Below are 70,823 nucleotides of genomic sequence, written 5' to 3' on the forward strand. Positions count from 1 at the left end.
AAAGGAGCAGACAGCAGCCCTGGGATCTTGTGGGCAACCGAGTGTGGAGGCAATCTAGCAAAAATTACAGATGGTGGCTGGTTTGCATCTTTCTCTGGCTGGAAGCCAGCAGGGTTGTGAGCCCACTGCAGCATCCCCTCTGCCACCCGCTCCCCTCCGTGCAGGGGGGAAAAGCTGATGGAGCAGGGTTTCACGCCGACCCTCTCTAAAAAGGCCTCGCTGTTATTAGGACAGGGTGACCTGGAGACACCCAAAGCCTCCCAAAGGCTTAAAATAATGCTCATCACCAAGAAATAAACTTGGACTCCAATCAATCTTAAGGACAAAAAAAACCCAACCATCCCCACCCGCAATAAAAAGAAGTGGCTTCAATGCCCAGCCCTCCCTCTGCCCCCGGCTCCTCTCCACACACACGCAGACCCCATAAACCAGCCGAAAGTGGAGCGAAGCCTCTGGGCACACGGTCCCCGCCATCGATTTTTCGTGGAAGGCGCCCAGAAGGGCCAGTGATGGACTGCGGGGGCCGCAACCCCCCGACCGCAGCAACCGGTGCGGGGGGGAGCTGAGCTGGATCCGTCGGGAAAGGGCTGTCGCTTCATCGCGGTTGTGGCTGTCGGAGCCAGGACCGGGATAGAGAAAAAAGCAAGCGGAAGCCATCAAGGTGGAGAAGAGGAAGCGAGGAAGAAGAAGAAGGGCTGAAGGACTCGGGCGAAGCAGCCATTAGGAAAGTGCTGATGCGGAGGTTCTGTGGTGTCTACGGGCAGAGTTGGAGGAGTTGCTGTTCACGGACAAAGGCGGTAGGAGGGAGTGGAGCTTTGTAGAAGCCGGAGCTCGTCTCACTGGGTGTCTGTGTTTCATTCCCTGTCAAAAAGGCTGGGAGCTGAGGCGGGGGGGGGCTGGTGGAAAGAAAAAAAAAAAAAAAAAATAAAGCAGGGAAGCGGCGAGCTGCAGCGCTCGCTCGGGATCAGATAGCAAGAAAACCAATAGCAGCGAGAAAAAAAAAAAAAAAAAAAAAATAGAAAACCAACCCACACCAACCAACCCACCCACCCACCCTCCACGCTGAGGCTGAAACAGGCAGGTCCCTGCCAACTCCACCGCAGGCAGCGAGCCGGGCAGACGCGCACCCTCCCCGGGCAGGAGCGGAGTTGAGCCCCGAGGATATTTGATGACACTTTGGCGACGATGGGTCCCCCAGCATCTTCCAGAGCCCATTTGAGGGTGAAGGCTCTGAAAGCGCAGAGGGAGTTTGAAGCTAAATTCACCTGAGTCTGGATCTCTTGGTCGCTGGGATTTATCTATATTTTTTTTCTCCAGGAGGAAACTGAACCAAGAAAAAAAGGTGTTGGTTTTGGTTCTCCTTTTTTTTTTTTTTTTTTTTCTCCCAATCTCCCCCCTCCCCCTTTTTAAAAAAAAATTTATTTTATTTCTTTTGGAAGAAGATATATTTTTTTCCCCTGTGGTTGGAATGGAGGGGTTGGGTCTGTGCCTAAGAAGCAGCAGCCGAACGTCGGTCCTGGGAGAAACCGGAATGGATCTGGGGTCCCTCACCAGCTAACTCTCCAGGACCCGCAGCCCCACAGCCCGGGGGGGCTGGATGCAGTGAGAGGTAAGTGACGGCACCACAGCTTCTCCGGCTCCGTCTTAATCCCAAGTCAGAGGCAAAAACAGCAGTCTCATAGTGAGTCAATCGCTTCCACCTATTGCAGCCCTAATGGAGAAATAAGACGGGGAAGTTTCGCAGCAGCAGCTTTGCTGGCGAAGTTCCCCCCCTCCTTCACCCCTGTACCCGAAATGCCAGGTTCGATCCGGGGTTGAATTTTGCAAAGCCGACCGGTGTCACCGTGCCAATGCCGTGGGTCCCCTCCCTGTGTGGCGAGGGTTTGCTGCTGCTTTTCGGGGAGCGTCGGTGCCGTGCGGGGCTCCCGCTCGCTTCCCCCAGCCGGTTCGCTTTCTTGGCCAAAACTTTCGCGCATTGGATTTTTTTCTTTTCTTTTTTTTTTTTTTTTTTGCACATGCCCACGCGGGGTTATGCCCCTATGCACGTGCACATATATGTATACACGCCTGCGTGCGATGCACGCTTGTGTGACCCTCTTGAACCCCATCTGCCTATACAGGGGGGTCATGCCTGGGCTGAGCCCGGGAACTTGGGGGATAAAATGTGCTTCGAAGGCAAATTGCAAAATGCAGGGGGGGGAAAAAAAAAAGCAAAGCAAGCCGGAGACGACAGCAGCAGCAGCAGCATAATTGCATCACTGTAATAGTATCGGCGCTGAGCGGGAGCCAGGCGAGTAAAAATTGTCCAGAAAATGAGCTGTACTAAAGTACCTCCAGTTAGCAGCACCTGCACGCCTTCGCTGGGTGCTGGAGGCTATTTGTATTTTTAGAAGTCTCTCTTAATTATAGAGCAAAGAATGTTGGAGGGAAGATGGTGTGTATTTAGCAGCATTCGTTCCCGGACGGTTTTGCAGCAAATATGAGCGCAAAATCACCAAAAATGGGTTTTTCCTCCCCCTGCTCTTGTGATTTTTGAACCACCTGTTTTGCACTGGTGTTGGCAATCGAGGGCTGGATCTTTTCTTTCCTGTTCTTAGAAAGCGTGGCGATGATTCTGCTTGTGTCCAAAAAAAGATGGGAAGCGACCCGTTGCCTTCCCACAGCCGTCCTCTGCACCCCGAATCAACCCTAATCTCATAAAGGGCTCAGAGACCTCCCTGCTCCCAGCCTGGGGGTGACACTGGTGGGGACAGGGGACACGCGTGCTCGTGCTGGGTCTCTTGCAGGCACCAAAGAGCTGGAGATGCTTTATAGCTTGCTTAAAAAACCAAAACAAACCGAACCAACCAACCAACCAAAAAACCCCACAAACAAAAATACCCCCACCAAAACAAACCCTGCAACAACTCATTTTGCTTCTGTAAAGCTTCTTCCCCTCGTCCCCTTCTCTGCAAAACTTTCCGAGGCCTTTTGTTCAGAACAGCAGGTGAAATTCCCTTTGTGTGAGCACAAAGCAATGAAGCCACCAGAAAATAATGAAAACAAGACTTTACCAAAAAAAAAAAAAAAAATTTAAAAATCCTCGCCTGCTCCTTTCAGGCCTGGAATAACAGCGACTATTCCCATCCACACTGGAGAGGCTTAATAAAACAACGGCTTTGCTGGGGAAGACACCTTAAAGGCCACTTTATTTCTTGCCTCTGATCTGTGACATACTTTGAAATCCTGTATTGCCTCTGCTGCTCTTTACCTGAAAGTCTTGCTGTACCTACGAAGCCAAGGAGGATTTTTTTCGGAGCCCCGAGATGACCCTGGGGGATATGGTGAGTCCCCCGAGACCAGCCGGGGTGGGATGGCCGCGGTTCCCCGGCCGCACGGCACGGTGCTGTGATGCTCCGTGATGCTCCGGGCACGGCCGCTGTTTGCCGTGGGTTCCCCCTTCTCTCCCTGCTGTGGATAAACTTTGGAGGAGCTGTCAGGGAAACTGCATGGCGAGCTTAACCTCGACATTTTCTCCGCACTCGGCATCAGGTTTTAGGGCGTAAATGTGCTTGAGAGACATGGGAACCTCATCCAACCTCTGTGCTGGGGGGGAAAAGGGGACGAGGTAGCAGTTTTTTGAGGATGCTGTGTCTAGAAAGAGCAGGAGCGCCATCGCAATGAGGGATTGCTGGGGGAACGGATCTGTCCCCCTCTCCTGTCACCGCTCGGGTGTGTGACACATGGAGCGGGCACCTTATGTAAGCGATGATGGCAGCTCTGGCCATGTCGTGCCATCCTCCTCCGCCACCGCTGGGCCCTGCGTGGCCTCGGCCACCTCCTTTAGCCCCCATTCTGGGGGTTCCCTCAGGGTGCAGGTGCTGTATCCCCATGGAGGGAGCAGCATCCCCCCCCAACAGCCAGGGGGGCCAGGCTGGTGAATGGCTCCAAGCCCAGAGGTTTGTCTGTGGTTTCTGCAGAGTTCATGGTTGCATCTTTCCCGGCACTGCTTTTGGGGTCCCCAGCCCTGAGGAGGTGGCGCCTGGACCCGAGCCCCTTTCCAGGCTTTCCATGCCCCTTGGCTGAGGTCCAGGTGGTTCGGGTTTGATAGTGCAGGGCAAGGGTTGGCTCTTGTGGGCGAGAAGGGGGAACCCAGCCCGGCTTGCACCCGTTCCTCCTGCTGCCAGCTTGCTGCAGGAGCTGGGAATTATCCTCCGAGCGTGGGGATACTGGCTGGTGAAGGACCTGTGTCCCTGTTCCAGACCATGAACCTGGCCCTCTGTCCTTCCTGGGGGACCCCAGGTGTCCCCGTGCCCACCTGTCTGGTTGCCCTGTGCCCGACGTGTCTGAAATGGGGGAAAGGTGAGAAAAAATGAGCATTAAGGGGCTCAGAGAGCCCCTGCACCCTGGGGAGCAGAGCACAGTGGGTGTCTCACCACCCCGGCCCCATTTCTGAGTTGGGGTAGAAGGGAGAAAGATGGGGAAACTGAGGCAGGGGCTGTGACTCCCCGTGGGGAGCAGGTACCAGGGTCCCTCTGGATGGGGATGAGGAGGTGGGACATTACCAGCCCCTCGAACACCCCAGGTGACTGGGAGAGTGCCAGTGCTGCCCCCACAGCTATGGGTGACTGTGGGCCTGTCACTTTGCTGGGACATGCCCCTCTTTCCCCATTCCTGGCTCATTCCTGCCTTATTCCCTTGTTCTAGCTCCATCCTTTGGTCCCAGCTCAATCCCAATTCCCAGCTCCCTCCCTCGTTCCCAGCTTGCGGCGAGGCAGGACTGCCGGTGGGCGATGGTTTTTTGCAAAGCTCGTTCAGATTCCCCCGTTGGACTCTTGAAGCATCTGCTATCACTATCTCAGTGTCATTATGAATTAATTAACATTAATTCCTTGTTCTGGTATCTCCTATTGCTGGGAGCCTTAGCCTGGGCTTTTTTTCCCCCCACCTCCAAACAGAAATGGCCAGATCCAGACTGTGCCTGGTAGAAAGCCAGAGAAAAGCCACGTAGCTGGGGGGCCATGGGCTCCCCATCATTGTCCCCATTCCCCATCGTGGCAGGGGATGCTGCCAGGCCCCTGCCAGTCCTTTAGCCGGGGTAGGTCTTGGTCCTGGGCGCAGCCCCGATGCTGCCAGCGCTGCCCACCCTCTCGCCGTGCCACCGGCACAGGGCACAGGTGATGCCGGCTGTGCCGTTCCTCACCTCCGCTCCCCTGCAGGGTTGTGGGGCAGGTGATGCTGGGGCTGTCCCTCGGGGGAAAGATGTCCCCTTCAGCTCTGGGGAGCCCTGATCCTGGCTCCCTGGCCGGGGGGATGCTGACCCAGGGATGCTGAACCTCTAGAGATGCAAGGATGGGGGTGTAGCCGGGGCAGGTGGGTTCAGGTTGGGAAAGGGGTTGGGATCCTTTCCCTGCCTGTGCTTATCCTGCTCCGTGCATCACCCCAAGAGAGACACAACCCAGGAGTCACAACCTGGCCACCCATCTCTGTCCCTGTGCTCTCAACCGTGTGGTTGCGCCCCGGCAAAGTCACGGCTGAGGGCTCCAGAAGGACTCAGTGGGATGTGGGTGCAGCACCCGCCACCTCCCAGCCCCATCCTACCCCATTCCTGCCTCGCTCCTTGTCCCACAGAAACTCAACCCTCCCGCACATCTGCGTCCCTCTGCTGCTGCCACATGCCACCACTGTGTGCCCCGTGGCAGGGCCACAACCACCCCCAGGGCCACCCCAAGCCCCCCCGCACCCCTTGCAGCGTGGGCTGGGTCAGTGCGGGGTTCCCCCCATGCTCCGTGAGCCCCGGGGCTGAGTTGGGGTGGGAGTGGCAGCCCCTGGGTGGGCTGGGGGACAACCCTGGTGTCCTACATCCCCGGAGCCCGGTTCGGGCTTACGTAACGGCCGTGCTGCAGTCTGCTCTGCTCAGCCACCGGTGCCACCGGCGGAGCTGCAGCGCGGAGCCCGGCTCCCTGGATATTTGCGTTTTGGGGAGAAGTGGGGGGGAAGGGGACAGATAGGGGACAGGTGAGCCCCGGGGGGTGGCCGGGACCTGGAGGGGGTGGTTGGCAGGGTGGACTGGGCATCTGCTCCCGGTCCCATCTGTCCGGTGACCTTGGGAGCTGAAATCCCCCCTGGGTGTCAGCGCCCTGTGGAAGGAGGGGCTGGGGAGGGGGGAGCAGAGAGAGCCCTGTCCCATCCCTAAATGAGGGGTCAGGTTAGAGACCCTGCTGGCATCGCCTGCCAACCACCCTCCCACCTCTACCCTCCTCAGAGAGCAGAGCCCTGCTGTGCAGACGGGGAAACTGAGGCAGGGGGCTGTGACTCCACGTGGGGAGCAGGTATCAGGGTCCCTCTGGATAGGGAGGAGAGATGGGGCATTACCAGCCCCTCGAATACCCCCAGGCTGGAGATGCCCTGGTCCAGCCTGTGCTCTGCCCGTGGAGCTGGTGTCCCCGCGTGCATCTGGCATGTGGGTACAGGGACTCGCTGGTGCTTGGTGCAGCATCCTCGCAGGGAGCTGCAGCTTGTCTCACATGCCATGACCTGGTGACATGAGACATGGGGGACAGCGGGCTGGGTGCAGCACCCTTCCTACGCCCAGCTTGAGTCCCGGGTGAAGCGCAGGGTGCCAGAGCAGGGAGCCGGGGGTAGAGACCTCACTGTCCGGTCGTGCCGAAGCCGCGGTCTGGTGGGGGACCAGCGTGTCACCATGCCTCGTTTTGAGAAAACCCACTATGTTCCCAGTGCAAAAGATGTGGTGTCACCCACCAGTGAGAGCCAGGACTCCCCGCAGGGTCCCTGAGACCCCCACCCTCCCTCTCCCCCTTTGCCCCCTTGTTCCCAGGCTCGGCTGGTGTTTCTCCTGGATGGGGCAGAGCCCAGGGGTGCCCAGCCACCCCTGACATGTCACCGAGCCCACTGTCACCCCCCGGACACCCCCGCCAGCCCCAGCACCTGCGGTGCACGGCACAGGGACCCTGCGCCCTGAAGCTGGGGGGAACCGAGGACGCTGGTGAGCTCATCCCTCATCCCGGGCCGGGAAAATCATTGCATTGTGCTCGCTGCAAGAGGCTCAAAGGCCTTTGGTTCCCTTTTAGGACACGGCTGGAAAGGAGCCACTGTAACAAATGCCAGGAAAAAATAAGTCTTCAGTAGTGGCTACTTTCTTCATGGGTTTGGAGGGATCCAAATGCAGATCCCTCATCTTGGGGAGCCCTTTGGGGACCCCCCGGTGCTCAGCCTGCAGGGATAAGCCTCCCGCAGCGCTGGGCAGTCAGTGCTGGATCGGGGCCTTTTCTTCTGAAATGCCAAATGTGGGTGATTCACGTGTTTGGGGAAGACGCGTTGGGTGCTGCCCCATGTGCACAGAGGAGCCCTGACACCCTGAGCCCCCCCGGGACACCAGGACACCCAGCACGGTCGGGTCCTGCTCCCCAGCCCCGGCAGCGCGGTGCTGGGCTGGGCTGAGAACACCCTCTAACTCATCACATACGGGGGCCAGCTAATCTCCATCTGACAGCGAGTCATCCTTCCTACCGCGCTGACGGCTGTAATGACAACGTATTTAAAGGGGCTGATGAATTAAGTGCATCTTATAAATGCATCAGATATTAAAATTCCCGTATAATTACAGTGCGACGGATTATGTGTGGTGCTGAAGGGGAAGCAATTCAGTGAAGCAAAGGAATTACAGTCAGAGAGGAGAGCAAAGCGTAATTACACACGGCTCTGCTGCGATGGTGCTGTAAAGCTGGTCGGGAGCGGCAGTGGGAGCAATGCCGAGCGGCACCGGGACTGTGCCGGCACCGGGGCTGGTCCGGGCTGCTGCTGGGGCGGTGGGAAGAGAGTGAGACCCGAAGGGCTTTGTGGAGGGGAGAGAGGGACAGGGCTTTGCTCTGCTTTGTCCCTTCTTTTCCGGGGAGGAAAACACACAACACAGGCCGGCTCGGGGTCTGGGGGCTTTGTCCATCGCTTGCCTCAGCTCGTATAGAGTTGTGTGATACAGTCAGTGCTTGAGCAGATCAAAGATGAAAGAATCCAATTTCCTTTCCATTTCCCTTTCTTTCTTTTCCCTCCTCTTTTCCTTTCTCTCCTTTTTCTTTTCCCTTTTTCTTTCCTTCTTTTCCCTTCTCTTTTCCTTCTTTTTTCTTCTTTTTTACATTCTCTTCTTTCTCTTTTTCCTTTCTCTCCTTTTTCTTTTTCCTTTCTCTCCTTTTTCTTTTCCCTTTTCCCTTTCCCTTCCTTCTTTTCCCTTCTCTTTTCCTTCTTTTTTCTTCTTTTTTACTTTCTTTTCTTTTTTCTTTTTCCTTTCTTTCCTTTTTCTTTTTCCTTTCTCTCCTTTTTCTTTTTCCTTTCTTTCCTTTTTCTTTTTCCTTTCTCTCCTTTTTCTTTTTCCTTTCTCTCCTTTTTCTTTTTCCTTTCCATTTTTCCTTTCCCTTTTCCCTTTTGCCTCCTTCTCAGGGTCAGTGTTCCCAGGTGGTGAGTCCAGGAAGAGGCTGCTGTGTCACCCCACACCCCAATTGTCACCGAACAGGACAGCTGGTCACTCACACCCTCACTCCTCCATATCTCGGTGCAGTGGGGTCTCCCTGGTTCTTTTAACCCCTAAACCCAAAGGGCCCCTGCAAGGGGCCTGAGGGGAGGAATGTCCCCAGCACAATTTGGCTGTGGGGAGCAAAGGCTGCTGGAGCAAAGACTTTTCTCTAACGAGCTGGTGCTGGTTTACCCATTAATTGCATGGAGCCGTGCCATCATTGGACAATTAAGTAGTGTTGTCCCAGGCTCTAATAAGGGTGTGGAGAAAGCGGGACGTGGGACGCTGTGCGATGTCACGGTGCAGGGCTCATCGAGGGGGTCCGGTGCTCTGTTGAGATACCCACGCGTGGGAACTGGCTGGAAACCTGTGAGCACCATTGACCTGTCCTACCACCCCCGGCACTGTCACCTCCTCCTCCTCCCCAAAAGGGCTGAGCGTCCCTTGGGACCATTGTCCCCCTCATGTCCCCAGCCCCAGCCCGCCCTCCATGGAGACCCGGGGCCACATAATGCCTGCCTTCGCTTTTGCAATGGCGCTTGTTAGCTAATTAGCAAAATCTGGCAATCCGCACCGTTCTCCCAGTCATTAATTATTATTAATTATTTGTTATGCAAATAAAGTTGAAGAGTGCAGCGCTGTAGGCAACACAAATGAAAACAGTCCCAGCTCCAGGCGGTTTATGTAATGGCGGGTGAATGGGCATCGCAGGAGCCCCCGGGGCCATATAGTGTCCATATACTGTCCCCTGCGTAGGGGCCGCTACACGTCAGCATCTCCTGGGATCTGGGAACACGTCGATGGCATCAGTGGCGATGGGTGCTGCAGGGCTGGTGCTGGAGGGGACTGCAGGGTCAAAGGATGTGGGATGTGATGGGGAAAATGGCACTTTTTAGGGTGATGGGGGATGAGGGTGCTAGGGGGACCCATGGGTGCAGGGGGAGTATGTCAGCGATGGGTGGCCAAGGCGGGTGCTGCTGGCAGAGGCAGGAAAGGCAATCACCGGGTGAGTTTTGGGGGTGCTGTGGGGTTTCTGTTCCACCCCTTTCCCTGTGGTCTGTACCAAGAGTGATGTCTGGGGAGAAACTGGAATGTTTCACTGAATGGTGCCGTTTCAATAAGTGGCAGTTTCCTGCCTCCATCCTCCCAGGGTGGATGGGGCCAGGACCTCGCTGTGTGTCCCCCCCTGACCCCGCTGTCTGGCCACTGAGCTCGACATCGACCCCAAATGCAACCACCCATCATGTCCCCGTGTCACGGAGCGATAAAGCCGGTGGCACCGTGCCGCAGGGACACAGGCTGGCAGTGACGGGGCCTCTACCCAACCCCTACCTGAGCAGTTGGAAAGGGAACCGAGAAAAAAATGGAAATTAAAGAGAGGAAAGAATTAATAAGGATCCTGCCGCGACCACAATTGCTTTGTTTCAGGAGAGCCGATACCGCACGCTCGCTAATGCCGTTCCTCAGAGGCCGTCGGGAAGCGGTGGGGTTTTGGCGATGCTCAGTGGGGTTTTGGTGATGCTTGGCTGCAGTTTTGGTGTTAGAGCTGTGCTTGGTCCCTGCCCAGCTGGTGATGTCCCTCGGTGTCTGGCTGCTGTTCCCAGCCAGGCTCTGCAGTGTGAGCAGCCGTCATTGCAAAGCAACGACCTGGCAGGGCGGAGATTTGGGGTGAGAAATGTGTTTTCACAGGGTGATACCTCTCCTGCTGGGCACGGCTGCGGGGTGATGCCCTGAAACGCTGGCCAGGTTGGTGGGGGGGCTGCTCTCGCTCCTCTGATTAGGGGATAGACTAGAATCATAGAATCATTTTGGTTGGAAAAGGCCTTTAAGATCGTCGAGTCCATCCTATAGTGGCTGCACAGTGCACTCTGGATGCCCTGAGCACAAGACAACCTGCATACTTATAAAAATCCTCTTTTGCTGTACACGAAGCACCACGCAGTTTGCCTGCACGTCCCTCCCCAGCACCTGGTGTTATTTGCTTTTTTGCACTTACTAGATCCCCCAGTTACAACCCCATAAGCCTCGTTTAGAGAAACTCTCTAACCCCATCCTGGGGTACTTGCCATGGGCATTTCTTTAGGGGGAATTCAAAGCAGGGAAGGGAGAGGGATTTTGCACAAGCTGTGCTCAGAACTGCAGCCGATATCCCACAAAACTCTCCCGTTATTTCTGTGCGCGATGTCCATAGGGAGGTCGGGCTTTTTTTCCTTCTCTGCTGCAGGAATCAGCTCCATTTGCTGCCAGGGTTATCTCCATCCTCCAGCTTGCTGCACGCTCTGCTAGTTCACCATCCCTCCGAGGGCTGGGGCTCGACCCCAGCTGGGCAGCACGTGCCCCAGTGGAGGAGGATGAGGTCTTTATTTTCCCACCGCCAATATTGCGTCTGGAGATTAAAAACCTGCAGAAATATTGGGGATTTGTGGAGGTTCCCCACCTGCTGCCACAACTGCCTGGTTGCTTGTGTGTGCTCATCACCCCATCCTGAGCCCAAGGCTGAGCTGGAGGGGCTGGGGCCATATGCCTGTTTCTAATAAAGCTCAGCTCCTGCCGTGAGCTGCTCCAGATGATAACGGCGGGGATGCCGGCACTGGATGGACCTCATGGTAAACACAAAAAGCGACTGAGGGTGAAAGGACTGGGCTCCGGCTCCGCATCTGTGGGCTTGGCCAAAATAAGAATTCTCTAAGGAGCTGGGAAAAAACCTCTTGCTCAAGACCTGGCCCCAGTTGGGGGATGTGGGGGCTGCGGGGGGCACAGCAGGAAGGAAGCGCTCGGCGAGGGCACAGCCAGCACTGCGTGCGCGTCCTTCCATATGTGCTATTTTCAGCTTGATGGGGAGCAGGCCAAGTTCTCCAACAGATTGAGTTTGGAGCTGAAATCCTCCTCTCCTCCTCCCAACCTGCAGGCACGGGGAGCCCGAGTGCGCCCAGGGCACCTCGCTCTTCCCCGCTCGGTCTGTGTTCCCACGGGGGAAATGCACCGATGCTGCACGCACGATCCCAGCACTGCCGCTGCCCAAGCGCCCCCTCATAGCAAAACCACAGGATCTGACCCTGCTCAGGGCGAGCAGCAGCTCCAGCTTCTCCCCTTCCCACTTCGGGCCGGTCCAGACATCCTCACAAACCCATCTCTGCTCCATCACAGACCTGCACCATCTCTTGCCTTTGGCTTCGCACATTTGTGTGTGCTCCCACCCGCTCTCTCCTCGTTTGGTTGGGGTTTTTTTATGTGTGTTTTGTTTTGTTCTGTTTTCCCAAGCAGAAAGTATCCCTCTTTCCTCCTCTCCCCAAAGCCCCCTCCTGCCGTCTCCCCTCTCCCGTGCGGCTATGACCCCTCCAGAAGTGCAGCTGCTTTTGCGGCCGCGTCCTTGCCCTGCTTGAAATGCAGGAAAGAAATCCATGTGCAACTTACTGTCTCGATACCCTGTAATCATTTTGTCAGCCAAAAAGCACTTTTGTCAAACCCCCACAGGCAAACTGGGAGGGGATGGATTGGGGAGAGGCACCTGACACCAATCTGTGCTCTTTTTCCCCCTCTTTTTTCATTCTGACTTTTGCTCTATGGGTGGGACGAGTGTTGGGTTTGTCTGCCCCTCTCTGGGTGCTTTGGTGACTGTCCGGAGCGAGTGAAAGGAATAAGGAAAATGTCACAGGAGAGCAGTGAGGATGGAGAAGATGCATCGCCAGCGGCTGGGTTTGCTCGGCAAAGGGCAATTACACAACGGGAGGAGAAAGCTGCTTGGCTGCAGAGGGTTTTCCAGCAGGAAGCAATGGAGCCCCGGGCTCCATCACCTGCAATGGCCCCAGGAGTGGCCCTGGCCCCATTCAGGTGCTGGAGGGCATTAAATGGCTCCTGTCCTGTGCCAGAGCAGCTCTGGGGGATCTTTTCAGCGGGAGGTTAATGGCATCAGTCCTGAAAGGAGCTGAGCTGGGCAGCAGCAGCTGCCCTGACCCGACCTGGAGCGGTTCCTTTCTCCCCGGGGAGGGTCACCGAACAGGACGTGGTTGCCCTTGGTGCTGGCTCTTCTTCTCTTGGGGGTCCCTTTCTCAGCCCCTTCAGCATCCCCACTGAGTGTCTGGGGTCACAGCAGTGTGTGACACCAGCCCTTGTCCTCCGGGAAAAGGGCAACGGAGCTGGGGAAGGGGCTGGAGCACAAGTGTGATGGGAGCGGCTGAGGGACCTGGGGGTTCAGCTGGAGAACAGGAGCTGAGGGGAGACCTTCTGATCTCTGACCTGCCTGAAAGGAGCTTGGAGCCGGGGGGGGGGTCGGGCTCTGCTCCCCAGGAACAAGCGCCAGGACCAGAGAAAACGGCCTCAAGTTGCGCCAGGGGAGGTTGAGGTTGGATCTGGGGAGCAATTTCTTCCCCCAAGGGCTGTGGGGCATTGGAACAGGCTGCCCAGGGCAGTGCTGGAGTCACCATCCCTGGAGGGGTTGGACAGACGGACATGAGGTTCTCAGGAACACGGGGCAGTGCCAGGATTGCGTTAACGGTTGGGCTCAATGATTGTGAGAGTCTCTTCCACCCAAAATGATTCTGCTATTCTGTGATTCTTAGAGCAGACAGCTCATATGGCCTCGAGGACAGACTCTGCTTTACCCCAGTGTTGGGTTCCCAGGGACAGGCAGGTGGGGTGGGGGTCACAGGACCTCTGGTTTGGGCACCCCGGCATGCAAACCAGGAGCACGGCTCCCCTGCCTTTCTTTCTTTTCCGCCTGGCCCTTGCCCGAACATTTGGCCTGCATCATGCGGGCACCGTGGTGATTTTGCACGGAGCCGATCCATTCTCCCCAGCCCTTCCGCTAATGAGCAAACAAACGCCTGGGACGGCTGCGGCTCAGGAAGGTCAGAGCCATCGCAGCCTGACGGCCCCACGGGCCCATCGTCCTCACGACTTTCCTGTGTCCTCAGTGATGTTTTGGGGTGCAAAGGGGGCCTGAGAACAAGGTGCACCATGGAAATCTTGCGTCTGGGCTGGTACCGTCAGCTGGAAAAATGATCAGCCCTAAAGCAAAGAGCTCATGGATCTTCGCGTTACAAACAGGCGGTCGTTAACTCTGCATGAAGTATCTGCAGGTCTCAAGCACAGAAAAAACATCCAAAAAAACCACTTGGAAAATGCTGCTTGTCTAATTAGGGTACAAGGAAAGACTCATCCATCCTTATGTGTCCGGTGTGTCCTCATCTGTGCACGTGAAATTCAGGTCATCAAACACTCGCAGCAAGGCGCTCCCGTCCGGAGACAGGTCTTTAAATCATCCCCGAGCGCTGGGAAAATTGCAGACAGCTCAAGAGCAGAAAATGAAAAGGCGAAACATTGTTCCTGGAGCTTTTGCCCTGAATTATTTGCTCAGCTTTAATAATAAGTTACACACAAGCAAAACTGAAGCGACTCAGATGATTGTCTGGGGAAAACTAGTGCGGCGGATGCTGCGGAGCGGTACCCGGTGCCTTTGGGGTTGGGAACTGATGTGCTCTGGGACGATGGGCTGGGAAAAGAGGGAAAAATAAACCCTCTTTAACATGTTTCGGTGCAGTATCCAGATGTGGGAGCTGGGACTGAGGCTTTTTCAGTTATTTTTCGGGAGGCAGAGGGGAAGGCAGTGGTGGGATGATCCTGCTCTTCCTCCTCTCCACTGGCCCCATCACTTCCATGGGCTGATACCCAGGAGGCACCAGCGGGGCAAACTCTGGGCTGTCTTCCCTGCCTTATTCTAGGCTGGTTTAACTAAATCCAGCATGTTTAGGATGAATCGCTCCAGCACTGCTGGTTGTGACCTGCTGGGCACTGCGCTTGCTGAGCCTCTACAATTCTCCTTTTATTGGTAAAAATGAGAAGTTGCTTTTTTCTGCCTTTTTCTCCAGGATCACAGACTGCAAATAATGATTGCCTTAAACATAGGCTGTTTCACAGCTTGCTGGCGCTTTCGGGGATGGAATCGCTGGGTGTTCAGTGCCGGTGACACCATGAGCCAGGCCGGTCCTGTGCTGGCATGGTCCAACAGGTGCCTTAATTTAACTTGCCTTAATTTAACTCTGCTTAATTTAACTCTCCCTTTTCTCCTTGTTATCTTTTTTAATGAAGCAGAGTAGATGAAGTCTAGTCACAAACCATGCATTGCATCCTGCCCACCCTGCCCAGGGTTCCACTCATAGAAAGGCGATGGCCAGGCTGGATCCCACTCCATTCAGCTATGACGGATCCTATTTTCTTTTGTGCCCGATTTTACTGGGTCACACGAAGGATGAAGAGGTGTTTGCACCATGTACCCGTACCCAAACCCATCTCCTTGGATTTATTGGTTTCTGTTTGATGCTTTTCCTCCCGTTTCCTTTCCGTGGGGTTATACATAGCTGGGCCAACTCTGGTCCTCATCCTCCCCTCCCTCCCACCTCCCCAGATGCTGCCTGGAGGAGGCAGGTACCTTGTTCCCAGCCAAGGGTGCTGTCAGGGCTTTGCCCAAGGGCACAGGTATGAAACTTCCAGCAGGAACAATTTGCTGCAGAAATTATGCTGAACTAGCCCACTTGGGTGGTTTTCAGGGCAGCAGCCGGGAGTGCACTGGAACGATCTCCCCCGCTTGCTTCCAGTTTGATCCCGCAACCCAAAAATATTCACAAGGAAAATCTGAACTACCGATCCTATACCCTCTGGGCTGGGACCTGGTTTTGGTATTTCTGACAACAGCAAAATATCATGTTTTCCCCCAGCTCCTTCCCCACATGACTCCCATAAAATCCCCGAGCATTTTGCCGATGCTGCATCCCTGGAGACCCTGGAGGGTCTGGGCGCGTGGTGCAGCGAGCTCTCTGGGAGCCTGGAGCGCGGCTCGGCATCTGCCCGGCTGCTGGCAAGGTCCAGCAACCTTTTCCCCAAATGGAAAGCATGTTTTCAGGGTAAAAAAAAAAAAAAATTAAAAAATCACAACAACAACAACAAAGTCAGTAGCTGCGATGCCATCTGTGTCTGCAGCATCGCACCCCAGGGACAAGCCACCCGAGGAGGGGATGCTCTGCTATGATGGGGGGATATGAGCCTTCCTCCTCCCTTCCTCACCCTTGGAGAGGAATGTCCTGCTTCTCTGGGGAACAACATATCTCCTTGGCATCTCTCTCTTTGGAAGCTTTGATTTCTTTTCCAACTGTGGCTCTCCGGCCTCAGCAGCATGTCTTGGATATTTTTTTCTCCCCGCGGTCCCCCTCCCATTGATCCTGAGGGGAAGGTTGGTTGGGAATCTCTCCGACCGCCCTGGCTGGAGGGGATGGAGGGCTGGGGGCAGCGAGTTGCCAGTTCATTTGTTTTCCTCGATGGGGCTTCAAAAAGTGATGGGCTGATGCGTTTGGAGTCTCAGGGGGGCAATTTCCCTGGCAGCATCCAAGTTGTGTCACCTCTCTGCTTGGCTCTGTGACGACAGTGTTGATTTGAATTCTCCCAACTTAAGACTGATTTAAATGATGCTGAAGTTGGGGGGGTGGCATGTGGGAGTAGAGCACTGAGCGCTATTCTTTTTCGGTTGTCATATGCCTCCATAAAGACTTCTGCCTTGGGGATTTGCATAGATCCGTGGTCCAGATTGTGCTATGAAAACCACCGGTGGTCTGCACAGCTATGGCAACAGCTTCTGCGCCAGCTCCCAAATCAGACAAAGCTGAAAAGTTTTTTATGTGTGTTTGCAAGTCTTTGTGCCACGGCCATTCTTCTTTGGTTTGAAGGCTGCAGCCGGGACTCACAGGGCAGTGGGGAAACCCGCCCCACTCCTGATGGCTGCATTCTGTTCTGTTCTGTTCTGTTCTATTCTATTCTATTCTATTCTATTCTATTCTATTCTATTCTATTCTATTCTATTCTATTCTATTCTACTCTATTCTATCCTATCCTATCCTATCCTATGCTATGCTATCCTTATTCTATCTTATTCCCATTCCCATTCCCATTCCTATTCCTACTCCCATTCCTACTCCTATTCCTATTCCTATTCTATCCTCCACCGGCGTGTGCTGCTTTGCTGAGCGCTCCCAGCCTCGTGCTCGAGACTACTCTAATTTAATGGTGAGGTCAGGAAAAAAAACTGTTCTTGGTGCTTTTGTGAAAAATAGGTGTTTGGGTAATGACCTCATGGGGAGGGAGGCTGCAGAACGAGCTCGTCTCCTACCAGTGAAACCGCAGGAGGAGAAGGAGGGGGATTGTGCAAATGTCCCAGCCACAGGGAAAGCTTAATTTGGCAGTTGTAATTGCTGAGGACACGCACATCTGTAGGAAAGCAGGCTCCCTTCCTCGCCTTGCTCCCAGAAAGCCTTGTTTGTTTAATTTTATCTCACAGAGAAAATTATAAAAGGAAAAAAAAAAAAAAAAAGGCAAAGCACCACGCTGTGGTTTTGCTCAGCTGCAGCACAAAAACAACCCAGCGGAGCCCAGAGAGTGCCAGGGGCTGGATCCCTCCTCTGCGCCCGGGTGTTTCCATCAGGGCGAGGGGCAGCGAGGGGGCCCTGCTCTGCTGGGACCCCCCTGACCCCAGCCCCGGGGCCGGCAGGATGGATTTGGCTGTAGAAATCACCAGATCTAGAGAAATCCAGACATCGCACTCGCTACCCTCCCCGCCTTCCACCTCGTGCCCATCGAAACCTCGTCACTCAAAGCAGCCATATCCATCAAACAGGGAGATGTTTGCCCTTGGTGGGGCTGGAGGAGGCTGGGGAGCCCCAGCACAGCAGCCTGGCTTGCCCAGGTACCAGCAATGCACTTTCGGACTGAGCAGAGTGGACAAGGTTGCATTTTGGGGCAAAAAGTTGAGATCTTTGGGGTGGTCAAGCTGTCATCTAAACAGTCATGGCCAGTCGGGGCTGGCGCAGCTGGGTAACGTGGGAGCGCATGTGCTCTGTTTTCAGCTCATTTTCTTCATTGTCATTAGTTTAAATTTCTGAGGGAGTCTGGGCTTGGCATCAGACGCTGACATCCTTTAATTTAGTAAATGTAAAAATGGGACGTTTTCCAACCGGAGCGATTAGAAACGTCCTGCTCCGTTCCCCAGCGGCGGTGTCGGGCGCTGGCCGGGCTGTCACCCCGCACTGTCGGCCGTCCTGTCTCCCCCCACCCCCGTCAGTGTGACTGCGGCTGAGACCTCCCACACTCGTCACACGGGTGTGACAGCCTGTCACCACCATCCCTGCCCGCTGCTCAGCGCTGCCAGGAGCAGCCGATGGTCCCGGCTGGCAAAGAGCAATGGAGGGGCTGGATGCAGTAGAGGAGGTTTTTTTTGGGGGAGGGATGGAGCTGTGCCTCCCCGTGACACCCCCCCACAGCACCCGCTGAAATCCCATCCCTGCAGTAACACCTCTTTGCCCTGACAAGGGCCTTCTCCACCTCCGGCTTTGCGTATAACGGCGCGTGTCCCCCCCTAAGCCGCTTAATGAGGATTAAGAGGCTAACGGGCTTATTACCAGCAATTATTTCCACAGCCCTGCAGGTGTCCCTGAAAACGGCCCCGCGCCCCCCCAGGAACATCCTGCTGGCATCGCTGCCAGCCTGGGATGCCACGAGCTTGTCAGTGCTCAGCTGGACTCAAATCAGTGGCTGTTTTCAGGGTGTTTTTACACTCTTACAACCATCCAGGCTGTGGTTTTGTTAGGGGAGGGTGTGGGGGGGTGGCATCCCTATGGATACGTCCCCCGGCCCTGGTCCCTCTTGCTCTGCCCCCAGAGCGGCTCTGCAGCATCCCCGGGCGGTCGCCTGGAGACCGCCGTGGCGGGTTGCCACAGCGACGGAGCCTTCGCTCAGCATCCCTCCAACTCCGCCGCCCTGGTCAAAGTTGTGTGATAGAAAAATATCCCGGGGAGGGGGCAGGAAAACCCCCTCCCCAGGCAGCAGGAGCAGGCTGGGGAAACTGAGGCATGACTGGTGGAGTTGGAGGCAGCTGCGAGGTGATGGACAAGGTTTTGGAAGCTGCCCGTGGGTGTAATGGGGCAAAAAGTGGGAGAAATGGGACTGGTGGAGGGGAGGGTGTACCTGCAGTCGCTGGGGGGTGTCAGTGTTTTGTGGGGGCAGGTGCTGGTGCAGCATCGTCCTCCTGGCGTCAGCAGCTGATTGTCACCATGGCGATGTCACAGCCCTGTTCGGGCTGTCATCTGCTCTGACATCCCGCGCGTGCCAGGATGTGCTGGAGGGGTGTGCGCACCCCGGGAACTGATCCCCCCATCAGCCACCCACAATCCAGTCAAAAACCTGGACCCCCCCTCTCCGGCACAGGGCAGAGGGACCAGCCACGATGCCACCAGGGATGGGGTCCCATGGGGCCACGCTATGGCACGGGCTGGTGCCTGGCCCTGGGGACCCGCTGCAGTGAGAAAGAGGAGGCTGAAGCCCTTTGGGGTGACACTGGTGCCCCCTGCCACCCCTTCCGTGGAGCTCTCCCCGCCCTACTGAGCCCTTAATTACAGATGATGTCCGGGAGGGCGAGGAGAGCTTACGTAACTTCAGTGTTCGGAAAATTCTTTCTGCTCCCTTATCGGCTTTATAAATATCTCAAACTCAGGCCAGGGCAGGCTGGGGGGAAGGCGATGACATGGGCTGCAGCTGATCCCCATGCTCAGGCCCATCCAGCCACCGTGCCTCAGTTTCCCCCTCTCTACAAACAAAAGCATCCCTGCTGCGGTGCTAAGGGGAGGGCTCCTTGCTCCTGGTGTCGGCACCCTGGGACCAGCAAGCATTTATCACCCCCAGCAGAAAAGGAAGGCAATTTTTCTTCCTCCCCTGGAAAAAGCTTGAAGGTGCTTTTTGGGTCATGGCCACCATTAAATGGCAAGTTCAAAAAAAACCCCCAAAATCCTGCCTGCGGCCACCGACTGCCTTGCCCTAATCTAGTCTCACATCCCCCAGGTTTTAATTTGTTGCATCCTTCTAGCTGGTCCTTCATGTCCTAAAACCCCCTGGGTTGGGGCCGTGCAGTGCTTTAGTGCTTGGTGGAGTGCTGGTGGTGGGTGCTCACCCTGTCCCCCCTACACCGTCACACCCTCCTGATCCCCCTGCCATCGGCGCGTCCGAGCCAGGGGACGTTGGGATGCTGGCGAGTCCCGAGCATCACTGGCAACCGCCGCAGAAGGTCTGGAGCTGGAGAAGGGGCTGGAGCAGGGACCCCCGCTCACATGTGTTTGCATTTATGCCTCTTACAAAGTTATCCTCCCCCCGCGGGGATGTCGGAGGGCGGCTGGGGCCGTGTCGATAGGAGCTCACACGGCGCACACAACCAAGGGCGGCCAGGGCGGCGTTGTGTAACTCTCCGTGCGGCTCGTCACCGGGGGCATGTCACCGTGTCCCACCCTCGCCAGCACCACCAGACGTGGACGCTGCCCCAGCCGCAGGGCACCTTTGCTCCGTGCCCACCCGCTGGCACCCAGCTGGGCTGGGATGCTGTGGGACATCTGGCTTTACACCTCCCAGGGATGCTGGAAGACACGACTGGCACCCTGGGGGTTTGGTAAGCCGTTGTGGCTGGCAGTGAGATGCCACTGCCTTTGTCCCCCAAAAATCTTCCCTTGACAGTATTTTGATTTTGTTTGCTGGAGAAATGGTCCCCTGCTCCTCATCAACCCGTGTGCGCATGCACAGCGGTGCCCAGGCTCACCAACGCTGGGCTTTGCACTTGCCTTGTTTACTGTAGGGTTGCCCAGGAACACATGTGAGGGTTATTATTTTAGGGCTGGCCAAAAAAAATAAAGGGATTCCTGGCTTCTCCTTTATTGCTTTGGTGATCCTGCAGTGTGTGCCTGAGCGAGCTGCCCATCAGTGGGTGCACCTGGGCTGTGCAAAGGAGTGGACGGGGGAACACAACCGGGTGTGTGCCGAACCTCAATGGTTTAAAAATTATTTTTCAAATGCCCAGGTCTCTGCCCGCAGGGTCTGCAGCTGCCGGGCCCCTTAACGAAGTGACGCACAACAGCGCCCGAGACTGGGGCACAGAAATAATGAGAAGGGAGTTATTTTAGGCACTTGCACAGCTGCCCAGTGGGTACCTGTGTGGCCACCCCTGTTTGAGCAGGGCTTCCCAAAGGAGGTGGGTGACCTGGGTGGTGGCAGTGGGGTGGCCCGCAGGACCTCTCCCCTAGCTTGTGGGGTACCAGTCCCAGTGGATGCTGACGTCGGGCAGAGATTTGACTTCTTGCTGCTGGGGCTGGGCTGAGAGGGCACCCGGGGCTGGTACCCACAGGCAGGGAATGAGAAGGATTAATTGAGTCGCTGATCCCTGATGGTGAGAGGGGACAGGGAGCAGCGAGCCCCCCCGGCGTTATGCAACGTCTGTGCTAAATCTTCACTGCAGCAGATAAAGATGGTCCCCAAAATACCCTGCCCTGCCTTTGCCACCCCTGCAGCTACTTGGGTTTAGGGTCATGTCTGCAATCTGGAGGTGGCTGGCTCCCCGGTGACATCGGAGCAGGGTGGAAAGGGCAGAAACCCAGTGCCACAAACCTGGTAGCCCTGGGAAGGAGATCTCTGACCAGGCTGAGCTCGAGGAGAGTGTTAAAAGAAGCCCTCGGTGGATTTAAAAGACACCGAAACTCTTGAACTGATGTGTGCAGAGCCATAAGCTGCAGAAAAACTAGTAGCAGCAAAGCAGCAAAAAGGCATCTTTCGTCTTGAAGATGTTGGGCGCATCACGTGTGTGCCAGGGGGGGTTGTCACCCCCAACAGAAAAGGAGGGGGATTTTTCTTCCTCCCATGCGAAATGCTTAAAGATGGGTTTGGGCCATGGCTATGGTTAAATAGCAAGATCAAAGAATCAAGGTCTTGCCTTGGACCACCGACTGCCTTACTGCAGTCTAGTGTCTGATCCTCCAGGTTTGAATTTGTTGCATCCTTCTGGCTGGTCTTTCGCATCCCCAAAATCTCTGAAATTCCCTTCTAGATGCTTCTCTTCCAGTCCCCTGAGATCACGAACGTATCTTGGGCTTCCTACACTGCCATGACTATAATTTTCTCCCTACTTCTTAGAAACACCACCAAAGGTGGATGTCCCCCTTGCTGGCAGTGGCTCCTCATGGCTGCAACCGAGGTGCCAGCTCCTGTACATGTAGGGAAGAAGAGAGGCTGTAATATGAGCTGGGGAGCAATTAGCCAGGACGGTGACGTGCTGCCCGGCAAAGTCCCCGCCGCCTGCTCGCTCGCTTGGCTGCCGGCATCGGGCTCAGCATCTGCGGCTCTTGGTGCGATCGTGGGGTAAGTAGAGCCAGGAGGGTGGCTCTGCTCGAGCATGGCATGTGCTTCCTCCTCATCTCCTTCCTCCTGGGGCTAAAAGTCAAGTTGAGGGCTCTGCTGACACCTTCATCCATGGCGATGATGAAGGGTGCTGGAAATGGCAGCCTTACCCCGACATGGCCATGGAGCCAGGAAAATTGCCTGGGATAGTGGGACACAGGATGTATTTCTCGCCAAGAGTTGAGCAATGTCTAATGCTTGGCTAGAGCAGGAATAACTGTGGGTTTAAAACCCAAAGAAAGAGTGGTGGATGCTGATGAACAGTTGATGGCTCAACTTTGCTTAAATTCCATCTCCCTTTGCTGGAAGGGACTTGTGCATCCTAAACTGGCTCTCGTGCTCATTCCGCTCTTCTCCGGCTGAAATGTCACCATTGGGAGAGCGGCGCCGAGCGCCCGGGCAGCCGTACGATGCTCAGTGTCGCTCTCCCCACGGCTCACGGTTCCACCTGCCGCACGTCTTGCTTTCAGGATAAACACTTCCCGGGCGCGGGCTCTGCCCACGCATACACACACACATAGGATTTCCCTTGAGATGCAGCTCCTGGAAAGGGGTTTTGCATTGGGTGAGAGCAGAGCTCCGTGGGAAAACCCGCCTCGGGAGGGATGGGATTTGGGAAAGGGATGTTGATGGGAGCTGCGCAAGTGGGAAGTGGAGGATTTGTCCTGGCACAGGCAAGCTGGGGCTGAACAGGGTCCAGATCCACCACCTTCTGGCTCTAACCCTAAGGTGTAGGTAGCAGTCGCTCTGTGAGAGGGGTTCTTGAAAGAATTCATGCCTGTGATACCCCGGGGATGTTGCTGAGCACTGCCCTGGTGCTACCTGGATCTTTTCCATCTGGTTGGTGATAGAATTACTGGAAGAGGTTGCCCAGAGCGGTGGTGGATGCCCCATCCCTGGAGACACCCCAGGCCAGGCTGGACGGGGCTCTGAGCAACCTGAGCTGGTGCAGATGTCCCTGCTCATGGCAGGGGTGGACTGGATGAGCTTTGAAGGTCCCTTCAACCCAGACTATTCCATGACTTTATGGTTCTAAGAAAACCTGCTTGAAGACATTTGCCCTTTTGGTTCCCTTTTCCCTTTCTTCCCACAGTGCTTTCTAGCAGCCAGGTGGTTGCCCTGAGCTGGGACAGGGTGGTTGCCTTCCCCTCAAGCACCTTGGAACATGTTGGGTGGGAATTCCCAATGGGAATCTGCATCCCTGAAGGCCCCGGCAGTGGCACAACAAGGACACAGGGCTGGCAGGAGCGCGACCGGCTGGTTTTGGCTCTGCCATTGTCTGCACGCAGCCCCATCGCTGGTGTTTGTCTCTGGGGTGGTTTGGGGCTGGAGCCTGGCACGCGTCCAGATTTGGGAGCACGCAGGAAAGAGCGGGGCCACGTGATGGCGGGGAGCGCGCGGGGGGGTGCAGGGACACCCCAAGGTCACCCACCCATAAACACCCTTTGGCCCGCGCAGGGATGGGGGTTTTTTGGGAGGAAGGAGCCTGCTGCAGAACGGGACTTCCCTGGGGACTTGCACATCCCACCAGCACCCCAAGCACAGCCAGCCCTGGCGATATTTCAATTCGAAGCCCCAGACACCAAGTCTCACCCAGGGTGGGGTCATCTTCACCCTCCAAACACCCCACTGACTCTGTATCCAGCTCCCTCCACCCAACACCAGACATTTCTATCACCCATGTCCCAGTCCTGCCACCCCAACCACCGTGGGGAGAGGGGACAGGGCATCGCTGCCGCAGAGACTTAATTCCCGGGGCCACAGGGCTGCCGGGAGCAGATCTCTGACGTCCTGCAGGACAAATCCTGCGGGGTGCAGGGGTCCGGGGCATCAGCAGGCTGGCAAAGCTGCCCTCCCCCTTGCTAAATCCTTTCCCTGGCGCAGGACAGTAGGTTACGGGACTCGCCCAGAGGTTGGATTTAAGGAGATTACAACTTCTCCTCCAGGATAATCTAGAAATTCAATTAAAACTCTCTGTCTCTCGCCTGGGCTGCAGCAGGGCCACGGGGCACCCTGCGCCCGCAGCCATGGCCGGGGAGCGCTGGGGAGACCCCCCCGGCTGCGCAGCAGGTAAGGGCTGACCCCCCTTCCCGGGGTCTGGCTGGAGCCCCCCCTGCTCACGGGGACAGATGGGGCTCTGTGCCTTCCCGGGGCGATTTGCTGGGGTATTAACACCCGTCCTCTGAGCTGGGGCAGCCAGGGGGGCTGCGGGGAAGGGGATGCAGGAAGCGGGGTGCGGGTGCCCTGGAGGTTTGGGTAAGGGTGTCCCAGGGGCAACACAGTCTGGCTGCACCCCTGGTGTTTTGGGGCATCCTTTGGCAGCCCCTAGTGCAGTTTGACCCCACCCAGGCCTTCGGCCCCCCCTTGCCCTCATCCTCACCCCCAGCCATGTCGTGCTGTCCGGCTGTGAGCGGACAGACAAACAACCAATATTTCCCTGGTACATGAGATGGGATTTCAGGACCTGGGGAGGTGGCAGGGCTGGGGGGACCTTGGGTGCTGCTGTGTTTCCCAGCCCCGCTGTGCTGCAGCCAGGCTGGGGGGGACATCGCTCGGGAATGGTGGGGGAGATGTACAACCCTGGGGTCTGACCGCTGCGGCGTGTGGGTCCTGGGTACCGGTGCTGCCGGGGCTGGAACGGGCACAGAGGTGGCTGGATTGGGACGCTCGGTCACCCCATCATGCTGTGGATTTGGGGACCAACGGTGTGCTCAGCGCAGCCTCTGATGGGATCTTTCCCAGGATCTCCTCTGATCCAGGACACATTTAGCAAGATTTTTGGGGTGCTTAAGCACAGGCCACCTGGCCCCAGCGGTGCCGAGTGCTGCACGTGGCCCCTTTTCTCCTCCTGTGCCCGTGGTGGCATCTGCACATGGCTCGGGAGGACAGGGATGAGCCGGCACCTCTCCAGGCACCCTGTCACCTCTGGTCTCCCTCCTCAGTGCCTTCCTCATCCCCTGTGCCTCAGTTTCCCTCTTGTGTGCGCTATTGAAGCTTGCAGATAGTGATGTCTCAGATGCTTGCTGGCACTAGGCGGGTGTGTGTGGGTCCAGGGCAGGGGTGCGTGCCCGTGGCTGTTTTCCACCTGCGTCCCTGCCAAAATGGAGCAGATTTTTTTTCTCATTAGGAATGCACTGTGGTGGGAACTTCAGCTGCCCCCCTCTCCACCCCCAATTTATGGGTGCCCAGCGCAGTGTCGCTCCGTCGGGACGGGGTGAGCAGGAGGAGTTTGGGGACCCTCGGCTGTGCTGGAGCTGAGCTCCCTCCTCCCCGCTGACATTGCCGTGCGCTGCTGGGGCATGAAGGGCATCGCTGCGGAGATAGCAGCGTTATCTCCCGGTGCAGGGATGGCAGCAGCGCCCAGCGTGACCTCCTCGTGCCGTCCCCTCTCGGATGGTCACCTCTCCTGCCAGGGGACCTGCATGCCCTGACTTGGCTCTTCCAAGCCCCCATCTGGGTTGATCCCACCCAAACACAGTCTGGTTCCCCGTATGCGTCCATAAGCTGGGAGAAAATCTGCGCTGGGAGGGTCCAGACTGGGGACAGCAGCCCAGTTGCTGCTTCCCCGGCCCCAAAACTCATCCCCACCAGAGTTACAGGGAAAAGTGTGATGATAAATCATATCGACATATTCAGCCGGCTCTAACTAATGACCTCCCTGGCACTCTACACGTTTTCCCGGCACACTGACTGTTCAGAATATTGTTGTAACATTTAACTCCCTTTTAAAAATAAAGAAAAAAAATAAATAAAATTAGCCGTGCAGTTGGGAGATTGCTGGAGACACTTGGGTTCTCTGCGGGAAACCGCTCTACAGTAGGAGTTGGGTTGCTGCAGTTCAGTGGCAGGAGTCATCGCCGCTAATGTCAGCTCATTAGCCGGGGTAGTCCAAGGCACCGCTGCGCTCAGAGCCCGCAGGGAGCTGTGGGCTGTTCCTTCCCACTATTAATATTAGGAGCCTGTTTTGTTTCTTACATGTTTAACGCTATTAGTGCTGCAGAAGACACGTGGCACAAGCAGCAGGAGACGGTCACGGTCCTGCCCCACACCCAGCGTGGGCCTGTCTGTGCCAAAGCTGGGATTAAGGGGCTCTGGGTATTAGGGGAAATTTAGAGTTTGTTCCCAGAGGGTAAAATTGTGATGGTCATGGGTGCAAAACTCCTGGGAAAGAGGCAGGGAGGGGGATGTAACCTCCTGTAGCACCTCCACCAGCGCCCCGGGACAGCTCTGGTTGTGGGGAGATGCCGGGGTGACGCTGGAGGACGGCACTTGTGACCCAAGGAAATGCAGGGTGGCCATGGGGACACTGTCCCCAGCTGGTGCCTGCAGCAGAGCCCATCCAGCCATGGGTTTTCACCAGCCCTCTCCCATCCGGAGCCTCCCGCAGTGGCAGCGTGGGGCTCCAGCCTTCAAATTAAAACCAAACCAGAAATTCAGCTTTCAGCGAACTCAAGAAAGCGTATTTCCAAACAAAACCGTGCTAAATAAAGTACGAGCTGCAGGCGGCCGCCTGCTCCGACAGCTCCACTTTGCTGCCTTTATTTAGCTGCCGTCTCCCCAAGCTGCCGCCACCGGCCTGGGGCCGGGGGGGTTTGTCCCCTCCAAGATGCTTTGATGCTTCGGGAGGGGACTCAGTCCGGTGGGCTCGGTGAATGTGGGGTGCTGCGTGGGCTATGGCACCAGAGCTGCCTTGTCTCCGAAGCAGCGTCAGCCCCTCGGGTCTGTCCTGGTGTCCCCCCGCAGCAGAGGGTTCCCCCATGTCTGGGGGCTTGGAGAGGTGGGGAAAGGGAAAGGGAAAGGGAAGGGAAAAGGAAAGGGAAAGGGAAAGAGAAAGAGAAAGGGAAAGGGAAAGGGAAGGGAAAGGGAAAGGGAAGGGAAAAGGAAAGGGAAAGGGAAAGGGAAAGGGAAGGGAAAAGGAAAGGGAAAGGGAAGGGAAGGGAAAAGGAAAGGGAAAGGGAAAGGGAAGGGAAAAGGAAAGGGAAAGGGAAAGGGAAAGGGAAGGGAAAAGGAAAGGGAAAAGGAAAGTGAAAGGGAAGGGAAAAGGAAAGGGAAAGGGAAAGGGAAGGGAAAAGGGAAAGGAAAAGGGAAGGGAAAAGGAAAGGGAAAGGGAAAGGGAAGGGAAAAGGAAAGGGAAAGGGAAAGGAGGCAGGGGGGAGGGAAGGAAGGAAGGAAGGAAGGAAGGAAGGAAGGAAGGAAGGAAGGAAGGAAGGAAGGAAGGAAGGAAGGAAGGAAGGAAGGAAGGAAGGAAGGAAGGGGAAAAGGAGAAGAGAAATATGAAGAGCAGGAAGGAAGAGCAAAAGGAAGAAACAGCGAAAGCCAGAAAGGAGGGAAAGAGGGAGGGCAGGGGGAAGGGGAGGCGGGGGAGCGGTGGTGGCGGCTGGGGGGCCCTGTGTCCATGGAAGGTTCCCCAGCGAGGGCAGCGCTGCTGCCTCCGCAGTCACCCGGGCACGTCTCCCCTCCCCGCACGGTTAATCCAGACCCCAGCTAATCCTCTCGCAGGTCACTGGGAGCTCATTGCATTTTGTTCACTCCTCAAATGCATCTAGAATTAATTAAAAACAAACAAACAAACAAACAAAAAACCCCAAACAAATCCATCCTGTGGCAAAATTCATTCGGCATATTCCCCTGGGGTGAGCCGGAGAGGTGATGGAGAAGGAGCCTTTTCTGGTTCCAAATTCTCAGTTTTCATTAAAAAAAAAAAAGGGAGAGAAAGCCTTAATGACTGCAGCTGGTGCGGCCAGGAGGAAGACTTGGGATGGGTGGCCAGGCTGGGGTTTGGCAGCCTGAACCTTCAGCCAGACGGACACGTCAGGTCTGCGAGGCCACTTCGGTCCCATTTGACTCCTAGTGACTATGAGGTTGTAAATATTAACTGTTCATATTGACTGTTCCTGCCTGTTTTACTCTTCCCTATGGCTGTAAGGAGAGAGAGGATCTCGTGCCAGCTGCCCTTGCCAGGTGCTTGAGCTCCTGACACAGCAATGAATAACCATGGTGCTCGAAAAATCAGCTTTGGGGAAAAAAAATTGGTTGTGCTTGTATTGCAGCAGGTGGAAAGATGTTCTTTGGCATGTGTGGGTCTGTGTCCAGTGCCTGGGAGGTTTGTGCAGGTTGTTAGTGCTCCTGCTTGTGGTGCTGGGATTCTGTGGGGATCCCCAAGTCCCAGGGTGGATTTGGGGAGAACTTCTGTAAAAAGGCGATCCAGCGTATCGTTGCCGGCTGGGGTGATGCAGCCCTGGGCAGGCTGTGCCTGGCAAAGCTCCCCAGTGCTGGGCTGGCCCTGGTCACCGTGTAATGGAAAGGGTGTTCTTGTCGCAGCGTGTCCCCAGGCACTCGAGCTGATTGCAGGAATCGACCCCATCGACAGTGGATCCGACACGGCTCATATAGCCCCGCGGGTTCACCTGCACTTCTGGGCACCTGCCGGGCACTCCTGCGCTGGGGGGACGTGGTGTCACGGGGGGGTCTGTACTCGCCCCCCCACCACAGCGCTGCCCTGTGCGGGTCTCATTGCCAGCAAGGGGGTTTCATCCCCAGGGAGACTGTTGAGCCTGGAGAACGGGAGCCGAGGGGAGACCCTCTCGCTCTCTGCAACCACCTGAAAGGAGGTTGGAGCAAGGAGGGTGTTGATCTCTCCTCCCAAGTAAAAAGCAACAGGATGAGAAGAAATGGCCTCAAGTTGTGCCAGGGGAGATGAGGTTGAATATTGGGAACAATTTTTTCCCAGAAAGGGTTGTCGGGCATTGGAACAGGCTGCTCAGGACAGTGGTGGAGTCACCATCCCTGGAGGGGTTGAGCAGACACAGAGATGAGGTTTTCAGGGACATGGGGCAGTGCGAGGGGTGGGTTAATGGTTGGACTCAATGATTGTGAGGGTCTCTTCCAACTACGATGATTCCATGGTTCTATGATCTCATGTCACTCAAGAACAGGACGAGCTGTGGCAGGGGGTGGTTTGGGGAGCACTCCTGCAGTGCCATGTCTTTGAGGTGCTTGGGCTGTGCCATGTGGCTTCTCCACAATCCCAACCACTGCCTGATGCAGCCCCACGTGCCGTCACAGAGGCACCGGGGAGCACACCTGACCTGGATGACCTTGCCCATGTCCATCCTGCTCCCACTTCCCCCAGGCAAAGCTGAGTGCAGGTCCGTGCAGAAGGGACCAAAACAGCTCCCCATTCCCCAGTGGCAGTTGTCCCTTCAGAAGACTTGGCTGGTAAAACCCATCTGTGACCGTAGATAGCTCTATGTCCCAATGGATGTGTTGGGAAAGTTACTCCTCGGGACATCTGTCCCGAGCAAGTGCCTTCCCTCAGCATTCTCCAACTAGCTGCACGTGGGCCATGTCCTCTCCCATCCCTGGGCTGGGGGATGGAGGTTAAATCCACATCTCGTGTCGTTTCCCTCGACCCCAGAAGAGCTGGTGCTTGAGAGGTCAGGCGGGCAGCGGTCCATCTGGCACGGGCAATGTGAACCGATGGAGCTGCTTTCAGGCGTACCTTTATTAATATCTCTGTGCTAAGGAGAGCAGCTTGGCCTTTCTACTTTCCTCTCCAGCAGCCTGGACCCTGCTCTGACCGTGGAACTCGTGAGAAAAGCAAAGGGGAGAGACTCCAATGCTACCCGAGGTTTTTCATCCGCCCGTGCTGTTGAGGTCCCACAAATGCCGCATCTCCCCAGCAAAACGTGCTCACTTGCTTTGTAGTATGAAAGAACAAACTCTAAGACCTTTTTCCCTCCTCCCATGTGTTTCTGGGGAAGAGCCTTAGCCATAGGAGGGAGAGTCGGGGCCGTGGGGGGTCCTCACTCAACATGCAGCCACCCACCTCATCAGACCCATGGCCAAACACCCCCTTGGGTCCCTTTGCCGTGAAAGGTAACATCCATATCTTTGTTTTCTCATTGCAGAGCCCCTCACGGGATCCACGTGGTGACGTGGCAGCCAAGACGTGGAAGCTTGGGACTTCTCTTCCACCGCAACAGAATTCGGGGGGCGGGCAGGGGTGGGCCAGGGAGTCACAAGACCATTCACCTTCACTGTGGGCTTGACTCAGGGATGACTGCGGGCAGAGTCAACCCTTACAGCATCGTGTCCTCCGAGGAAGACGGGCTGAGGTTGACCACCATGCCAGGTATCAACGGCTTTGGCAATGGGAAAATCCATACCAGGAGGAAATGCAGGAACAGGTTTGTAAAGAAGAACGGTCAGTGCAACGTGGAGTTCACCAACATGGACGACAAGCCACAGAGGTACATTGCAGACATGTTCACCACGTGCGTTGACATCCGCTGGAGGTATATGCTCTTGCTCTTTTCCCTGGCATTTCTGGTGTCCTGGTTATTGTTTGGGCTGATTTTCTGGCTAATTGCGCTCATTCATGGAGACCTAGAAAACCCGGGTGGAGATGATACCTTCAAGCCTTGTGTTCTCCAGGTCAATGGCTTTGTGGCTGCTTTTCTGTTCTCCATTGAGACCCAAACGACTATTGGTTACGGTTTCCGCTGCGTGACAGAGGAATGCCCGCTCGCGGTCTTCATGGTGGTGGTTCAGTCCATCGTGGGGTGTATAATTGACTCTTTCATGATTGGTGCAATAATGGCAAAGATGGCCAGGCCCAAAAAAAGGGCCCAGACATTACTTTTTAGCCATAACGCAGTAGTGGCAATGAGAGATGGAAAACTCTGCCTGATGTGGAGAGTTGGGAATCTCCGGAAAAGCCACATAGTAGAAGCCCATGTACGAGCTCAGCTAATTAAGCCCAGGATCACAGAAGAAGGGGAGTACATCCCTCTTGACCAAATAGACATTGATGTGGGGTTTGATAAAGGCTTGGACCGTATCTTCTTGGTGTCTCCGATCACCATTCTCCACGAGATCAATGAAGACAGCCCCTTGTTTGGGATCAGTCGCCAGGACTTGGAGACAGATGACTTTGAGATCGTGGTCATCCTGGAAGGCATGGTAGAAGCCACCGCTATGACGACACAAGCTCGGAGCTCCTACCTGGCCAGTGAGATCCTCTGGGGCCACCGCTTTGAGCCCGTCTTGTTCGAGGAGAAAAACCAGTATAAAGTAGACTATTCCCACTTCCACAAAACCTACGAGGTCCCATCCACCCCTCGTTGCAGCGCCAAGGACTTGGTGGAGAACAAATTCCTCCTGCCCGGCACCAACTCTTTCTGCTACGAGAACGAGCTGGCCTTCATGAGCCGCGACGAGGAAGAGGAAGATGATGACAGCCGGGGTTTGGAGGACTTGAGCCCCGACAACAGGCACGAGTTCGATAGACTTCAAGCCACAATAGCGTTGGATCAGCGGTCGTACAGGAGGGAGTCGGAAATATGACTCTTGGTCCTTCCATGGACTTTTCTGAGGGTATTTTTTTTCCTCCTCTAATCTCTTCCCCTACAACCCGCTCAAATTATGCAGAACAATGCAAGTGCCATAGGAATGCTTGAGAAATTAGTATCGTTCATAGTTTTCAGTTTCATCGCAATAACCACTGAGCGGTCGGCAGGAGGGGACGGCGACAGCCCACGGCACGTTCCCCGTGCCCGGTGCCCGCAGTGGGGCCGATGGCTCTAGGGGGGACGGACGGACGGACAGACGGACGGAAGGACGGACGGAGAGAGGAGCGTCCGTGGGGCACGGGCAGGTGCTCGCCCCGCACAGCCCCACAGGGCTTTGCTCTCCCTGCGGGGAAAACGCCAGCGTTTTCTTGGAGCTGAGCACTGCGACATCCAAAAAGAGGAAATATCAGGAAGCAAACCTTTCTCTTTTTATTTTTTTCCTTTTATTTTTTAACCGAGCAGCAACAACAAAAAAAATTGCTCCTTCCAGCAGGCAGTCTGATTCAGTTGCACAAGAACAACACTTGAAATAACATGCAACATTAACGTACTTCTTTTTAATTTGGGGAAAAAGAGGGGGGAGGGCAGGCGAGAGGGTTTCTAATTTTTTCACCATACCATTTGGGAGACTGTTTACTGAAATAATAATAATAACAATAATAATAACAACAATAATAATAATAAATCTGAAGTAAGTGATTCAGTATTTTTTAAAAAATAACAAAGGAATGAATAAGCCACTGGGGTCTTTTGAGGGAGTGACTTGCTGGGTAGATAGAAGAGAGAGAAGTCAAGACTATGTCCAGTTTTGGGGTGTGTGGTTTTTTTTTTTTCCACTGGCACGACTTCATAGGCAGAAAACAAACGTAAGTGGCTGTAGGTCTGTGGCAGTGATAGCAAGTAGCTTAATTATTGGCAAAACTAGCTAACAAGGAAAAGGAAGACTGTAATAGAAAGATGCATTGTAAACATAGTAATTAACCAGTTTCTGGAAATATTGATCTTTAGAGTGGAAATTGTGTCTGGGGCATCAGCTGCTGAAGTGGTTAGTCTAACCCAGCACCTCCAATGGGGAATTCATGTTTCACTGTAACTAGGATGAAATAGCAAAAAGCACAAAAAGGAGTGTGGAAAGCTCTCAAATTTGGGTGTTTTCCCACTTTTCCAACCCATTTGGTATTTTCTCCCTTGAAAAACCATTTCAAATGCGGAAATCAATGTGAAAGTCATCTTGTTGAGTTGCACTTCTGGCATAGGAGCCGTCTCCCCGCCAGGCTGGGCTTTATGAATTCCCCATTCCCTGGTGAGTGCTGCTTTGGAGGCAGATGTTTTTCCAAAAACTACAGATGCCAGTTGAGAAAACCCCTCTGTCTTGCACTTCAACCCCTCCCCGTGTCCCAGCCTCAAGTTGGATTGTGCCTTAGAGATGCAAACTCCTCCTGCACCCGGTGTCCCCTTTGCTCTGCCCCTGCAGTAGCACCTGCATCCCACCGTCTGCTGCGTTTTAGTCTGGCCTTGGTTTAGGATGGCACATTGGTTCAGCTTGTGCTCAGGCACAAGGCAACCCCCGCTGTGCACGGGAAGCCTTTGTTCCATCCCTGCTCCTGCCTTTGCACACAGGGAAGGAGCTGGAAGACGCAGGTTGAGGGTCCCTTCATCCCAGTTGTGCTGCTCATTGGTGCTCTGGGAGCCAAAATTTGACTCCCTGCTCCGCTGGGGCTCTGGGAAAAGGCTTCGGTACCCACAGGCACCCCGCACCCAGCCCTGGGTGTGGAGCCCTGGCAGCACCCAGCCGCAGGGAGAAGGGGTCGAGAGTGGGGTCCCAGGCAGCGTTTCGGCTGTGATGGGCTCCCGGCGCTTTTCCCCCCCATGCACACACCAAGGGAGACGTGTCCCAGGTTAGAACTTGCCGTGACATGTCCAGACATTGGTGGCAGAGGCAGGATTTGTCCTACGCCTCCATCTCCTTCTTGCAAAGGGCCCTGGGAAGTGGCTGCCCTGGTGCCCCCCCGCGCTGCCCTGCGCCCCCCAGCACCGCATCTCATGAGACGGGGACCAGGGTCTTTGTCCCCGCAGAGTTTTCTCCTCACCCTGTTCCCAGCAGTGTCCATCACCACGACCCCGCACTCCCCACTAAGGGGCTGCTCTATTTTTGGTTTTCCCCTAAAAAAAAGGGAGAAAACATCCCTGGGGACCGTGCTGGGAGGGAGACGGCTGTTTCGGCACTGAGTGCCCTGAATGGGCTGTCCCCAAACTTGGGGACACATAAGGATGTGCCATCGGGCTCCGGCCACAACCCTTGTGTTTATAAGGCAGCGAACGCAGACGCCATCCCATTGCCGATCCCTTTGCTCCCAGGGGAGATGGTTTTGGCACCCACTTTTTGCCCTGTAGCATCTGGGGTGATGGGAAGGACAGATCGGGGTGCAGAGAGATTTTGTGTGCGCACTACTCTTTTTTTTAATGCTTTTAAGTGATTTTAGGTTCTTTTGAATAAATAATAATTATTTTAAAAGGTGCACATCTTGCTGCTGTGGGGTTCTCAGAGGGTTAATTTCTTTATAAATATATATATATCACAGTAAATATTTGTATAAAAGCAAAAGAGAAATAGAGATGTCTTTAAGTAAATTATTGCTTTTAAAGAAACTTCTATGATTGTACAGTGTTACCTGGGAGAATAGACTAATACATACAGATGTATTTTTAAACTGCTGCGTAGGAGGCTGTGAACTGGGCTGGGGAGTGGCCGTGGCCGGCACGGCGAGGGGCGTTCGGACCCTCCCCGGCCCCCGTTCACGCACCCCCTTCCCCAAACCCCACTAGTGAGGATCTAGCTCTGGCAAGTTGTCATATATATACTGTATAGTGCTCGTCCTGGCCATGGACCACGCTGGTACCTAGTGTATAAATCTTATTTTTGCCTACCTGTGAGTGCGCTGAGCTACTGGTCTTTTTTTCCTACCATCAGGGAGCATTGGGAAGGCTGCCCGGCGGTAGTTTTAATCACTTGGATTGTCAAAGAAAGGTGCGGGGGGGAAAGAAAAAAAAAGGTGAAAATAGCCAAAAAGTGATGTTTGTTCAGTGCTCAGGTTCCCCGGAGGGACTGGAAAGGCACGAGGATGCTCTTGGGGCGCGGGTTGTGGTGTCGGTCACGGCAGGGATTGTATCGGGATCCCAGCGGGAAGGGGCTCGGTGCTGAGCGAGGGGACACGTCCCTCCCCACATCCCCCCCACAAACAGCCACCAAGCCGAGGCCGCTCCATCCATGGAGTTAAGTCCAGTGTTACACTTGATCCTTGGAGGATGGTGGGAGTCCGAGAAAGGAAAGAACCTCTAATCCTCTTGGCCAGCATCCCGCAGGGATTGTCCTCACTCAGGGCAGCTCTGGCAGCAGCAGCTGCCCCGACTGGGGACCAGGGACAGGGGAACAGGGACCGGACCCGCTGCTGCTCCCGCTCGGCTTCACCCCAACACCAGCCAGCAGTGAGAGTAGAAAGCGGCTGCATCCCTGCACCCCAAACCCATCGGCTGGAAAGAGCATCCTCTGTCCCCCAGAATGTGTGACGTGTCCCGCTCAGCCGGGCAGGGGTTCCCAGGGGCCATCGGGATGAGTTTGAGCTTCTCATAACCAAATTTAGTGCACTTAGTCTTTTAGGGCTGGGACAATCACTTAGTGCTTAACCTTTCGCGATTCGGTGCTTGCTTGACCTTCAAACCTTTTGTAGGAGATGAATTCAGAGCCACCTTTTCTATCTTTAATAAGGCAGAACAAATACATTTATTTTTAAACCCTCCTGCTCTTTCCTTTTCTCTCACGCTGACAACCAAAAGAATCCCCTGTGTCCCCCCCCCACCTCATTTCTCGCATGACAAAACGAGTGTGTGGCAGCCGGGTCCGGCACTCTGGCCGCATCCTGCTCTCCCGCCCCCCCAATTCAGGGATGCTGCCACGGGGGGGTTGGCGCAGGGCAGCGCCTGGAGCAGGGAGGGGACACAGGGTGGTGCCCGACCCAATGTCACCCATCACCTTGCTGACCCCTGTGCACCTCTGTCCCACTGCCCCCTCCCGGGGGCAACATCTTTCCTCTATCCCCCCCCTCAAAACACACCCCGGTGCTCCCCCAGCCTTGGCCTCAGATGGTTTAGGGACTGAGACACAGCACCGGTTCACACGGGCAGGTTGGCAACTGGGAGCACTGGTTTCCCAGGGGTAAAATGCCGAGTCTGTTCGCTGGGGTGACGGTGATTTGCAGCGATAGAGGAGCTGATGGATGCAATGGAAGTATCTGTACCTTTTCCACCTCCCCTGTTTCTCTGTCTCATTGCACATATATTTGAGATATATGTGACAATGTATATATATATTTGTAAAATGTATTTCAGATGACAAAACTGGCCAATTTTATGTTATTTTAAATATATTATATATATTATATATAAGAGTCTCCAAAAGATATAAATAGAATAGAGAAAATAATATAAATATGTAATAAATGTATTTTGATCTATTTAAAATATCTCGCGTCATGCTGTATATTTTAAAGATCATAGGAAAGTGTCTGCCGGCATCAAACTTCAAATGTGGTTTGGAGGCTGTCACTTGTCACACATATAATACATATGTGCAGCAAACTTTGAGTAAGACTGGGGTCCAGCAGGACAAGTACAGATGTTTTTTAGGAGCCTTCTAGCAAATGTCCGTCTTGCTGCCTCTAGGTAGGAGCAGGAAGCCCAAATTTGAATTTTCCTCGTTATCCTGCAGGAGAGGATAATTTCTCCTCTCTGCTGGGGAAGGGGCTACGGGGATGCTCAGCAAGACGGGGTGGGATGCAGGATCCCACCCCCCCGCGCAGCCCCGCGTGTGGGTACCGCTTGCTCTGCTTCATCCCCCTGATGGGCTTTAATCAGGGGACTGGATCGCAGCAGCTCAGCCATGCGGGGAGCCCGGAGATGGGGAAAAAACCGTGTCCGGAGTCCAGGCAGAAAGAGCCCAGCCATCCGAGACCGACCCAACAAATCTTCCCCGGGCGACCTTGGTCGCCCTTGGGCTCCACAAGGATCTATTTCCTACGGGCATCGCCTCCTGCGGGGACCTCAGGGGACACCGTGCTGCGGCCAAGTGACAGTTTAAATGTCTTTAATGGTACGTCACGGTCGAAGGAAAGCAGAGCAAGTCCGTGGATGCTATTTATGGAGAGGTTAATGGCCTGCTGGACACAGAGCCCCTGGGTTTGCTATTCTGGATTTTCCTCCTGGTTTTTGCACCTGGCTGCTGCAGGGAACGGGGCTCCTGTGCCAAGACAACCTGGAGAAATAATTAATCATCATTTCTCAGGCTGGTCACAGGTCTGAATCCAGGTTCGTGGCTGGTGACCGACAGCTTCCATCCACTAATGAGCGTCACTTTGGTCCCATCGGCTCCATCCCTTCCACCATAAGGGAGTATTTTTACTCAATAAAAAAAAAAATCACCACCAGCCGCTCACTCTAATCACCAAAGATAGGTCCGAGGCTAAGCATGATTCAAGAACACGGCCCATTTAATTTATCAAAAGGGGAGGCTGAGAGGTGACTTGATTACAGCATTTGTCACAGGAAGAATACACTGGTATAAAGAGGTAACTTAATCTACCAGGGAAAAGCATAATCACCACCTCTTCCTGGAAGCTGAAGCCAGACAAATCCATCTTGGAAATAAGGAGCGATCTTTTAATAATGATTAGCTATTAGAACAAGCTACCAATCTCTGTCTCTTAATGCCTTTAAATCTGGACCAGATGCTTTTCTGGAAGCTTTTCTCTTGCTGAGGAGAGGAGCTGGGGGTTGTTGGGGAAGGTAATGGGTTGTTACAGGCAGGAGGTGAGATGGGAAAAACCTCCCTGCTCTCCTCCAAACCAGGAGATGGATCTTGAAAAGGAGGATGCAGGGAATGCTCTTGCAGCATCTCTCCTGGGACAAGCACTGGCCCGTGCAGCAGCTTCCCAAACTCTGGTGGCTCCGCTCTCGGGGTTTGCTTTGCCATGCAGTGGCAACTCCTCGTGCAGCAGGTTGCACTACGAAACCCATCACTTCGTTTGTGGAAGCATTTAATGATTCAGGAGCCGGCAGTTCCCTGGGGATGGTTTCCGCTGCCTCCAGAATTCCTCTCTCAGTGGCTGCTTGTAGCAGAAATCCCCAGGGAGCCAAACTGACGCTGGCACCACGGGAAATGTGCTACCAGGACGTTCAGTCCTTGCTTTACTTCCACTCCGACCATCCTCATCTTCGGGAGTTAGAACTAAACTCTGCAGGGAAGGACCTTGCTTATGCCTCGCAGGCATGGCCAGGGTGTCTTTGGCAGGGATGCTGAGGTTGGGGCTGCTCCTTAGCTGGCAACCTCCACTTTCAAGACTCAAGATGTCTTTAAATGCTAAAACCCTCTCTAAACTCAGCATAACCCCAGTCCTTGCTGACTGCCCTCCTGCCTCTTTCCCTTTGGCTTCAGGGGACCTGAGGCATCTCTCTGTGCCCTTCCAGAGGTTTCTGGCCAACCCAAAAGCAAAGTGTCTTTTCATGGACGGGTTTGGCTCAAACACATCGATGCACCACATCTCAGAGATGCAGGGCAGGAACTTTGCTCCATCAGCACTGGAGATGCTGCTTCTCCACCCAGCCTGGGTGCATCCTCTCTCCTGGCTGCTTCAAGAAGCTCAGACCCTATGAACGCCTCCGAATTTGTTCCCTTGCCCACCCGAATTGTTCCAGTGCCATTCTGGGTGGCTGGGAGCAGCTCGGGTACTGGTACCCAGGGATGCTCTGTGTTCTCTGGGGGTAACCATAGTAACAGAGCAGCATCTCCGCTCTCCTGCTGGCAATTTGCTTTTTCATCCTGCATTAAGGTGGACCCTCTCCAACTCCTTTCTCCCCCTCTGCCTGCCATGAATGGCAATGCTAAGAGCTCTCCGGCTCCTTGTGCCACATCCCAGCCCACTCCACGCCGGGTTTCATTCCGCTTTATAATGGGAAAGTGCTGGGGAACCAGCCCCCAGCATCTGGGGGGAGACTGGGGGACTGGCTACTGGAGTTTCTCCTTAACACAGATTAATAAATGTGAGTGGGACAAAATGAGGGGTTTCCTTACACTTGTTGTTAAAAGGTCACTGTCAAGGTTAAAAACCTTACCTAGGTTTGTGGGGTTTTTTTAATTATAAAAGGCCTCTATTAGTAATAACATTCCGTCTTATTAATATGGATTTAATTTTTCAGTGCTGAATGTAATTATCACTTGTTAAGTACTTTGTTCACCTTTCACATTTCTCCCTGCTTGGGAAAGGCAAACACATGACTCAGTGTCCCTTTTTGTGTTGGTTTTAGGCAGTTTCAGTGACAAGCTGTCATGAATCAGCACAACGCTGCCAAGTTCAGGTCATGAACGCTCACCACGACACTGCTCTCGGAGAAAAACGGTGATTTAAAGGAGGCGAAAGAGATCCCTGTCCCGACCCCAGGTTTTGGGGGAAAAAAACCCTCAAATGAATAAATTTGGAGTCAAGCTGGGCATGGTGGTGCTGCTTGAGGGGAAGATGCGCAGAAGGGTTTCCAATGGGATATCAGGGCTGTGGATGGAAAAGCAAGAGGAGACTTGTCCAAGCTGGCAGAGCAACAGCCCATCGATGCTCCCTCTCCCCTTCGCCTGCAGCTGGCACATTTATTTTGGCAATACCTCATTAGCATGTAATTAAGCCTCGCCCTCTTTGCCAGCCTCTCCTGATGACCCCAAGCATCACTCCTGTCACCCAGGCTGGGGCATTTCTCGCTGTGCCCTCCCAGGGTCCCTGCTCACCCCGCGCAGGGGCTGGGTGGGGGTGCCGGCTGCTCAGGGATGGCATTAAGGGAGGGGATGACCCCAAAAGCCGGTTATCTGGGGGCTGGCATCCCCGTCTGGTGGGCTTGCTGTCCGTTTGGGTTGGTGGTTGACTCAGCCCCAGATGGTTTCTGCGAGCGTTTATATAATGGCATGTTTTGGTGGGGGCCGCGGTGAGGAGGTGGGCGCGGGGGCGAGGGAGGGAACAGAGCTAAAGATAAGCCTGGCAGCTCTGGCACTGCTTTGCCAGGCCCCCCAGGAGCCAGGAAGGAAAAGGCTGCTGGAGATCAGGCATCGTGGCCCAGGAGAAACAGCTTCGCATCCCACTGCCAGCAGCTGCTTTCTCCTCCCCGGTACCCACCAGTGCTCAGCCACATTTCAACCTTCCCGGGTTCATCTTCCTGCAGGTGCCACTCGCAAACAGACCCCAAACCCATTCCTTAAAACAGATTTTTTTTTTTCCCCCCGCCTCGGTGTTTCATGACCAGGGTGCAGCAGGGAAATCATTTTGCCTGGTTGCAGGACTGAACCAAACTGCCTAGAGCTGTCCTCCGCATCCTTCACCCCCGTTGTTCCCTCTCTTCTTGCTGTACCCTCTGCTTCGCCAGTGACTGCCGACCAGCACCAAAGCTCGTGATCGGATCGGAAAACTGATGTTTATTTCTCTTAAAGGGATGTTTTGGATGACCTTTGACCTCTGTAGAAGTCTTCCTCTTTTGCCCAGTTTACGAATTCAATGTAAACACAAAGATGACCCTTGTTTTATGGGAGTTTTATTTTAATGATCTGGAGATTTGCTAAATAAAAATGATTCTAATATGAAGGATGCGCTGGGTGTGATGGCTTTTCTCAAGCAGGACAGCCGGGGAGTTTGGGCCAGGTAATTAAGGTAATTACTAATGTGAGACCCTGCTCGGTGCCTGGGTGGGTGCTGCATGTTCCTCAGCACCGGGGTTAACGATGAAACCCCCCAGGATGGTTTTTGTTTGGTTGGAGCCATACGGCAGCACCATAATGATGCTGGGTGTGGGGGCGACGGCAAGAACAGGCGCCCGGTGTCGGCAGGAGGGGCGCTGCGGGCTGGTGACGGCGCTCAGATGGCGGGGGGAAGTCTGCAGCTCCTGATAATTAGGAGGAAGACTAAATAAATCTTTTTTTTTGACAAAGACAATGAGGTGGGGGAGAAGCTCGGGTCTGGGCTCCTGCCAGTGGTGGATTTGCAGAGCGCTGCCGCCCACGCCGGGTGGGAGCAGAGAGGGACATTGTCCCCGCAAGGTCAGGGTGACAAGGCTGCGGTGGCAGCGGTGACACCTGTCATGCAGAGGGCTAGTGGTGGCCATGGTGGTGACAATGGGGTTGGGTGGTTGCTTGCCCAGGTGGTGGGTGTCTGGGTGTCCCCTCCCATGCAGGTGTCTCCATGGTCCCCCCACTCCAGGACAGGTCTCCATCGTGCAGCCCCCGGCACAGAGAGAACTGGATTTAAGGGGAGCGGGAATCCGGGGATTACACCGCCGGAGTCTGACCAGCCAAAAATTGTTAAAAATCAGAATATCCGTAGCTCAAATCCAGCTTAAAAGTCAAACCAATCATCCAAACCATCTGCCTCACCATTGAAGATAATACTACTTTTATTGTTTCCATAAGCTGCTAAGCAGCTTGTCAGCAAGAAAAACCCTCTCTGCTGGGACATGTGCTGCGGTGGGACGGCACAGTGGGCTCCCCGGTGACCGTCATGTCCTGCTGGGATGGGGAAGCAGAGAGCGATGTGGTGACAGGGAGGACCCCAGTACAAATCCTCCCTGGACTCATCTCGCATGCAGCACAGCCAGTTCCTGTGGTCAGCTCAGTGTTAAATGTCTGCAGGATTTCACCCAGCAGAGCAGTTCAGCAATCTTCCCCATGTGAAGACTGATGGGCGATATCCACAATTTTGCTTTTCTGCGTGTGTTTGTGTCCTTTCTGCACAGAGCAATGTCAGGGCTATGCTGACAGTGAAGAGAGGATGGTACTTTGTGCCTGTATCTCTTCCACTGGGTGTTTCCAGTCCTGTGGATGAACACAGGCTCTTTGATCTCAACATTGCAGATATCCAAATGTGGTGATCCAGGGAAACGTGGCTGGGTCAGTCCCTTGGAGCTGTTTTAGAGTCAATGTGACTGCTGCCAGAGGGGTCCATAGATTTCCATATGCCACAAGCCATAAAGCATCGCCTGGGGGCCCAGCATCAACATAAATCATCTGTTGTACAGACGACAACAAGCCACAGGAACCACAGGGAACAGCAGGCAAGGCCGGGATTGTCACCGCATCCCTGCTGCACATGAGAACTTGGTCACGAGCTCCCGACATGGCAGCAGGTATCACTGCCTCCTGCTCGGCACTGGGCTGGCAGAGGGAGCTGCTCCCACTCTGTCCATCCTCATCCTTCTGCTGCAACTGGTATTTGCTGCTCTGAGGCCAGTGAGCGGCTCCTCGGCTGACATGGCTGTGCCTGGGCTGCAGATCACACCGGTGCCATTTCCGAGACGCTGGCAAGTATCCCCTCAAGAGGAAAGCAGCTCAGCCAAGCCTGAAACGACCTGCTGAGGCAAGGCAGGCTCCTTCAACTCTCGCATCACGTGCTGGGATTTATATAAAAGGGGATTCTTTGCGGGATGGCCTGACCCGTGGAAGATGACAACGTGCCACTCACAGACTCCGGCTTGAATTCCCCGGCATCAGGGTGAGCCTCGGCCTCTGCCACAGACCACTTGGCTCACTTTGAGGTCACGATGGACCCATCCGTTATCTCAGCCACATCTGCCAGGCTGTCAGCTCTTCTGGCACAGCACAAGGACACTGGAAACGAACTGGGTTTTCAGTCACTGCTCAGACACAACCCAGCATGGAAACTACATGGAAAGGAGGCAAACTCAACTGGCCCTTGGGAAGCTGGGCTTCCCCAACTCTGCCACTGTCCTTCGTACGTCTCCTTGGTCACCTCCCTTAACGCCCACAACTCAATTCCATCAGAAACTGGTTTCCAGGACCTAATCCCAGTGTCAAAGCTCAGGCACTGATTTTGATTCCCCAGACTGAGTTGCAAAACTATAAGTGGTGGAGTCAACATCCCTGGAGGTGTTTAAAGGGCGTAGAGATGAGGCTTTTAGGGACATGGGTTAGTGCTAGATTTAGCTTATGGTTGGACTCGATCTCAAGGGTCTCTCCCAACCAAAATGATTCTAAGTCAGGGCAAGTGGGAGCATCAGTGGTTCCCACGCTGTGAGAGAGCATCCCTTCTCCCGCGAACTGGTCACCAGAGTGGGCTCAGCCAAGAAAAAGGGATCCAGCAACATCAGTGCAGCCACCCTGCACGCCGAGCCCTGCTCCATCATCCCTGCCTGCTCAGCGCTGCCGCGGACACGTGTACACAAGGTGGCAGGGCCAGGCGATGCCAAACACTCTTCAGGCACTGTCACCTGATCTCCGCATCCTGCTCCAAGCCTGGACAAAAATAAATCTGGGTGCTCTGCAGTGAAGCCGCTCTGGCAAGGCAGGCCTGGGCTGAGCCCATTGTTCCAGCGATAATGCCGGTTCCAGTGACTGATCAGAGAGAAATGCAGATATTCCCCCTTGCGCCCCTCCAGCCTCCTGCTGCAGAGAAACCGCGGCTCAGCGTCCAGGAGCGGGTGGAAGCATTTGCTGCTGAGCAGAAAAGGACCTTTTTCTCCCCACCATGTGAATTTTCTTGTTGATAGAAGGTTCATTCCTTGTGGGTGATGCTAAAGTTTTGACAGGGATTATTTTTTCCTTGGAATTTTTTGTTTAGGTAAAAGGGCAAAAACCTCCTTACCTTGTATCCTGAAAATTAAAAGTCTGAAGGTCCAGATCCCTCTGTTCTGGCAGGGCACATGACCCCTTGCTGTGCAGCATCCTTTTGTTACATTAAATTGGCATCTCCTTGCAGCTACCATGTAATTTCTGAGCGTGTAAAGAAATACCCATGGAAGGCCAAAGAATCACAGAATCATTTCAGTTGGAAGAGACCCTCAGGATCATCGAGTCCAACCATAACCTAACCGAACTCTAGCACTAACCCATATCCCTAAGAACCTCATCTAAACAACTTTTAAACCTCTCCAGGGATGGTGACTCCAGCACTGCCCTGGGCAGCCTGTTCCAATGCCCAACAGCCCCTTCGGGAAGAATTTTTTCCCAGTATCCAATCTGAACCTACCCTGGATCAACTTGGGGCCATTTCCTCTTGTCCTATCAGTTGCTGCTTGGGAGAAGAGACCAATACCCTCCATGCTTCAACCTCCTTTCAGGTAGTTGTAGACAGCAATGAGGTCTCCCTTCAGCCTCCTGTTCTCCAAGCTGAACATCTTGATTTCTCCTGTGATGCAGAAATGCCGAGGGGCCCTGCCCCAGAGGATCTTCGCCTGCAGCCACCCCAGCACAGAGCCTGGCCGAGCTCAGGACATGCCCCAACCCTGCACAAAAAAGCCCCACGAAGGCTTTGCCACAGAAGCCTCTCACCAGCAGAACAGAGATGTGGGTGTCAGCTGCACCTCCTGGTACTCCAGTGGGCCAAGTGGCTTCCAGGGCTCCTGCCCTGAGCTGGAGACATCAAAATCCCACATATGCACCCTTCTTCCCAACAGCCCAGCGTGCTCACAGCTTGGCACAGTGATGAAACAGGAGAAAAAAAGCCAGATCTGAGCAAAAAGCTAAAGAAGAGGCTGCAGCAATATGGTCCCAGGGAAAGCAGGAGCACAAGCCCTTGGCTTCCCTTTCCAGCGTGCCTCAAGCTCCAAATAGCTCAGTTTTGCAAAGAGCCAATCTCCTGGTGTTTGCTGGGCCACTGCCGCGTCCACATCACGTGAACTCTGGTGCATCCACCAAAGAGCCTCCTGCCTCTCCCAGCAACATGCCAGCAAAACCACAAGGCACCCGAGTGAGCAGCTCTCCTTGTCCCAGCGTGGTCCTGGGACAAAAACCCTGCCTGTCCCCATCGTGCTGGCTTTTTGTCCCGCTCCCCCAGCCCTGACTTCTCTCACCCTCTTCCCAGGCCATACCTGGTTCTTCTTCTGAAGGCGTCATGACTTCACCATCTATTTTTATCCAGCCCACTGCTAAGTGAAAGCAGAGTTGACACTGGCTTTTGTAGAAAAAAAAAAAAAAAAGAGGCATTTTTCTTATTGTGTGGGAAAAGATCCATGGGTTGGGTTTTCTTTTTCTTCCCCCTTAACTTGGAGATCTCCCAAAGCAAACAAGTGCGGTTAACTGGAAAATAGGATGATTCACCAGTCCCCTGGGCAGATGGTACCCGGGTCCTCTATTCTCCAGCTCCTGGCAAGGGAAAATGCCCCCTATAAAACCTAAAATAAATAGATGATCCTGTAACCATCACGGGATCTGTTCTACAAGGCCAGCGCCTCTTCAGTGACCTCCTGCATGTGCCCAGACCGCTCTGTTCATTCCATCTTGGTGTCCTGCACCAGAGGGGCATTTTGGGGTGTGCAGAGACAGATCAGGGGTACAGGAGGTTTCTGAAGCTTGCAGAATTCCCATGGATGCAGGAAACCAAGCAATGCACCAGGTTATATCCCAGAGTGAAGGGACTGAGCAGCCTTGAGCCGCCCAGGAGCTGGAGCAGAGCTGTTGCTGCGTGACAAGGTGTCTCCTCCACGGAGCATCTGCCACACGATGCCCTTGCTCTGGGGTGGTGAGAAGATGCTGACACACGGAAAAACCAGCCAGAAGACCCCTGTGGGTGAATGAACACTGGGGCCAGAGCAACGAAGCAACCTTTATCTTCCCTGCAGCCTCTGACATGTGCCACGGGGAGACAGTTTTCTTTGCAGCATGATTCAAATCCCATCTGGATATCGCAGGAATCGGCTGTCCTTTCAAGAGATGGAGAAGGTCTGTTTTTAACTGCCCCCCAAATCCTTCCTCCCATGTGCAATGGCACTGATCAAGCTTATTCATCTTTATTACATTTTCCTTAAAGAGATTCACATTCTGGTCTCACAGGCAGCAGTGCTGTCACTGCAAGGTGGTCTCATCTCAGAGGTGTCCTGAGCAAGAGACGCAGCAAGGTGAAGGGCTCTCAAGAGACATTGGGGCATCACAACCCTTGAAGAACACCCATGCTGTCCATCACCAGTGTCCTTCCAAGGCAGGAGCTGTGACAGTGATGATGGTGCTGGAAAAGACTGGGGTGAAAACAGGACCTGAGCAGGTCTTGAGGGTGACCTGGGAACGAACTGTCCCTGTGGAGATGCTGGTTGCTGGACACCAGCAGCAGGGCTGTGCTCAGGGTCTGCCTTTCCCTGCCTGGGACATTACGACAGCAGAAGAGCCCGAAGTACATGCTGAGAGGCCAAATTCCCAGCACTTTAAAATTCCCCCTTGGAAGTTTTTTGGCTGCTGGAGGCCTGGGTTATTTCTGGCTGTGCTCGGCAGGAGTGTTTTTCTCTTGCTTCGTAGCAAGGCAGGGATGAACAAACCGCTCAGCGCTCTGGTTCTGCAGAGACAGCCCGACCATGAGCTCTGTGCCCTCTCCCCAGGCCAGGGATGAGCTCATGAACTGCTCACCAGAAACACATGAAAGTTTCTTCCTTCCTCTCTCCTTGAAATCAGACCTTTTCCACCCAAAGAGGCCAGCAGCCCCCAATCCTCACAACAGGTCCTGTCCTGCTCCCGGGACTTTCTCCTGCATCACCGCTGGAGCCACATCAGAGACCTTTGGGCTGAAGAAACGCTTCAGCTCCTAAGAGGGCTCTTGGGACAGAAAGAACAAGGTTTCTGAAATAAGCCAGAGATGATAAGCTTCAAAATAAGTGACAGCTGATTGCCGTGTCACCTCATTGCCCACATTGCCACAGCTGCTCTGGGCATTTTTATCAGCTTTGCTCTCCTCCTCTTGCCTTAGTATTTTATTCAGATGCACCCACTCACCCCTCCTCATGCCTTAGGGTGGGCAGCAACCTGCTGCCTTGGTACCCACTCCTCCACCTCTGCCCAAATACAAGGCTGTGACAGCCACTAGGTCGCCTCTGGGCATGTCTGGCAAGGGATTAAGAGGAGAAATCCCATTTTTGATGCCAAATATCTCAAATAAATGGTGCTGTTACAGATTTAGAAAGAAAATACAGCCAGCACCCTGGAGTTCTGGTTTGGAAGTGATGTGGGCACCCTGGGGGCAGGAGGTGTTTGGGTCTAGGGGGGTGAGGAATGGTTATAGAGATACGATCACTCCTCTAAATGTTCCCCCAGCTCCCAGTGACAGTGCTGGGAAGCGCTGGCTCTGATTTTGCAGAGAGATGTTCAGAGCCAGGCTTGCCCCAGAAGGGTTAAATCCACCCAGTCCACCCACTGGACTGGTCCCATTCCGCTCCCCAGCTCCCAGCAGTCTGGCGTTCAGCTGCAGCAGCAGGAAGGGGTTGTGGCCCCTGCCTGCTCCTCCAGCCAGCTGAACAAGCACCCAGCGCTGGGGGATCCTGTCCCGGAGGCAGAGCAGTGAGGGAGGTTGGAAAGGCACCGGGCAGGGGATTCGGGAGCGAGAGATGCGGCAGTGACCTCAGCCCTGGCAGGTAGATGGGACGAGGTGGGTGGTCTCTGGTCCACGTTGCATCCCTGGAAAGGGCAAAGAATGTCCAGTCCAAGCTTCTCCGTGCTGGCAGAAGTGCAAATGTCCCAGGGCTGGGATTTGGGACTGTCAGGATTCACTCTGGCCACAAACTTCTTTCTGGCTTGGCTGCAGCTCAGAGCACAGTGATCTGGTGCCCAGGATCCCAAACTACCCCACAACACCCCCACCAAACTCAGCCCCAGGGACTCCTCACTAGGATCCAGTCCCCAGCAGAGCCACAGCAACCTGGTGGACACCAGTTAACGTTTTTTCCAGAGGGCTCAAGGCAGTGGAAGGCCCCTTTGGTCATACCCCAGCCAGCGCATGGTGGCAGCTCCTGGGGACAGTGAGCCCCTGGATGGTGGCTGCTGGGGTAGGAAGGTTGTGTCTCCTGTGCCGAGGGGTCAGAATGACATCAGGCAGCTCCAAACCCCTGCATGTCACTGTGACCACCCCAGGGGACCTGCTGCTTTGGCCCTTCCTCTCCTAGACCTTGCTCAGAGGGAAGGGGAATGCGGGGGAAGGACAGAACAGCCCATTTTAGCCCAAGCTTCTATTGCAGACACACATGGAGGAGATCATTGCTGCCACAGGCTTCTCGCAGACAGGGACCTTCTCCCTGTAATAGCTCTGCAAGTCTGAAACAGGGTCCAGCACGAAGTCCCACAAAGCACAAAGAGACATGGGCACTGTCCTTGTGTCCCTACCCCACCACACCTCCCGCCTCTCTGAGCTGCTGCTCTCCATGGAAATTTGCTATTTTTCCCCTGATAACAAACGTTGCCCAGCACTGGGTCTAACTGGAGCTCCCCTGCAGCGCTTCAGCCTCCCAGCATCAATCCATCTCCCGGACTTAGTGTCACAAATGCATCATGGAAAACAGTATCGATCCAGCAAGGTGGTGACTTAATTTGAGGGCTCTAATGAGGCAGTGATTTAACCTTATTACACAAAGGTAAGCGGAGCTGCTAGGTGCCCTGTGCTGGAATGGAGGACCTGGTTAAGCTGTTGCCCAATTCCTTATGTGGGAAGGTGCCTCCAAGGACATATCAGTGTTAGGGAAGGTCCGGGGTTGTGGTGTCCAGGCTTCTGATCATGTTTAAAGTCACAGGGAAGTTCAGATTCTTCATGACCCTCTATGAGAGCAGCATCTCTCAGCATTGCTCTCTCTAGTGCTTCCCTACACCTCCTGGCTTCTTCCTCCCCGTGTGCCTCTAGGAAGCCTCTTAGCATTGAGTTAATGCACTGTCTGAAAACAGCATGTCCTGGCTTCACAAGAGCATAGAAAACCCAGGGCAGAGCACCCATTAGGAGACTTTCAGCCTCCCACCAACTCACTTTACAGCCCTGATAAAGTCCTTTAACTCATTTCCCCATTAATGCATCACAGTAACACGATCACTCCTTAACTCAGATGTATTTTCTCTCTCTTCCCTCAGGCCATGCAGCTTAGCTGACTGGATGTCTCCTCTGGGTCTCCATGGCTTTTGGGACACAGCCAGGACAGACCTGGGGGTCCCCAGGACTAAAGCGCTGCTGTGGGATGGAGCCAAAAGCAGCCGTGAGGGTGATGGAGGCACCTGGGGTGCTCCTCACTTAGAACGTCCGGAGTTGGAAGGGACCCACAAGGATCACCGAGCCCAGCTTGGACTTGTGAGCGGCCAGGCAGCAGGTAGCGCAAGGAGGGAAGCTACAGCCTTTCCTGACCCATGGGCTGGGGAACGCGTCCTCAGCAGCTCAGCTCTACAGATCATCAGGGTGACGACTTTAATTCTGAACACTCTCCTGCTGACAGCAATGATTTTTCCAACCCCCCTGACCACAAGCTTGCAATATCAATCTGTGCCACACTAAGTTCAACAGAGCCCTGGTCTTTCCCAGACTCCTGAGACATCACCATCATCCTCTGCCCCTTCCAGAAGGGTGTTTCTCCTCAACTGGAATCATGTGCAGGCTCCTGATAATACTTCCTTCTGTTCACAAAGGAAATGGGGCATAAGAACAACCCTGTCCGAGTGCAGGGTGACAGCCCTGCTCCCATTGATTTTGCTTAAACCTCCCTAAGCCAATGATCCCATCCATGTCTCAGCACAACCTAACAACTCATCCTCACAGCTGCTGGAGGCCGGACAGAAGCTCATGTTGCTATGACTGTCCCTGTCAGCTGAAAGAGCTCTCAGCACATGGAGAGCAGGTTATTGCTCTCACCAGTCATAGAAGATGCTGGTATCCCTGGAACATTGCTGAGCAATATTGTCCTATGAGTTCTGAGTGTAACCAGTTTCAGCAGCATGTGAAGGTACCGTATTAATGGTCTCAGGAACAGGTGGCCGGATGCAACATCCTGAGGTTCATATAACTCTTCCCTGCCGAGTATGAGTATCTTCCTGGCTTTCCTGCTCCAGGAGATTTGGGCAGTGAATGTGGATCCTATGGAGAAATGTAGCATAGACAAAAAAAAAAAGCAGCACTAAAAACCACACAGACGACACAAACCCAAACCAGCAACAAATCAGAAAAACTCCTGGAAACTCTGAAAGAATCACAGAGTGCAGGGAAGGAGGAAAGAGCTCTAGTCCTTCAGACGGTTATCACCTATAATGGATCCAGATCTCCTCCAAAACCTGGGCAACTTCATCCCTTCTCACATCTGTATGCAGGATGAGTGGCCCACCAAGGAGAGGATCAGGGAAGGATCGCCTCCTCCATGCTTTCCTCCCACCCATCACCAGCCCTGGCTGGCGAGGACAAGGACAGGGTTGGTGGCCTTTCTCTAAAAGCACGGGCTGGAGGCACCACGTTCTCGCCTGGTTAACCACCCAACCCAATTCTCTTGTCTCTGCACGTTCCCCAAACAGTCACTGCTTCAGAGACACGTTCTCCCAAACACCCTCCCCTCGCTGCCGCCTGCGTGCAGGGACTCGCACGTCACTGATGTGGGGGAGAACCGGTGGGCTGGGGACCGAACTTTGGTCTGTGTGGGAAGCTCCCCGCGCGCAGCAGTAAGGGTGAAGTTTAACAAGGATCTTCAACGGGATCCAACAGCTTAAGAAACCCCAAGATCTCTCCCATGATGACTGGATGCTTTAACACAACACATAACGTAATAACTCATTAGGGGCATAGGAATGCCAAAAGGAAAGCCAGGGGGTAATGTGGGGAGGGGAAGAGGGACTAGAAGAGGATAAAGAGGCTGGAGAAATGCCCACCCCTGTCTTTTCTCACCCTTTGACATGCAAATCACATTTTCCTTTCAAGGAGCAATGAAAAACCTCTACATCTTAGCCTGGTCATTCCAAGCCCTGCCAAGTCAGATCCGTGGAATAACTGCCTGCTGCAGCCAGCCAAAAATTGTACCCGACAGCGTATCACATACTCCTGCGCGTTCCCAGCAACCCCCACTTTAAACCCAGTCAGCACTGGGATTTCTTTGCAACCATCGGCATTGCAAATAAGTTGCCGGGAGAGACAGATGCCAAGGGAGAAAGGTTAAACAGACATTGGACTCTGAGGGGGGGGAAAAAGAAGGATCCAATTCAGCTTTGCAGTTTCTAAAACAGTCTCATTAGATCCTGAGCGAAGTGTACGCAAGCAGTTTTGGCAAGGAGAAACAAAAGACCTGAGGGGAGCGAGAGAAGGGATGAATAAACAAAAGACAGGAAAGCTGCACACGTTTTCAAGTTCACTTGTCTCTCCTTTAATGCCCAAGCACTTTTCTTCATGAGGCACCTTTGTAAAAGGTAGGAAGTGGGGGGTGGGAGATTTACTACTACCGGTTTCATCACCAGATCCTATTAAATTAAAAAAGAATGGGAGCAAGGGGAAATTCCCAAGGCAAGAAAAAAAAAAAAAATCCATCATTAATTGAAGGGCCCCTGGGGGCTGGAGCAGAGATGTTGAGCTGAATTCAATTACAGACCTGGTCAGAATCAGGCAGGAAGACGTGGCTTCTTTCACTGTGTCAATTAAAGAAGTGACTGGGAACGATAGACTCTGATCTATGAGTCAAAACGTGCTTCCATCCGGCACTGCCTGATGGCTCCGTGGCTCCCACTGGGAACAGATGGGCTCCTGGACAGGGCAGGGATGCCAGGAGGCATCTTTACAGGCTGGGCACTCCACAAAACCAAGCTTTGTGCCTTCTGCAGAAATCGCTGTGCTCTGCAGGGAGGTGGCATCATTAACAGTAATTAATTTGCAGCCACTGTGCTTTGCCTTTGTGTTACCTGAGCAGAACCGAGCGCGCTGCGTTGCAGAGCTCAGTGCAGCAAAGCACCCCAGCTTGCTCATGGGATTTGGGCGTATAATTTCTTGGGTCCCCATTTAGCATTTCCCTTAGGGGACCAGGAAATAGCTGGCCACACTCCTCTGTGAAAAGGGACAAGGTAAGAAGCTTTCAAGTGGTATAGAAGTAAAGCATCAAACCACACGTGCCAGGGAGTATCTCATCTTTTCCCCTTCTCTGTCCTCCACCTCAGGCTAGGTTTGGTTATCCCCAAATTTTCAGTCTTCCATCATTTCCCCTGCAAGACTTCACACAGTTTGAGAGCTCCTAGACATGCAGAGTTGTCCTGGCTCATCCACTTTTCTTCCTCCTGTGCCTTGATCTTGTTCCTGTGGTTCACCTTTAGCATTAGAACAGGCACTGATAGAAGATAAACACCTCAAACAATGCAAAACCAAAGCACATGGATGCACCTAGAAAAGGGCTGAGAGAATTTGCTCAGTGATGTCTTAAATGCAAAGCAGTGTGCAAGTTTCAGGGGAAAGAAACAGGAGAAACCATGGAAAAGGGAGAAAAGCAGCAAAGAAATTCCAGGCTCAGCCCGGCAGGGCTCAGAGCACAGTCCAGAAAAGAGAAAGGGCCAAAGATATCCGAGCTGCGAGTGTGGCCATGTCCCCCGCTTCTGATCCCTGCTAGGTTTGGGTGAACAGGACCGTGTCCGTCCTTTGTAGGAAAAGAGCACCTCAAAGGAACCTCCACTCCATTGCCACTTTCTCCTCCTTCCTGGCATAACCTGCAATTCCCCTCATTTTCAGCTCACTGCTCTCATTAAAGGAATAACAATATGATGTTCCTACTGACAACATTTCACACTTTAAAAGGATCTCTCTTTCTCCAGGATCCCCTTCAAGAGCTGAAAACATCCTTTCTCCTACTGGTTCCTGCTACTTTCCTTCTCCTTTGAAAACATTTATTTTATTGAACAGTTTCTATTGCAACACATACAGCTTATTTCTTACCATAATGGATCCATCATGCTAGAGCAGGTCACAGGATACTATGGGCTGTTTCAAAGCCTTCCTGGCATCCTCCTACACTCCTTCCAAGAAAAGGCATGAAAATTGATGGCAGAAAGGTCCAATTCCCTTCTGGCAGCACAGCCAGAACACAGGACTCCTCACAATAAGGATATGGGCTAATCCTGAGCTCTCCAGGGACTGGCTGAAACCAGGAGCACCATAAAGTTAGCAAGAACAAAGAGGTTCTATAGAAGCACTTATATATGTATATATAGCTCTTGAGTGCTCCTTTTTTTGTTGGTGCTAAAGTGGCATTGCTAGCACCTGGGGAAGGATATCGTCAAGAGATGGGCTGATTGATGGAATTACTCATGGCCAGTTAATGGCTAACTGCTAATTAGTGGAAGAGGCTGAGCAGGGTGGTGTGTTGTTGGAAGAACTCCTCTGAGGCCTTAGGAAGGAGAAAGAAGCCAAGAACAAAGGATCTGTGGAGTGTCAGGCAGGGCCAGGGACGGGAGGAATTTCTATTTCTCATGTTCTTGGCTTATTTACAAAGATTCCCAAAACTCCTGTAATGAAGGGATGAGCAGGATGAGCAATGCTTCATTCCCGGCACCAGAGCATGGTCCCTGCAGCCAAGGGAGAGGTTTGTTACAGCCAACAAAATCCAGCAGTGTGTAGGAAAAGGAGCTTTTCTGCTGCAGCTCCAGGTGTTGCCTCCAGCTCTACCTTTGCAGCAACCCAAGCCAGACCCTCATCTTTTGGATGGCTGATGTTGCGGAGACCACAGCCTAATATCCAATATAAACCAAACCAAATAATATCCAGTATAAACCTCCCCTGGTGCAACTTGAGGCCATTTCCTCTTGTCCTATCGCTTGTCAGGCACGACCAAAGGGCTGCCCAAGATGACGAGGCATAGATCACAAACAGTCCCAAAATCGTTCCTCCAGCCTGAGAACTACCACAGCAGCAGCCAAAAAGCAGCAATTTCCCCTGTCAAGAGGAAGGGAAGGAGTGAGGAGCGTTTAGCAGGGAGGTGTAAAGGGAAATTCTATTTTATAAGGGCCCAGTCAGTCCTGCTTGTACCAAGTGACAGACCTGACGGGAGCATTTAGTGACAAAACAGAGCATCTGGTGGGTACAAAACAACAGCGGGGACCCAGCGATCTCTGCCCCAGCGGGTATTTGGATGCTGAGAGACAGTTCCCAGGTAACACGTGGGGCTTATTATTTGAAAACTGCTCCTTTTATTATTATCTTTCCTCCTACTGCAAAAGGCAAAGAGAAAAAAAAAAAAAAAGACAGGGAGAGGGAGAGTCGTTTGACAAGCTGAAAACTTTTATGGGGGAAAAAAAATGAATAAGTGGGAAAAAAAATGAATAAGTGGGGTGGGAAGAATTAAAAGTACAAGTCACTTTATAAAGAAAGAAAAATAAAGTCAAAAGGCTCAAGGCTGAGTCAGTGTGTTGCAGGGTTCGTGAGGGAGACTCTCTCTTTTGGAAATCAGTAACCCGAACGGCTCCGCGTGTGTGCGTAACGCTATTGACTGACGGCATGACATCCACTTATCTCCCATTAAGCAGCAGGCTTCAGCTTGATCCCAAACAGCAAGGAATTAGCGTAACTCTACCCTGCGTTGCTAGAAAGGTTTCCATTTCCGAGGAATCCCAAGTGCTCCAGCAGCCTTCCGGGGAATGCGGGACTGACATCCAGGCTCTGCTGGGGGGGCTGGTGGGGGGACAGGCTGCTGCGTGCGGCGGTGGCGGGAGGGAAACCCCGGTAATTCTGTAAAATGCTATAGGATGTCCATTGTGCAAGCAAAGTAGAAAAAGGGTTGGCTTCCAAGGACGCAGAATAAAATTAGCTGATCTCAGAACAAGTAGCGATTCCTCCCCTGCCAAGCATCTCCCAAGCAAATCTTCGCTCTGCTGGCTGTGTCCCCGCACACAAGAACCAGACAAGCGGCTATAGGTCTCCATATGGGTACAGAAAATTTTCAGCAGTAGAACTGACTTAGAAAGTTCTTGTTCCTTTCTGCCCCCACTTCAGTGTTCCACCCCCTCAGCTGTACTGATGCAACTGCTTGTGGATCTGTGGGGAAATCAGACCACAGAAATTATCTATCTAAAAAAAAATAATTTAAAAATATATATATATTATTTGTTTTTTGAAGACAGATTCACTTGCATCACTTCAGCAGAACAGGTTCCTTGCAGCCCCCAGCCATAGAGCAGCACAAAGTTTGGTGAAGAGGCAAAGTTTGGTGGGAAGAAGGTCCCAGGGGTGAGAAGGAAAATGAAGGGGACCTCAGGGTCCCTCCATCAGGTCCTGCTACCCCGAGGTGCTCAGTTACGGAGCCACCATGATGCATTTCCCTGGTGATCTCTACAGCTCTGCTGAGCCAGCTCCATCCAGATGTCCCTGCCGCTGGCGCGGGGTGGGGACATTTGCACCCTCTTGTTTCAAAGATCTTTGCTTTCTGTCTCTGGCTTCACTGCCATGCGTAGCTGACTTCTAGTACAGCAAAGCCGCTTTGTAAGGGATGCCACTGAAAATGCTGCTTCTCATGGAGCTAAAGAATCATAGAATTGTACGGGTTGGAAGAGATCTTCCCAGCTCCCCCAGTGCCCCCCCTGCCATGAGCAGGGACATCTGCACCAGCTCAGGTTGCTCAGAGCCCCGTCCAGCCTGGCCTGGGATGTCTCCAGGGATGGTTCATCCACCACCTCTCTGGCCAACCTGGGCCAGGCTCTGACCACCCTCAAAAAATTTCTTCCTCATGTCCAGCCTGAATCTCCCCTCCTGTGGTTGAAAACCGTAACCTCTTGCCCTACCACAACAGACCCTGCTAAATAGTCCGTCCCCATCTTTAGGAGGAGGAAAGTGCAGCTCCCTCCAGGGGAAACTGAGTCAACTGAAAGTGCAGGGTTTCCAGGTCCCAGACCTCTGGCGCAGAACTGGGGAAAGACCTTGAAGGAACAGATGAAATCTGAGCGTTTAACCCCTGCTGTGACAGCAGCCACGGAGGTGCCAGCACCGGCATCCTTCATGCCTTACGATGCAGATGGAGGCTTCACTTCTGCTACAGCACACAGCAGTGGTCCTCAACTACATCGCCTCTGTCCTGCAACACTCTCCAGATACTCCCGGTGGGAGCTGGGGATGATTATGTCTGTTGCCTTGAAAATAGCTGGTGTCCCAATGCCAACTAGTCAAACAGGGAGCTGCCAAACTTCCCCGTCCACCCCCTGCACCCTCCAGACAGTGCATCTGAGAGGCACCTTGTTTACGGGCTTGACGCTGGGTATGACTTAACCAGCTTTGACAGGGGTGATCCTATTTATAGGAGGAGCTCCTAATGCCTCTCATTCAATGTCATGTTTGGGAAAAAGTGAAAAATGAAACAGAAATGACCCCTGAGTTTCTATGCTCCATAATGGAAATTTCAGATGCTGACCTGGCCAGGATGGGCAGCATGGAGCCATTTTCTTCAAGGTCACTCAGAAGTTCGCATTGCAGTTCAAATTCCCCTCTTGGAATGTCCTTCCCATTTTGGCTTGGCACTCCTGATGCTTTTCGAGTCTGGACCCCTTGCATTTTGGAGCCTCCTGGAAATTCAACCCTGGCTCAACCCAGTCCATAAGGACAGGCACATGAGAAGCTGGAGGAGAGGTGTTACTGTCATAGCTCATCCCTCAGGAGTTGCACAAATGCTTTGCTAAACACCCCTGAACACAGGTCAAGCAGAGGAATATCCAACCGACAACCTTTATTCCTCCATATACACCAAAGACTTCAGCAGAGATCCACAAACGAGTCATTTCTGTTTTCCTGTGGGTTTTTCTAGCATCTCAAAGGATGGCTGGCTACCAACGCCAGCCCTTTCAAAGGCCTACGGTCCACTCCTGCCTCACAGGGCAGTATCCAGAACCCACAGAAGGTGCATCTCTCTGTGGTGAGCAGTGCCAGGAGACAGCACGCGTGCAAGGCATCTCGAGCTCCAGGCGGCTTGGATGAGTCAGAGAAAGTCGCCTTTTTCCCTGCGGTGCAATTGTACCGGGGCCCTGAGAGCATCAGCTGGCTTTTATCACTGCTCCACATCGGAGCTGTCAGTCCTGAAGACAATGGAAGGTGTGTGGAGGGGGAGGAATTGAGCATCTCTGCACTCCTATTGCCTTCCCAGAATTATGCCAAAGTGGCGAGCAAAGAGTTTTTGATTAGCAGCTTGCTGCCGCAAGAGGATTAGCGAGGACGTCAGTGACTGTAGCAGCACTGAAATTAAAAAGCAATACTTCTTGAGCTTCCTTCACTACTGTTTATTGGGAAGAGCTTGACTGACACTGATGAGAGCTCTGGAGGCCACGTAGCCACTGAAAGGTTCGCCGATGCCCATGGCCCTATGGATGGAGAGCACCTGGCTTCAGATCTACTGGCTCCAGTGGGGTCTGCAAAGGATTCAAGTCACCTCCTCAGTGCAAATTCATCTTCCCCTGCACACAAATTCTCAAACTCACATGTTGCTGTGGCGGTGACAATGAAAGAGCCTTGAAAAGCAAGGTCCAGGGCCTACAAGAAAGGGGTGGGGGGGGCACTAAAAGAAAGATGGGGACAGACTTTTATAGCAGGGCATGTTGCAACAGGACAAGGGGTGTTGGTTTTACATTAAAGGAAAGGAGATTCAGGCCAGACAAAAAGAAGAAATTTCTGCCCCTGAGGGTGGGGAGAGCCTGGCCCAGGTTGGCCAGAGAGGTGGTGGATGCCCCATCCCTGGAGACATCCCAGGCCAGGCTGGACGGGGCTCTGAGCAACCTGAGCTGGTGCAGATGTCCCTGCTCATGGCAGGGAGGCACTGGGGGAGCTGGGAAGGTCCCTTCCAACCCAAACTGTTCTGTGATTCTGTGATGTAGTGAACAAACAGAAACCCTCAAGCGAACGAAAGGATCAAATCTTGCCAGCTGAGCTCTCTGCCAAGGAGGGGGCTGTTTGTGCCTCCCTCAGGCACATCACGGAGTCTCCTGTCCCTCAGCCTTGCTGGGGAGATCACCCACGTGGATTCTCAAACCGCCCCTCGTGTGCCTTGTCCTCTGCCTCTCCCTCACGCTTCCTGCGAACGCCCACGGAGCGATTCGAGCGATTCGTTATCTCCCTGTGCATCCCTGACGAGATGCTGATGGAAAGGCTGACAGCAGCTGGTGGGCAGTGCCCAGGGTCTATTTGCCCCTCAGCTCTGCCTTGTTTCATTCTTTCCCATCAGACTTGCACCTGCCTGTTGTCCCCATCTTGCACTTACGCACTGCAGTCCCTCCAGAACAGAAATCAGATTTTTATTCTATTTGTAAAGCACAGAAAATGATGACTTTGATGCTATCTAGATACTATGCTTATCCTCCTAAAATCGGAGGTAGGGAAAGTGTTGTTATGTTGATTGTTTTCCAAATACAGAACTTATGTTCAAAGCAGGGTAAGTGATTTGATAAAGGTCTTGGGAAATCTGTGAACAGTGTCAGAACAGGGTCCCTTTCTCCTGGATCTCAAAGCAATATCTGAAGCACAAGTCCATCCTTTCCTTTAGAAAAGACTTAGAACAACTCTGTTTCCCTAAAGTGCTGAGGAATTACATAAAATAAATTGGCTTGGTCTGCGCAGGACCAGGTACAATGGGTTTCTAAATTAAACCCTTCTAAATGGAAATGGTAAGACAGGTGTGAGAGAAGATACCTACAGGCTGGAAAGCTTAATCAGAAATGAAAGCTGCTGAATGGGCCAGACACAGTCATTTTAACCAGAATTGTGTGGTGTGGCTGCAAAACAGCAATAAAAATGGCTCCTGTTTTAATGATCCCATGCAACCTGCTCTGTCCATGTCACAGAAGTACTCAGGCACTGTGTCACCATGTTCCTGGGGGCTGCTGCAGTGACAGAAGTGACCAGTTGTCCTAGAGCCCTGTCTGGTCCCAGCCTGTGACTTTGCATCCAGCCCCACAGGTAAAATGCCCTGTGACGGCTGAGTGGCATTTCGTCTCCATGATATTCCTCTGCAAGTGACGCATGGGGGAAGGAACATATTCAGCATCAGGACAAAAGCTACAAAATAAGCAGAAAAGGAGGAAGTTTAAAAATTAATCAGAGCTCGAAGTGCTGTCAGGTTCCCCCTCCTCCCTCCCTATGTGGACACGAAGCCATCACCAAAGATTAAAACTGATCGACTGCCCAGGTCAGGGCAGAGAAGATGTGATAATAATGCAGTAATCGGCACAGAGTAAGAAAAATTGCAGTGTCCAGCATCTAGTGCAATGAACAGGTACCAAATATTCATCACGTGCTGTGCTGGAACCAGGCGACCTGAACATAAGCTCTTAGCACAGTGCAGTCAGAATAAAGGCTTTGACTCCCATGGATAGAATCATATAATATTTTGGGTTGGAAGGGACCAAAGCTCCCCCAGTGCCCCCCCTGCCATGAGCAGGGACATCTGCACCAGCTCAGGTTGCTCAGAGCCCCGTCCAGCCTGGCCTGGGATGTCTCCAGGGATGGTTCATCCACCGCCTCTCTGGGCAACCTGGGCCAGGCTCTCACCACCCTTGTTGTACTATGCAAATCCAAACCTGACCAGCTCTCAGACCCAGGCATTAGACTCTCCCAGAAGACAATCTACAGATCTCTCCCTCCCCTCCTCTGTAGCTGGTTCCTGTTCCCTTGCTATGAAAAGTTTGGTTGTCTTCTCCTTTTTTCTGGCTGAATCTTTCCACGGCAGTTAGCTGCCATGGTGATAGAAGTTACAGAAATTAGTAAGAAGAAGAGTCATAATTAACAATTGACTGACAGTCCCATCTGACCTGAGACAGTAGCTGAAAGCTGCCTCCCACTTCAATCTGCTTGCCACAAAACAGCCAGGAACATGCAGATTTGCTAGCCAAGGTGGTTTGGCTATTTGGCTACATTCCTACAGTGGCTGTCCTCAGCTGATTTGGTGCTCAGAGCATCAGTGAGGATGTGTCACCATTGCCCTCTTCTGGATCATCAACCAGGTCTGCTCCAAAGCTTGGGAGATGTCACCGTCTCCTGATGGCAGCATGTGGTGACTCCAAGGGGACTGTTTTGTAGGTGACCACTGGTATCTCATGCAGGTGCTTTGCACTATTTCATTCAAAGATCTTCAAGTTCTTCTCCATTTCTCCTTCCAGCATGGTGACTACACTGCAGGGCAGATTTACAGCAGATAGTGGATTCAAATGGATGGAGCAAGTAGACAAGCTACCGTTAAATATCTGCCTAATTCAAGATCTTTGTGAATGTGTACCACTGCTAGCTAAAAGTTTGGTGGTTCAAAACCTCCTGGGAACATGGGGATTTCAGGTTCAGATGAAAGGAGAAGTGTGGTTAAGCTGAGGAACTCCTTGCCACATGATGTTGAAGAGGCTAAAAAATGTACGTGAACTTAAGGGGAGTCTGGAAAAGTTTGCGGAAGATAAATCCACTGAAGGTTACTAAATACATAGAACTTCTAACCATTTATGTAAGTTATATTTCCAAATGAAATACATATTTATGGAAGAAAAGTCTGCCTAGTCCTTCCTAGACACCCTCTTTGGGGCTATATATAAGGTAAGGAGACTGAATCAGCCCTTTGTTGACCCAGAATAAGCACACTCCTGTTGCTATGAATATGGAAAAGCACACAGATCTAATCAGGGGTCAGGTCTTCAGCTTCTGCCTCAAGGTTTTATTCAGCTTGAGACATGCGAGGAGGCAGTAATTGCTTAGTGACACACTTGGGGCCTGGCCCACCATCAAGCTCTTGAGATCTGGTGGTTTTGTAATGCTCAAAATTATGCAGAAACTGCACTGTTTTATATGGGGAAGAAAATTAGCTCAACGAAGCACATTACTTATGGACTGAGCAAGGCAATTTTTCACACTCAGCTGGGGAGTATTTCTCCACTTGTCTGTTTGCTGGAATATGCACAATATGGTAACACAGAGCACCAAACCGAACTGACACTGGAAATTATGGGGCTGTTGTCAGCATCCAAAGACTGAAAATATGCAGAAAATATGAAACTGGTGAGGAGTTTCAGCAGCTTGACCCAGGTCCATAATGGACTTCAGAGTCAAGAGCAGGTTGGTGACAGCTGTCAATCCCTTCTCGCACAACCCAGTTTTCCTCTCAGCTCTGCCTGTGTTCATGATTGAATAATTTATCTCCCAAACAGGGAAAAAAATGGGAGTGGGCATCTCCCCTTTCACCCAGCATGGGAGAAAGGGAATATGGGGGGAATGGTGAGCCCCTGACAGCAGGGGAGAAGTAGAGAGGGTGATGGGTGAGAGAGGCAGGGGATGCACGGAGTGTCTGGCACATGGAAGGAGAATGGTGGACCCTGGGTGGATGGGGACATAGTAGGAGAACACATATAAACTTGAGCCAGGGATAGGGGAAAAGATGGCACACAGACGTCTTGATGGAAGGGATGGATCAGAGGGATGTAGGGTGTCTCGGACAGTGATCTGGCAAAGTACCCGTAGTCCAATGCAGTCAGCCCCAGCTTAAAGCCCTAACTCTGAACAGTGGGACAGAAGGGGCAAAGCCAGAGCTGGGGTATCACAACATCGTCTCCAATGTGTCTCTGTGCTGTAGTGCAGAGGTCTACAGAAGAACCTGTGAGACGGAGCTGTTCTCTGTCATTTGTCAAGGATGATAAATGGGATACAGTACAAGTAGCACACAACACACATAAAAGATCCTTTTTAGGGTCTGGATGATGGAGTGCTTGGCAGATGGATCAGGGACTAAAAGTCAAGATTCCTGACTCCTGTTTAAACTCTAGCATGTGTGAATTTACTCGGGACGAAAGACACACTGTTCCAGTTCCCTGCTTTCCAGCAAGTGTACCAGTCATCGCCTGTCCCAGCAAAACATCATTCTTCATTCACAGTTGGGGAGCTCCTGGATAGCAGCAGCTGTGCTACTGCAGAGCATTATCTCCTCAGCATCCTGCAAGAGCACCGCAGCAACATTTAACCTCCCTTCAAATCCAGTGGCAGGTCACAGCCACTGGCGGGTCTCGCGTGTGTGTGACTGTGAGTCACCCAGTATTACTGATCTTCCTATTAATCTATTGTTGTAAATGACTCGGAGCTGCCTACAGACAATTCTTCAGAATACGGAACAATGGGGAACTTGCACATCTGAAGAAAGCCTCCTCTGCATGGCAACTTATTGCCATCGTAACCAGCATCAACAAGAGCAATTAAGACAATTTCAGAGCATCACCTCCTCCCTCTGGGGTCTTAATGAGAGCACGTTCAGAAGGGGGCTGGAGCAGAAGCAAGCGAGGGCTGGGAGTTATCTTGTGTGGGAAAAGAAGGGCAGGAGAGTTTTAGATTCAGAGGATTGCTTCCTCTCCACCCCATAGCATAATGCAAAGGACATGCAGGGGGAGAGATTTGACTGACTGTGTGGTAGATGGAAAAAGCTCAGAGAAGCAGAGCTTTTCTGCTGCGTAAGCTTCACACCAGGTGTCAGGACCCTACAGAAGTTTTTGCTGACATCCCTGGGTAACTAGAAGTAGGTAGAGTGGGCCATATGTTTTGGTAGAAAAAAGGGTTCGACTGGACTGATAACCTTTTAGAAGCAAGATGTTAAGGAAGCAGCTCTTCTAAAGATGCTGATTATCCATTCCAGAAAATAAAGACAAGCCTCAACACGGTGCTGTTGGATTAGTGTATAGGTTGTATGCACATGCTCCTTAAAGCTTTGCTATATGCTAGTGATCTACGAGCATTCAGATGACTGAAAAGCTGTTTGTGGGTGGCTGTGCGGTGAGAAGCAAAATTCGGAAGCTCTCCTAGGAGGAAACTGCCAGAAGACAAGAGCTTACGTATGAGAGGGGCTGACCTGTACAAATACTCCAGGGAAGGAAGGGACCCGGCTCCTGTCAGCTTGGTGAGCTTTGGCAATCCAGCCCCTTGCAATGGAGATGAAATGGATGGGGTTATAGAGCAGAGCTTTTGTTGAGGTTTTCATACGACCTAGCACTGCCGGAACTAAATGATTGTCAATTGACTCTTCTCAGATTTAAGGCAAAAGTCAGTAACTAGGTTCCTGCATTGTCACAGTGTATAAATAGCCCTGGTGGAAGCATAATAGGAGCTCAGTCAGGTTTTACCCAGTATGGCAAATGATATATCATGGACTCAAGTATTTTGAGGCCAAACAGAACCACCCATCCGGTCTGATACCCTGTATATAAAAAGTCATAGGATTATATCCAGCTACTCTTGCACCAAGCTCACTAGTTTAAAGTGTGTGAGCTGACAGCCACCTGTGCCTCAGGTGGATCACAAAACTCACTCTAGAGCCAAAATGGTTCTTTCCATTCTCTGCAGCGACAATCTTTTCCTTTCAACATGAAATTTGCTATCACAGATTTGATCATCTGCTTAAAAAAAAGGAAGAAAAGCGGCACATTAACTTGCAGAGAGAAGAGAGGAGCTAAATCTGAGACCTCTTATCTGAATCTTCTTGATGCCTAAGTGCTGGATAATTAAAATTGCCGTCTGAGCCACGAACACTGTTTTGCTCAGATGTTGCTAACCTCATGTAGTCTTCTCCTTTCTGCTTTTCTAGCACAGCAGAACCTTGGTTCTAGGATCTCAGAAGACAGATAAAATCTGACCTTCAATGGAGAGAGATCATACAGAAACATCCTATGAGCCAGAAGGAGATTAGTGCTTTACAAAATGAGAAAAAATGAGTCAAATGCTGTTCAGAAGCAAAGCATCACTCAGCCAAGACATGTGGATCAACTCTCCTTTAGCTGAGACTTTTGAGAACCACAGTTCAAACCCTCACAGCCACAGGACTTGCTACAGTCAGGCGGGTCTTTAGGAGGGATGTGTGGAATAGTCAGGTTGTTAATAGTTCGGGAAAGTAGGGGCTATCTGCTGTGGTCCTCCTTGTCTTGTGCTGCTTCTGCATGCACCAGATTGGATGGGTGGAGAGACCTGGGGTCCACCTGCAAAAACTTGTATAAGTGTATGAAGAGGAATAACCATTAGCAGTTGCTATTAGTCAAAACAAGACAGCTTTCCCCATGGATATCTTGTTTAGGTACTGCCTGGAGGGGAACTAGTGAGGACTCAGCAATTCTGAACATCAGCTTACATATTTAGGAACCTTCTAAAAAACAGCAAAAAGGCCATTTGACAGAGAAATATGGGGAGAGGTGAATAGCTGAAGCTGTTCTCTACCACTGACTCACCAAGGGACATGGAACAAGTCACCTTATTTTCCATGATTCAAACACTCCCTTGTAAAATGAGGCCAACAGAGAAGCAGATACAGCATTTTCTGCAGCCCTGTTTGTACCTGCTGATGCATGTGTCTGGGTGGGCTGGGTCGCACAGGAGTTTTGGGTTCAGAAGAAAGGCCTGTAGAGAGACATCAGTGTTTGTTACCCTGAGCTGTATCATGTTCTGACATCTGGAAGGGCGGAGCAGAATCATTACTGTTAGGATGATGGCCACTGTTTCTCTTATTAAGAAGAAATTAAAAATAGGAAGTGGTTATAATTATGATTTTGGACACCATTCCAACGGCATCATTCTCAACACGCTGTTGGGATTATAATGTAACAGCAAAGTGAATGTCATCCTACAATTGCTTTTTTTCACTGCAGCACAAGTGTGAGCCAGTAAGATCCCCGCTATCTCCTTACCCAACATCCAGCCGTGCATTTCCCGATACGGCCAGATCCCTCTTTCTGACATCCATTGTAACATTCACAAAGGCAGCCAAGTGGTATTGTTAACATCCAAATGATGGAAGGGGACACAGGAAAAACAAAAACAAACAAAAAACCCCAGCGTCTCTAGACATGCAAGCAATCAGCTTGCGCCATTCCAGAAGGGGAGAGAATTTCCCAGATAAAGATTTATCACCGTCCCCATCACCTGCTCTAAGGCAAAGTGCTGTTGTCCCGTTACAAGCTCACTGGTTGTGCTCGCTGCTCCACGCAAGGAAGAGAGAACCCGTTTTTGGAAACTGCTAACCTTTTCCTGCATGGAAAACCAAACAAACGCACTTTGTTTGGGAAAGGCTTCTGCTGGGATTCGTGATATGCCATCGTCAACGTGACAGACCTTGTTGTTGACTTGGTGCCAAATCTTGAGGTCCTTGCCTGAAGAATCAGAAGGATTTGACCCCAGGACTGTTATTAGCCTTGACATCACCAGCTCCTGACATGGGATAGTTTTTCCAGTGAACTTGCTTGAGAATGTTTTAGAAATGTCAAGTGGCTGAGCCACGAGGACACAAGAACGAGAAGGTGTCAAATTCGCCCAATTGAAGGGGAGAATTTCTGTCCTCCCCCTTGCTCTCGTTGGCGACGGCAGCGCTGCTGACAACGTACGTCAGGGTGACACGGCGGTATCAGACCTCCTCTCAGCCCAGGCATCCTTTGTCAGCACAGCCCACGTGTGATGTCCCCGTAAGCGAGCGCCATGGAGTCCCGATATGGGCTCAGTGACCCGCAAGAGCACTTTTTCCCCACTAATTATATTGCGGTGGATGGAGCAAGACTTCTGTGTTTGAACTCAAGTGGAGGAAAGGCTGTGTGCTAGTTAAAACCTCTTTCTCTATGCTGGGAACTCTCTCTGATACTTGCAGAACAACCCAGCTCACCACGGTATAAACCAAACTTCTCAACAACCTTTTCCATTCTCTGTCTTCTTCACTGTGTTCAGTGCTGCCAACTTCCCTTGGGTACATCCACAGCCTGAATCATACACTAAATCTTAATCCTGTACTCATGGATTCAAGCCATCATTCTGGCTGTTGACACTAGTCAAGGTCTAACAGCATCTACCATTCATGCCTCCAAAAGACTTATACCTTCGAGATGCCATCGTCAAGTGATACTCACATTGTTTCATGCAGCTAAAATAAAAATGATAATGGGTCAGAATCCGTATAGATCATGTATCCACCCATCTACCTTGCCATCTCTCCGCAATTTCCTTAATCCTTGAGAACACTACTTGCTAGTGTGCTGCAGGAACTCATCCAAAATGCTTTAAGATCCCTAAATTAATCATGGAAGGTTCACCTTCCCTTCCATCAGGCAAAATAAAAGCACGAAATTCAAGGGGAGGGCTGCAATCTATTCGGCTGATTGGCTGGAGGATGCTTTCTAGCCCACACGTCCTGCTCGGTAACATTTCCAAATATTTTTGAGCAAGCCGAAAACAATTGTGTCGGAGGGGCAGAGAGGTCCTGCTAATACCCTATCGGTTTCACATTCTTAGGAGAGTTCCCAGCCCACCGATCTGCCGTCCTATATCAGGCAATGAGCCTTCAGCTGGAAACTTTACCCTGGCTCTACCTATTGTCCAATGTTTTCCTTCCTGCCAGATGATTGGAATCGCACCAGTTGTTAATTTTACACCTGCTGTTTGTGAGAATATCCCTGGGTGACCTTTCTGACAGCAGCGAGCACGGGGCATTTCTCGGTGGAGAGATGCACATACATGCACGCGGGAGCAGATAGAAAGCGAACAGGAAGGAGCCTCCTGATGAATGATGAGGGATTAAAATAGCTCTTGCTGGGGCCATAATGGGATATTGGACAGCAGGAATGATGAAGCGGATGTTCAAAACAGAGTGAAGTGTCGATCCAAGCATGGAGGGCAAAATAGTGTTATCAGATCCCTTCCTCTTTCCAGCTCTTTCCTTGTGCCCAGTTGGCTGAGAAATGCCACCCTCATAGCTTCTCACAACACAAGAACGTCTCCCTGAGATGCTGAAGCCAAGGTCTGGAAAGACTGAAAACTTTTTCACTTGGGAATCCAGAAGGAATATCTGCCCTACGGCCCCGTTCATCTCTTCCTTACCCTGGTGTAACCGACCTCAGTGCCATCTCTGGAGGGTATTAATCACCCCAAGAGGGATGTGTCAGTACAGCATGAACAGGAGAAGCCATTGGCTTCGCAGTCCTGAATTCTAGCTGGTCTGAGGAAGTCACAGATGCTCAGATATCACTGTGACCAGCTTTAATAGGCAGATTAGGTTAAACAGATCTAGCCCACATTAGAACTGCTGCATTAAGAGCACTCTGGTTCTTAAAAATTATTTATGGGACCAGAGATGGATCAGAGGAGAAAGTGGCCGTGGGCTGTAGCCAGGTCACCCCAACATTTCCTACGGCAAGGTGGTACTTGGTTGTAGAAAGTGGAGCTAGTACATATGTAGGAGCAGGAGACAGCACATTTCACTCTGAGGGAATACTGAATATTGGATAAATATCTCAACACAGTGGTGGATGTCTGCTGAGCGACAGCAGATGTTCGGGGACAGGCAAGCCTGACCCTTGCGGAGAAAAAATCACTGATGTGGGTATCAACAGGATTCTGTGTGTACACTGCTCAGACATGGGCCTCCATCCTTCCCGGCACAACAGCGATCATGTGCCAAGAAATCCCTCTCCCAGCGATCTCAACTCAGAATAACACACCCTTTCACTGGAGAATGGCTCTGGCTCAAGAACCGATTCTGTTCAGAGATGATGGGGCAAATCTCACTGTTTGCACAGCTCCTCTGCTTTCTAACCTGGGCAAGCACAACCCAAATGGAAAAAGCCCTCTCAGATCTGAAGTCCAGGTCCAAACTGAGCTGGTAGAGCCTGGGGCAGCAGCCCCCAACTGCTGTACCTTGTCACAACAGGATGAGGGGACCCCATCCTGTTCTAGATACCATCTTGCAAGTGAAGCTCTCACCACATCTAAGCCAATGATCAGCCCCACTGTATCTCGTGCAAAACAGGAACTCTGAGAGGTGGCCACCTCCCGAACTGAAGAACAACGTTCTGACAATCAAAACTCCTGCTCTAGTTTTAACCCCAGAAGGCATTGCTCACATCTTCTGAGCAAGTGTGGAAGACAGGAGCATTTCTGCAGAAAGCCCATCTGCAAGCACCAGGTGAATAATCTCAACAGGCATGTGACAAGCCTCTCAGAAGAAAGGATGTCCCTGACTAATCATTTTGCTATGGTGTTCTTGTGATTCCTTCTTCTACAACTTTCAGGCCAGCAAGCCACCACTTTCTAAATACTCTTGGCCGGGAACTCACTCAAATTCATGGACAGCTGCAAACAGGATGATGCAGCGTGGGCAGCATCGGAAGTGGTCTCTGTGTCACGTATCTCCTAACCCCTGGAAACCAGGAGAACAATAGTTGTTATCCCCAAATAACAATCCCTCAGCTAAGTGAAACCCATCTTTGAAGATCAGAGATGGCAGATGAGCTTCTCTCTGCAGCCTCACAGATGTGCTAGCAGCCATCTGCATCTCTGGATTCAGTCCTGTCCTTGGCCAACTCGATTTAGGAAAGGTTTTGTTTTCCTTGGGCTGTTTTTATTTACAGCTGCTTGACCGAGGCAGAGAGTTCACCAGCAGCTGAATGCAACCCAGGCTCTCCCAAGTGCAAGTTCTCCAGCGAAACATCTGGTTACAAGGCAAGGTCAAGCGGCCCTGAAATGGGAGAGGGCCACAGGCTCGCTCCACAGAGTTGCAGCCAGCTGGGAAAAGAACAGGCTTTTCTGGGTATGTTTGAGCATTTGGCTGGGAAAAGCAAAAAGAGAGAAAGAAGCAGATACTGCAAAAAAAGACAGGGAACAAGAAGCTGGTTCAAGACCACCCTAGTTGCCACATGAATTGCTGAGTCTTATTTAGGAGGAATTCTAGTTATTCCCAAATAGACAGAAGGTCTCTTCAAATCCCTCATTTATACATATTTACCAGTGGGTATATATGAATTTCCCTATTCCCCACTATCCTGGAATTACCTCAGATACATATCTCAGGCAGAAGACCTTCTTCCCACTCTTTCTTTCTATTATTTACCTCTCACAACTGCACTAGAGCTGGAAGGATAAAGACAGACCTGACCTGCAACCTTCGTCTCATCAGCTCCTTAGGACAAGGACCACCCGGTTGCTCGGTGTTTGTACAGCACCGCGCGCCGCTGGTGCCCAAGTCAATGTCTGGTTGCAATAACAACACAAACAACGTTGTTCTTGAACAGTGAGAGAGCTGCTGAGAACCAAAGAAACCATTCAGGAAGCCTAAAGAACGAATCTTTCTACGCAGCCCCAGCAGCAATCTAACAGTTAGGATTTCCTTATTTTTTTTTTAAAAAGCCTCATTCCTCTGAACAAGAATCAGGAAAACCCTCTTGTGAAGTCAATGACCAACCATGCACACAGAAAACCTACCAAGAGAGAAAGCTTAACATGGAGACACAGTGGAAACGGCTTGGCGAACTGGGATTGATTCATGGACCACCAAAATAACAGTAGAAAATACTAAATTACGGTGTTTCTACAGCATAAGCTGACCTGCCATAATAACAGTAATCCTTAGAACACTATTTTCAGTGAGAAATAAGTGAAGAATAATTGTCTGAGCATGGGACCCAGCACTGCTTCTGAGATCTGATGCTTCCTCCTTTAGGGAGCTTCATTAAATCTCTCAACCTTTTTGTGCTTGAGCATCCTTCACTAAAAGGATAAGGACCACAGCAGTCCCTCACCTACTCCACCGGGTAATGAATGATTCAGATAATTCTCATCGACCTCTTCAAGTCCTATACACGATATCCGATGTGTCATGCAGCAGTTCCCATCAGCCAAAAAGCTATCGGCTCTTAATGGGACTGAGTTTCAAGGGTGATGGACAGGGCAGAGCCTGTGGAAGGACCTCTGAAACTTTTTCCTCTGGTGTCTCTGTCCAAGCTGGGGCTGGTTTGCAGAAGGATCCACTTTCCTGTGGAGGGAAGCAGGGAGGGACTGGGGACAGCTTGTGCTGAGTGTGTGGCTGCCACCGCACCCGGTCGTGCTGGAATCCAGATGTCAGGGGCAGAAGCATCTTTTGAGGCACAAGCACATCAGCTGCTGCCTTCATGCACCAGAAAGAAAGGACTTCAAATCCGAACTTGGAAGCCAACCAAAATACCAGAAGACCCATCCTGATTCTCGTGTGCATAATCTGATGCCTAATTTGCACGCAATGCTTGTGTATCTTAATCCCAGCTTTCCAGAGGATGCTGTCCCATCGCTGATCCCAGCAGCAGATGGACTACATCTGCCCAAATGAAAACCACCGTTTCACCCTACTCAGATTTTTTCCCACCAAACTGCTGAATGCAGCTGTTACCCAGCCCCTGCCTTATGCAGTCTTTGGTCTGAATGTGGAGATTTCTTTCCCAAGCTCATTACCATTTCAGTCGCCCTTCAGGCTGCCTGGACACAAGCAAGCTCTGATCTGGAGTCGCTGTGCTCCAACAAACACAATCCAGACTTCCGAGCACAGAGTACTGGATAGACTTTGCCCGGCTTGGAGCACAGACCCTGTGCAAAAACCCGCAGTTATTCGTAACAGTCTGTTATATCCCCATGCACAGAATCATAGAATCATTTTGGTTAGAAGAGACCCTTAAGATCATTGAGTCCAGCCATAACCTGAATCTAGCACTAACCCATGTCCCCAAGATCTTCATCCATATGTCAGTTCAACCCCTCCAGGGATGGTGACTCCAGCACTGCCCTGGGCAGCCTGTTCCAATGCCCCACAGCCCTTTCCGACAAGAAATTGTTCCCCAGATCCAACCTCAACCTCCCCTGGCGCAACTTGAGGCCGTTTCCTCTGGTCCTGGCGCTTGTTCCTGGGGAGCAGAGCCCGACCCCCCCTGGCTCCAAGCTCCTTTCAGGCAGGTCAGAGATCAGAAGGTCTCCCCTCAGCTCCTGTTCTCCAGCTGAACCCCCGGGTCCCTCAGCCGCTCCCATCACACTTGTGCTCCAGCCCCTTCCCCAGCCCCGTTCCCTTCTCTCAACTCGCTCCAGCACCTCAAGGTCTCTCTTGTTGTGAGGGACCCAAAACTGACCCCAGGATTCAAGGTCTGGCCTCCCCAGTGCCCAGTCCAGGATGACGGTCACTGCCCTGGTCCTGCTGGCCGCACTGGTGCTGATCCACTTCCATGGGCTGGGATCACACTCCTGGATTGCCACCCCTTAGACTGCACTGGGCAAAATCCTGAACTATGGAAACCAGCCTTTAAACTTGTTCCCTTTCTCGTTATTCACAGCAGGGATAAGTGAGGTCTCATCTATAATCACCTAAAAACATCACATGATTCATGCTCTCGCAGTTCAACAGCTGAGCACGCTGCAGGATACACAGCAACATACATTGGTGATGCACCATTACACACTTTCCCGTTGCAAGCCCTGTTGAAATGCTGCCATCAAATTATTTCAACTGATCAAAGTAGGAAAAAAAATAGAATATTAAAGCCCCAGATAACAAATTAATAAGAATAAAAGCATGTAGGTGAGAATTAAGAAGGCATTAACATTCTGATGGCATCTGCTGCCTAAATTAAACTACAGGGGAAAAAAATGAGTTCAGCTGACGCTCAGGATCAGGACAAATAGTTCTCAAATGGAAATTACAGTTTTGAAAATTATGCACCAAAAAAGGATCCAATTTAGGACATTTCTGATTTGTGAAGTTCTTTCTCCAGGTGGGGATCTCAGGCTTGACTGGAGGGCTGACAACACGACTGGCGAGATGCTGGAGCTGCTCAGTTCCTGCATCCCGCAGCAGGACCGAACTGGCCCATTGCCCAGCTGGGCCAGCATCTTGTCGCCTCTCTGGTCCCTCTGGGACTCTGTCCCCTTTTGGAATTGGACCATATGGACATGGTGTGTTGTGTGTTTCATTCATGCAGACATCGACATGGAAAAGGAGGAGGAATCAGGCCTGGATTTTCAAAGGTGCTCGGTGTTAAATTATGTGGATAACTGCATCCGTAATGTACAGGAGCAGTTACTGTGACAACTAATAGTGAGCGTCAGAAGTAGCCAGTTGAGCATGTAATGACCTGAGTTATATGCACCATCGTGTCTCCTCGGCACACCAAATTAGGTGCGCGTACACATTTTGCATGCCCC

The 70,823-nt window shown here is 52.5% G+C and overlaps 1 protein-coding gene across 1 annotated transcript; it reads left to right on the forward strand.

Annotated features, from left to right (window-relative positions):
- The first annotated feature begins 1,074 nt into the window (after window positions 1-1,074).
- LOC135994558 (ATP-sensitive inward rectifier potassium channel 12) lies at window positions 1,075-35,552 on the forward strand. Its single transcript, XM_065645162.1, has 2 exons — window positions 1,075-1,609; window positions 29,665-35,552. The coding sequence occupies exon 2, from the start codon at window positions 29,813-29,815 to the stop codon at window positions 31,100-31,102; it is 1,290 nt and encodes a 429-aa protein (XP_065501234.1). The 5' UTR covers window positions 1,075-1,609; window positions 29,665-29,812; the 3' UTR covers window positions 31,103-35,552.
- Window positions 35,553-70,823: the final 35,271 nt, after the last annotated feature.

Source organism: Caloenas nicobarica, chromosome 14 (genome assembly GCF_036013445.1).
Source record: "Caloenas nicobarica isolate bCalNic1 chromosome 14, bCalNic1.hap1, whole genome shotgun sequence".
NCBI classification, from domain to species: Eukaryota; Metazoa; Chordata; class Aves; order Columbiformes; family Columbidae; genus Caloenas; species Caloenas nicobarica.

Excerpts from the sequence above, each read along its gene's own strand:
- LOC135994558 (XM_065645162.1), top strand. The coding sequence starts at position 29,813 with ATGACTGCGGGCAGAGTCAACCCTTACAGCATCGTGTCCTCCGAGGAA.